Here is a 70,659-nt window from a genome sequence, read left to right on the forward strand (position 1 = left end):
ATTCTGTTAGAAAATATCCCTTTTGCCCTTAATTTCTATACAACTATACACTAGAAAAAAATCCAAAATAAATAAACAACATTGCATATGTACTTCGCATTATTTTAACATGTGCACATGAAAATTGAGTCTAATGGCTATCGTATATACTTGCAAGTACATAATTTATTTTTATTTTATCTATAAAAAGAATTCATTGCATGCATTTTTTTCTCTTATATATGTGAATGAGGGGGCATAAGTGTCATTTATCAAGAGAGTTGTTGGTTATGTGTGTTCAAGGATAAGTTTGAATTAAAATAAAAACTTGAAGGACTAATATGGACACATTGAAATATTAAGGACTAAACTGATCCTTGCATGAAACTTGGAGGACTATTTTACCTATTCACCCAAAACTTAAAATGAGATGTTTGATTAAAAACATGAGTTTAATCAAACAAAATTTAACCAAAATCTCTTATATTTTGTGATGGAGGAAATATTTATTTAGCAACAAAGTTGCTACCGGAATTGTTACTAACAACTTATATTGAAACATATTTTCTTTGAAATTGCTTACAAAATCACAGTCAAAGTTTATAAATTCCTACTTAAAAAGTCGAGTATAGTATTTTTTTAGAAGTATTATTATCTGAATTATTACCGTCGACTATAGTGCACGTAACAATGCAATCACAAATTAGGCTATGTTTGGCATAATTCCAAATCCATGATTCTGTGAAGGTATTCATAGATTTAGAAATCCATAGATGTGGATGTGTGACTATACTGATATCAGTTGAATAATTTATTTGTTCATATTTATAGAAAGTATACATTTCAAACCAATATAGTTTAACTTGCAAACTATAATTCCAGTGAAGGTCTCATATGAAACTATGCCAAACAAGACCTTAATATCTGAATGACTAAAATATCCCTTCTTGAAGTGAGGTCTTTTTCTATACCTAATCCAATACTAGTCTAAATGTTCAAAGTTTTCTTAAAGATTGACTGAAAATATATGTTTAAAACAATATATTTAGGGACAGAGAGAGTACTTATGTTTTCATTTAAACTGATATCGGGATGTTCAGTACAGCCACAACTGCAGCCAGCAGCTGCCACAACAGATCCTCTTGCCTTTTTTTATGAACTGTAGCTACTGGCTGCAAAGTAGCATTACCAAACACCCTTATAACATTTTTTGGCATTCAAATTGTGTTTTAAAATTAATAATATCTTCGCCTACATTCTTGTCTCAACCAATCATAACCTTTCACATTTTAATTTCTTCGCCTACTTTATTTTCTCAACTAATCATAGCATTCTCTTGTTTAGTTTCACCTATTTTCTTAATACATATCCAACTTTAAAGCTTTTTATATTTTGGGATGGAGGTAGAAATACTTTTCCTTTTATTTACCTATTTGACTCTCATAATTAGGTGGACACAAATCTTTTATGAGAGAGAGAGAGAGAGAGAGAGAGAGAGAGAGAGAGAGAGAGAGAGATATCCTCATAAGAATGCAGAGTTCTCCTTTAGTCAGTAGAATGTGCATGTGCATACTTCAGAGTCATCAGAAGTTCTTAATATGGTGATGATTCAATGTTGGTGAATCTTGGTACTACTTGTAGACAGACAAGATCAATGAGGATATTAAAGTTTGGCCGACTGCATTGAAAAAAATGCAGTTGCACTGAAATATGCAGTTGTCAGAAAAGAAGGGCAGGGCAATTAACAACACTTGCTAGCAAAGGACGTTTTTCTTTGAAAGAGAACAAAAGACAGACATAAGATGCAGGTAGTGGATAGCCGGTATTATTCGCATCTGAATCTGAATTCACTAAAAATGATATGGGAGATGATGCGGGAAGAGTTGTATATTTTCGAATGTATCGTATTATCAAACGTATAACAAAATCTATTACGAATCTATTTATAAACCTGATAAAAATAATTAATTAATTATTTATGAGTTCACAAGTAATATTACGTATTTTTTTCCTTGATATATCATTGGATAATTCTTTTACACTCTAATTGCATTCCTAGGTTTAATAACTGTGGTTTAGAGATATATCATCCCGAGGAAAAAAATATACTCCCTCCATCCTATAAAAAACTAGTATTAGATGTTTAGATGTTGTACTACAATATGCCACATCTAGTTCTAGGATCATTTTTTTTTGGGACGGAAGGAATAGGATATTACATGGGATAAATGATAGGTTACCGAAACTATCTGTGCCTGCCTCTAACTACAAAGAAAAAAAATTCGAGGTATAATAAAGAAATAACATAATCCGATCGTACCCGACCAGATTTCGATCCGAGACCCGGGCATTGCCCGCCTTACTTGGGAGGGCAGCAAACAAGATCATATCACATTGGTAGCAACTCCATTTGGTTACACACTTACACTGATTTTTCACCCAGCATCACAACACACTACTCCAGCAATCCAAAAACTTTTCAGCATGCACGAAAAAGAAAAAAAAAGATCTACTCCTCTGCAGCAGAGTGTTGTCTGAAAGTTGTTTTTTCTTTGGGCAGTGAGGAACTGCATAAGCAAAGACCATAATGCTGGAATCTTCAGGGACAACATCATTGCATTGTGACTGTCACTGCTGGTTGTTGGAGGGCAGGTGCCACCCTCTCTGTAGAACCATTTGTTTGCATATGTGGGCAGCATCTGGGGACATCCTAGCTGTAAACAATGGAGTTTGGAGGCTTCATTCTTTTCCCTCCATTTTCATGTAGTCCTATACTAGTAGTACTCCCCTCGTCCTATAATATAGCAATATAGTATTAGAATGTGTCTTATCTAGTATAAGTTTTCAATGTTTTGGAGCAGTATTTTTCAAGGCCTTCATGCATGAGCATCATTGCATATTATATGGGAAACTATTTTGATCCCTTCAGAGGATATCCCCTCGTTATTTGCATGTCACTCAAATGGTTATGAAAAAAATTAAAAAAATATTGAGAAGATGTATTAATATGTAATATATCACTCCACAAACATGTAAGTTCAGATTCAACTTTTACATCTCGTAAAAAAACAAATTAAACTACAGCTAATTAACGCATATTTACAGTCAAATTTGTTTTTTTGTTGCGAGATGTAGAAGATGAATTTGAACTTACATGTTTGTGTAGTGATATATCATATATTAATACATCTTCTTAAATTTTTTCTTAACTATTTGAGTGACATGCAAACAACGAGGGGACATCACTCGAGGGATTAAAATCCACTCCCATATTATATGGCATCACACATCAGTATTTTTTTTATTATATCTTTCATGTTCTTTAGCAAAAGTATGTTAGTATATCCTTGACAGATGGAACTCTGATGAAAGGCTGGAAAGTACTCTTGACAAATCATAGTTATAACAATGCGCTTATGATTAGAATGTCCATATAACACAGAAGAAAGGCACATGGCTAGAGGCTGTTTTATACCTTTTTAGATTAACAAAAACTGGGATTGGCTTAGGTTCATTTTTCTTACTACTAGAAGTCTAGAAGTAGAAGAAAAATAAGGTAAAGCTAAGTTGATACCTACATTTTTTTAAAAGTTGAGAATTAATATTTATGATTTAACAAAAAATTGGTACTTGAGCAGGGCTGTCGGCTACATCAATTTTGGTCTGATTTCACTGTAAAAAAAACATTCAGGCATCTCAACTTTCAAATATGCCTTAGCACAACTTTATGATATAAAATTTCGGTGTTCCGAATGTTTGCTCTACATTTACAGAGCGCTTCCTGTCAGACTCAAAATAAGCAAGCTGAGACAAAATACGCTACAAGATGAATCCTGTAAAAGAGGATATGCTACAACCGATGTACAGATGATGAGCTCTCTCCAACAAATGACAGACACAATTTTGTAAATTACATATAATGAACACTTCCTATACTTCACATAAAACGAGTGGCGGCAAAACGCTTAAAAATCAGCCTCCCATCGATGTCGAGTGGAACTTGTGAGGATTGAGATTTGGGAACAGCCCGTGGATATGTTCTTCGACGAAATCATGCCTCGTGAGAATTCCGACAATGGGTGGCCTCTGCAGCCAACAGGAAAGGGAAAAAGACAATGTGTTGTCATACAAGTTGCTCCCTCAGTTTCTTTTTTTCATAAGGCGTATTTTAATTTCAGAAAGTCTTTAAGACTAAACTTTGACCATTTATTTCTCATAAAACATATTCCTAACAGATGTAAAACCAATGTAGTATGAAAGTGCTTCGAAATATGAATCTAATGGTATAAGTTTTATATACTAAACATACTTGTATGTTAACTAATAAGTCAAAATCTTTCAGGTCAAAATACGCTTAATAAAAGTGAATGAAGGGAGTATAATTTTCAAACTTAGCCTGTAATAACAAGACAATAGTACGTGTACGTGTATTGGAAAACATCGTATATGAGGGGTAAAGTTTGATCTTGGCATGTATTGAAGGAATAATGACCTACAGTATGACTTTAACTGCCATGTAAAAAATAAATTCTAGAATGCAGATCGCAGATACGAGATAGCGAATAGAAGCACAGAAATGATCTATGCAAGGTTAAGTAATTGAATCACTTGTAAGCATTCCTAAATCTTTACTGTTATTTCTCATGTAAGTGCATTCCATGCGTGACTTAATGAGTGTGAGAGTACTTACATCTGGTGTCTTTGGCACAACCAAAAGGTGCCTCAATCCTAGTGCACGGAATAGGATTGCAGCTTTTGCGAGTGACATTGTCTCAACCACCGTATAAGGTGAGGTGTTTGTAACGGGATGGAGATCCACATACATTTCCATCTCCTCATCAGTGAAGTCCAGGTCCTGAATTTTCAAGCCTTTCCCTGACCCTGGCTTGGCAAAATCAAAGGCACCGAATCTTTGAAGGACAAAGCTACCACTAGTTTTCAGCTGGTCTTTCATGAACATCTTGCCATTCAGCAAAACCAACAGATGAGACCTTGTCACGAGCCCGACCAATTCAGGTGCTTCCGTTAGAGGTGGCTCATCAACCACTGGGAATCCATTGTGGCCTGTGAACCTTAACGCATGGACAATGTTTCCCACCTTCTCGACACCTGAAAACGTAATAAGTGGGCCAGACACAACATCGCCAGCAACCAAGTGCCTCATGTATGGTTCAGCATGAGCCTCCATGTATGGCAAGCCTTTCATTACCACTATCTGATCATAAACTCCTTTATTAAAGTTATCTGCTATAGTCTTCGATATGAGAAGAACAAGCATGACCAGAGGGAGCATGGCCAGGTCGTTGGTGAGCTCTAGAAGGATCACGCAGACTGACACGGTCATTCTCATTGTTCCACCAAGAAAAGATGCTGCACCAAGAAGGGCAAAAAGACCAGGATCAAGGTCGGATATGGATCCAAGAAGTGTCCCCACTATGCGCCCGTATGTTGCACCAGCGAGAATAACAGGGATGAAGAGACCGGATGGGACGGCAACACCGTACGTCAGAATTCCAAGGCAGTACACAGCAGTGAAAAAGATGAAAAGGGTGGACATGTGGAACTCAGATTCAGTCCCATTGCTAAAGAGGTTGCGGATGGCATCATCATTTGTATTGAAAAAGAGTGATGCAAGATCATTGTAATGCCCTGGTGGACATTGAAAGTTCTTGAAGTTACCAGAGCGTCCAATGGTAGGACATTGCTCCACAGCATCCACGGGACATGGAGTGCACGCAGCAAGCCAAGGGAGACCATAAGAGCACATTGATGTGATAATTGATATTGTTATAGTGAGAAGGATCTTGAATGGAGCACCTCTCCTGCAGGAATATGAACAAAGCAGAAGATATCACATCTTAATTAGCAACACAAGCAGAAGAGGCTATTGCAAATCCATTTGTACCAATTTACAATTGCTACATAGTACTTACTCGTTTATGATACTGTAAACACGGAGAACCTTGTCCAAGAGAAAATTAAAAAGGCCTCCAAAGATTCCACCAATTATTCCAAGGATAATTATTGCTATTAGATCTGGAGTACTGTAGGTTGCAACAGTTGAACTGAGATCGAACATAATTAATCCACCTTGCCCAAAGAGACCGCATTTTCCACTACGACAGAACTCAATAAGAGATCTCAACACGACAGCAACAACAGCCGTTGTAAAGAACGCCCTCCACAAAAGAGCACTTCGCCACCTATAAAACAAGTTATGAAAAACTATCATTAATTGTCATGTTGGCATAGAAAGTTTTGATGACAAAAATGCAAATTAATTATTGATAACTATGGAATTATCAAATTCTTTTTGAGTTTAAATCTACTGATACAGCCATATAACTACATGTCCAAAGAATGGTTCTTGTCAAAAAACCAAAGACACACTTAACATCAATATTAGATACGAAAGATGCATACTTTCTTTGTCTCGAATATGCAATGAGCATATCATTGCATTAATAGAAGAAGAAAGATGCATACTGAAGCTGATTGCTGCAGACTACTATTGTTACAATTTTGTAAAATCCCAGTGATAATTTATTTCATAAAAAAGATATCACAGGAATGGCAGACAAGTCAAACAAAGAAAATGCTTCATTCAAAAGAAAATTTATAGCTTCCAAGGAAAGAACTGCTACCATGATGCTGCTTCCTCAAGAGCAAATAGGACACCACCAACAGGAGCACGGAAGGCAGCTGCCACTCCAGCTGCAGACCCGCATGTAATTAAATCCCGCCTATCCCTGTCATTCTTAAAATATCTTAGCCAATTACATGTAAGCCGGTACTTGCGGGATCCTCCCTGACCAAGCAAGTTGGCAATACATGCCCCTGTATGTACCATAGGACCTTCCTTTCCAAGTACAAATCCAGCTGAAACTCCAAGTATTGAACCAAATATCTACAAAGTAGTAGAACAATTAGAAGATGAGATTCTACAGAAACCAGAACCCACAATTGTTACTTGTAGAATTTGTAAAAAATTATCAATACAGACGTACATACCAACTGCAAACAGGTTCATAATACTTCCAACAATCAATTATAAAAACAGTCATATCCACTGTAAGATTTTCAAACTTAATCAGCTGTAGAATTTTCACAAAGGGCATTCACTAGAATCTACTAGGTTTCTATCAGCACAGAAAAGTGAGAATGAACCGGCTATACCACTTTCTAAACCTGCAGCTACTAGTAGAAATCAGTAAAACAGTACAGTATTTTTTTTTTGTACTTTAGTAGTAGAATGACATTGGATATTTCAATTACACATAGGCTCCATACTCCCTCCGGTTCCATATTAATTGACGTTTTGGACAAGGTTGTGGTCAAACTTTTTTAACTTTGACTATCAATAACTTTAAAAATATTTAGTTTAAAAGAGCTAGAACAACATATATAGATTTGTCTTTTAAAAGTAAACATGCATTTATTTATTATATATATTATAGTAGAAAAATAAGGTCAAAGATATATCTTGTAGACCGTGTTATTGTCCAAAACGTCAATTAAAATGAAACCGGAGGGAGTATATCATTATCTCTCAGTGAAACTTCACACTACCCACGATCCCACAAAACATATGCACCAGGAAAATAAAAGGTAGAATACTTTGTTTTACGAAAATATTTATGTAATATGATATGAACAATAGTAAGCAATGGAGCTTAGCGATCCCATGATCCTATTTCACAAGTTAATTCTGGGAAGATACGCAATGCATCTGATTCTAAGTTAGATATACCTTCACAAAGAGCGTACTGGGGGCCAATATTGAATATGCATCAACTCCATTAAGATATGCTTTAACTTCGGGAATACCAGACCCAGCAGCAGCAGGTGCAATGTAAGCACATATTGCTGCCGCTGCAGCTGCTAAGACCAAATTGCAACCTCCATAAGCGAAAAATGCAGTTAAATACCTGCACTGGAAGCAAGCCACCATTGATTACTTCAAATAATTCCGCAGTTGTAAACTATTGAATATCTCATCTCTATTGATTATTTTGAATCATTACAAAGTTGTCATTAATAAATCTCTATTAGCAACTTCATATGCTCCACAGCTACGCATAACACAAGCTTTTCTACTATATCGACTCACTTGTTACTGCTTGCAACAAAGAAACCCTTGTTTTCTGAAGTAATGACAGGAGCACTGCCTACTGCAACAAAGAAACTTAAAAGACTGTTTTCCATGACCTTAGCAACATATGAAGCATTATCACAATACAATGTATAAAAGTGTAGCAAATAGCCGAATAATGTATTCTACAGCTGTGATGAGTTATAAATCATCAGCAGGATCTGAAGCAATGTACGGAAAAATAGCAAAAACAGCAAAATAGTTCTCCCATCAAATGCAAAATGAAACCTTACCTTTCCTTTAGCATAAGATTACCCGTGAGCAACAGTTTGAATCCAGCAATGTTTTCAACTGCAAGATTGTTGAAGAAGCCAACAAGTCCAGTCAACAGGCCAATAAGAAGCACCAAGGTCCACTTCAGAACAATGTACTGAAATATCTGCTTCTTCTTTCTTGATCGCCAGTCTTGCTTGAAAAGGTCGTTCTCAACAACTCTGAAACATAAAACATATGAAGGATGTAACAGATGGACTAAAGTGTCTAATACAAATGTTTGATACTTGCATTTATCTAGGAATACAGGTTCAAGTTCACTTTGGCTTAAAAAAAAAGCCCTCTTTGGATCAAATTTTGGTTCTTGTTCATCTTAATTAATTAATACAGTTTTCCTCCTACATGATATTAGTATCTACACATGTCCTTTCTCTCTGCAATTCATTCTTCAGTAAACATCTCCCAAATAAGAAAAAAATCATCTAATGAACTGCCGCGTGGTATTTGCATGAAATTTTATCTTTCAAATTATTGGTTCTGTACTATCACTGCATTTATTCTTCAAAAACAATGTCTAAATTGATTGATATAATCCATTGTAGCTTCCACCTCTTTTTTCTTACTTCAAATGAGCTCCTAGTAACTTCGTTTCCATACTCAATAATCACCCAAAGAAACAAAAGGGAGTACTGGTTATTTGAAGTACAAGCCAGATCAGCAAGGAGCTAGCTAAGGGAAAAGCTAGCATTCGGCTACCCGAGATTCGAGATTATGTGCTAACATCGCCTCGACTAATCGCTAATGACATAGAAACAAGAATCATGTTTTGCACTATTCCCCATCATTGAAACAGCAATAAAAGCACTTGAATTTGCAAGATTAATCCAGTAAAGATCAAATATGTCTCCTAAATGCAACCGAACCACCTAATAAATCACCCATAAATGATGTAACTAAAAGAACAAAAGCATTGAGCAGATGAACAGAGGGCGCGCGAATGCGTACTCGTAGTCGAGGCTCTCGATGGGGCAGACGTTGGCGCCGACGATGGCGATCTGGGAGGTGGTGTTCATGGTGCGCTTCCGCAGCAGCGGCTCCCCGGCGCTCCCGCTGCGGCCGCCGCCGCTGTCGTTGTAGCGGAGCAGCGCCCCCGACGACGAGCCGTTCCGCCGCCACAGCCCGCCGGACCCGTCCGTGCTCTCGATGTCGTAGTTGTGGCTCCCCTCCCTCTCCGGCGCCCGGTGCTGCGACTGCCCCTCCATTCCGCCGCCGCTCGCCGCCGCCGCCGCTTTGGTCAGAGAGCTCTTCTTCTTCTTCTTCTTCTTCTTCTTCTTCTCTTCTCCGCGAGACTTTCTTTGCTTGGCTTCTCTGCAATGTATACAGGTTAGGAAGAATCCAAGAGGAGGCCAAGATTAATAATTATTATTAGAGGAAAAAATGATCATGTGTTTGATGATGGGAAATGATCTTAAAATGTTTTTGGATGTTTGTATATTTTAGAAAATCCAGGGGAGTTATCTTGTGGGAATAGTATGCTTTTTTTTCCTTTTCTTTTTTTTGAGTATACAAGTCAGAGGTATGTATACCTATCACACTTCTAAATGTGATTGGAGACATGCCACAAATTTGGCAATATGAAAATATTGATCATCTATTTGGTTTGTAGAAAAAAGCATTGTCCAATTTTTTTTTTAAGAATTACATAGTACAGACACTCACAACGCATGCGTACTCACCTCACCCCTATGAACACACGCACGCAAACCCTGTCCCTATGAGTATCTTTGAGTACTAGACCACAATTATTTGGCTTGTTTGAATTCCAAAATGCAACTTTGGCGTCAAACCATACAAAGCCCTTGCCCTTTTTTTTCTTTTTTTTTTTGCAATGATCAATTATTACCACTGGAAAAAAAAGGGCAAGTCTAAGAATAACAATGAACTTTGAACGCTACACATGCATGTACTACAAAAATGCTCCGACTTCTATGGGCATTACGGTGGATTATGATAATCTCATTTGTACCAACAACTTTTACACATTTTGGTGTTTGGCGAACTGGTTTTATTTTAATTTATATTGCAAACGATATATTATAGTCTAAGAAAATAAAAATGGGGAATCATGAAAATTGAAAAACATATTTTATCTATTTGTAATTCGATCATTGAATTAAAATACAATAAGTTCAAATTCCTACATCAACTTTAAAAATTAAGCAAAGCACAGCACAGCAACCACAAATTGAGCCTCTTGAGGCATATTAGTGGTGTATCCTCATGATCCTTACCTCGCCCTGTCTGACCATAAATATTTGATATTTAGATTCAATTTGATCAAAATTTTAAAATTCTGGCTACCAATAATTCATCAAATTCTTAGTTTTTTTCAAAAAAAAATATAAGTAGATTTGTCTTGAAATGTACCAACATAATATCATAAAATTATATCCATAAATTATTCCAATATAAAATTGATGGTTAAAATTTTAAAAGTTTGATCAGCAAGTGATTTATGGTCAATTTATAAATGGTTGGAGGGTGATTAAAGACGTTTTCCACAAATAATTCATTAAGGCGCAATTTGGAAATTTTTAGTTCAAAGTTTTGCTTTTTAAAAAACTGTAAATTGTCTGTTTTAGAAGATTGAATGTACGTCAGACAAACAGAGAGAGAAGGCATTATGCGATGCGTGCTAGTCAGGACAACATGCGGATGCGGGGACCGGACGTTCAGAAATGGACGGCGCAGATGTGGCCCTAAAATACGGGCCCACCGGGGACTGGGCAACGAAGTACAAGCACACATGGCGACTGGGCCCCACTCCGCCGCCTGTGGGTCCCAGAAGCCACGTAGCGTTTGATTGGGAGGCTGACTGGCGAATGCAGATGCAGCCAGTGGATGCAAAACTGATACGTGTACACATGGATGGAATTTTGCTTGTGGGACCCACCAAACATCAACGTAGACTTTGTTTTTTTTTTTTGCCTGGTTTAGTTCCCAAAAATTTTACCCAAAAACATCACATCAAATCTTTAGACACATACATAGAGCATTAAATATATATTAAAAAAACTAATTGCATAGTTAATGAGGAAATCGCGAGCCGAATCTTTTGAGTTTAATTAGTCTATGATTAGCCATAAGTACTACAGTAACATACATGTGCTAATGACGGATTAATTAGGCTCAAAAGATTCGTCTTGCGGTTTCCAGGTGAGTTATGCAATTAGTTTTTTCATTTGTGTCCGAAAACCTCTTCCGACATCTGGTCAAACATTCGATATGACACCCAAAAATTTTCTTTTTCGAACTAAACATGCCTTTAAGCATCCCGATTCGGTAATCACCAAAACAAGTTCGTCCAAAAAAGTTCCTTTACACACTAACCTGCTATTTTCACAGCATATTGATCACATGCTTTAGGGTTTATTTGGTAGAGCTCTAGCTTAGAGCCAACCAACGGAGCAAAGCGAGTTAGAGTGAAATGGAAAAATAAATTAGGGGATGGAGCAGGGTCGGGCCATTTCGTAGCTCCATTCCTGAACTAGATTTGAAAGTTGGAGTAATCCCAAATAAGCCCACACACTAGTACACTACTTCTCGTGGATTGCTCCAGTTTTATTTTAGCTACAGCAACAGAATTTTCATATGTTGTTTCCTTTTAGTACTTCACTACTTCTAGCCAAATGGAATCTCAGCTTGACATGGAATGCCCAACATTACTGCATTGTCATGAATATCATAGAATGGTTCTACAATTAGATTAACATCTTTAGTGAATTTCATATTTCTTGAAACAATATCATGATATTTGCGATTTAATTTTTATGTGTTTGTGTTACTAAACCACCAATGTGCTTATGAATATAGGCACATTGTTTTCTCGGAAATGATCGATATGTATCTTTTAGAATATTTTGAATTTAAGAAATATAAATAGGCACACATATTGTGTTTCAAATATGAAATAGTTTTCACGTTAGTGATGTACCAAAAAAATGCTACAATGACATAGCATGCCGAAGAGATATTATTTTAAAGTAAGATATATGCGTGTTTTACTTTAAAAAAAAGCATATGCTTGTTTATTTTTAAAACAATCTTTAGAACCCTTAATATATAGGGCCTTTGAGCATATACAAGTAATAGCACTATATTCATTTTTGTCAATTCTACATCTAAACATTGGATCTCTTAATTGTTCTAATTAACTAGCTCAACCATAAGTTTAATACCAACACACAATAACATTTCAATGCTAGCCAACAGCATGCATGTGTGAGGCTAATTAATTAGAACCTCGTTCACCATTGGTATAATAAAATTTGACATAAGTGTGTCATGTGCCGGAGGGTCATCATGCGAATAACGTGTAACATCAATCATCCATGGATAAAATAACACAAACTTCCAAACCAGGATATGACCCCAAATATGTTTGGTCATTTGATTAATAGTTTACACATTAGGATACTATGGAATTCCAAGCTGGCTTGGAAAAAAGAATATGAAGACAATAATAGAGTTGCAACGCAACAAGGATGATGTAGGAGGAGGGGGACAAATGAGCCAGTTGGCCGTAAGTTGAATACTAATTTGAAACAAGATGGGTTGTCAAGATTTCTTGGGTTATTTTGGTCATATACCAACCACGAAAAATGTGTGTATTAATATTTTTCTGTATTGGATTTTTGAAGTGTCAATTTAATTAGAGAATTTTCTTCTCCTATGTTTCTTTTTCACATTGAAACAAATGATAATGGATGATGTATGTGACCATTTTCACTTTGCCAAATGGGTTGATGGGTGTTATTGCATCGTGTGTGTGTGGTCGTAAGGGGATTTCAAAGAATTTATCAAACCAACGGGTTCATGAAAAAAAAAGTAGGTAGAGATGTCCTAGTCTACCACATAAGCTATCATAGTTCGGCAAATTGGGTCACTGATCATCATGAATCGCTAGACTAGTTTTATGTTTTAGGTTAGGTGTAATTATTAGAACTATAAATAAAAGGAACATGTTTGAATTTGAACTAATATACCGAGTTGTTTCTGAAAATGTATTGTTGAGCTTTGTAAGTTAACCATAGCACATTTATTATGTAGCCCCTTGAGATACGAGGTAGGATCAGAGTACCTCTCAACCAGTTTTGGTAAGGAAGGTTTGGTATGCGTAGGATCGACCACCAGTCCATTCTTCTTGATGACGAAAGGAAGTGGGCCCACTGACTGAGAGATGGGCCGCAGCCAATGGCGTGCAGACACGTTGGATCCAGCTTGGCTTCACTATTCCACCCCCAATAATCGGTGATCCAATCATCCAAACCGAGATTGCCATCGTGCAAGGAGATTAACATACTCTAGGTAAATTCTAATCTAAACCACAATTAGGTTTTTTTTTTCCGAATACGTAAGAGAGTTGAATATCATTACATTAATCTATACATATTATATAAGTGTTACACTAGGAATGAGAAAAGGGCGTCCAAAAACACGCTAGCTAATGCAAGAATGGTTAGACGAAAATAATTGAGCTTTGAGCACAAAAATTATGACTTAATTGATTGGCCGAATACACCTTGGCGATCGAAAAGGCTGGATTGATTAATTTCTGTTGTCGAAAAAGAAACAAATAACAAAACAAGTGCGATCAAAACAAACTAAAAAAAAAAACCCAGAAGCATAAATTTGCAGCAAATTAAACAAGCTGCTGCAATGCTTGGGGAATTGGTAATATGGTTTCAGGGGATCGGAAGCCTGAAACAGTGAGGAAGAAGAGTATATTTGATATATGTAAGCTTTCTGCTTGCAGGTATCCAATTGTATTACAGATTTGCAGGGATGATGATTGTGTTCTTACCTTACAAAATTCGAGCCTTGGTTGAACTCAGATCATCAGGCCACAGTAAAAACTTCCCGAGATTCAGATCAAGATGATGATCCTCCTTTCTCTTCTACTGCCTCTCTGAAACTCTGAAACTCTAAATCTCTCTCTCAAACTATTGCTTTATGTCTGGGTGCTTATATATATCTGCAGTTCAAGTGAGAGGCTGAGATGAGAGCAGGAGGGAAAAAAAAAAAGAAAAAGAAGACAAGGACAGCAAGTTGTGGATGATGGGGGAGAGAAGTTTCTGAAGAAAATGCATACAAGATGGAGGAGAGGAACAGTAATAACTCAATAAAGAAGAGTGACAGAAGCCATCGATCGTCTGTAGAACGTAGCTTCACTCCATCGCTTTGGACTTGCCACACTCATTGCCCATCATCAGTATACTATTATTACTCCTCGCAAAAAAAAAAGTATACTATTATTACTACTATATATCATGATGCAGTTGCGTGATTGATTGATTTCTTGGATTGGTTTGTCTTGCTCATGCCATGATTAATTTTTCTCTTCCGGGTTTATAGAGGACGTGCTATGTAAACATCCACGAATGCGTCGATGGTTATGGTCGTTTGAGCTACGGCTGATAAGTCACAGGAAAATAAATAAACAAACAATATTTTATAAATATTTTTTTATATCTATGTTATTGGTAGTTTAAAATTCAATGCTGAGAAATAGATTATAATAAAAAAAATAAAATGCATTTCAAAATTAAATTTCGAAATTTTGCGCTATGGCTGGATAGGCTAGTAAGCAGACGTCGTCTTTACTAGGTTGTACTTCTCCTGGATATTACATGGACATAGGGCCTATTCACTTTTATGCCAAAAAAAAACCTTACCAAATTTTAACAATACCAAATTTTGGCATAGTTGTCTAATTGCTAAAATTTTGGCAATATTTCTTATATAGTTATCAAAATTTGGCAGCAAACTAAATGTAGCTATTTTTTTAGTAACTTTACTAAAATTTGATAAGATTAAAAATGACATTAAAGTGAACATGCCCATAGTATATACATGTACAGGAATAATCATGTGGCTCAAATGATCCAAATGGACAGCACTGATAGTGCCAAGACTATCGGCCCTATTGTTTGGCTCCTTCGTGGAATAAGCCGAACAACGTATTTGAAAAAAAAAAGTAATTTGTGAATAAAATTTTTATATATATGTTCTTAGCTATGTAAAAGTAAAAGCTGGAAAATAAACTGTGATAAAAACAACTCTAAAATCAACTCCAAATTTAATGTTGAAATTTAAAATTTAACTGATAAGTTATTAATTCCTTTTCCACAACTGTATTGGTATAAGCAACTTGTTAATTAGGCGTTAATTCTTCAATTCGAGATTCTAATTATGCATATGATCCCGTATTGCTTTTTCTTTTGAACCAAAAGAAAGAATTTGGTACTGGTTGTTGCCACCTACGACCCTCGCGCACACTTGTTATGAATCACGCGAGCTGAGGTAGTTAGATGGTGATCCAAGAATTGAATCTTATCAATTAATTAATGGATGCCACCTAGATAGTGATGTGTGTAACACGCGCACTAAGATGGTCAAATCAAATGGCTGGGCATGTGGTATTTACTAATATTCAATCAGAGTAAGGCTGAGTTTTATATAGCTGTTGGGCTTAGCTAGTTAGTGAAAAAAAAAATAAACAACTGATATAAGATAAATTTAATAGCATTGTCTTTGGTATTAACATACGTGCTAATTCAATCTGTCCTTTTTTAGAATAATGTGATAATTAAATCTGTCCTGTTTTTAGCAAAAATAATGTGCTAATTAACAATATTGAAGAAAAAGATCATGAGAACGCCAAAATACACTAATTTTTCACATGAATAGATACTAATTTATCCTTGAGCTAGTACTTATCATATATAAAAGAAAAAAAGTTACACACACAGTTAAGCTCGTGAGAAGTTTGAGCTCGGCTCGACAAAGCTCGCAAGCTTGCAGCTAGGCTCGGGTTTGGCTCGCTAGGAGTTCGAGCCGAGCTCGAGCAGCTTGCGAGCCTTGAGCTTTTTTGACAGCCCTAACCAAAATTACCATAACCTTCTTGCAAAGAGAAAAAAAACACAGAACCTGTGGGCTGTAGTTACTAGCAATGAAAAAGTTTAGTTTAGTTTACGTCCCATAGCAGCAAATCCGGGCTTGAACTTGAGCGAGCCGGATCGATCCATCCACCCCCACGATCCACCACCATGCGCAAATCGGAGCTACCACCACCGCACTTTGCCTCTCGAAATTGGATCCTAAATTGAGGTCTCGAGTGACCCTCCCCCGAACTCTAATTGATCCTGCTGATGACGTGTAGGATGTGGAGGACGCTGCGGTCATCGGTGTGCCTTTGGAGCGTGCTCGACCTCCGCGCTCACTAGTGCGACGCTGAGGTTGTAGGTTGCGGGAGGGGGATATGGGATAAAGAAGAGAGAAGATGTTTCACTGACACGTGCATCTTATGTGAGTTTTTATTTTTGCCTCTGGCATGACGTCAGCTGAAACCATCATAAATACACTTTTGGGGGCTATGCTTGCACCAGTTTTGAAAGATAGGTATGTGTTATACCCATTTTGTGGTCTAAGGATATCAACTCTGGACTTTTGCACTAGCAAGAACTCCCTCCGTCCCATAATATAAGGGATTTTGAGTTTTTGTTTGTATTGTTTGACCACTCGTCTTATTAAAAAAATTTGCGCAAATATAAAAAAACAAAAAGTTGTGCTTAAAGTACTTTGGATAATAAAGTAAGTTAAAAAAAATAAATAATAATTCAAAATTTTTTTAAATAAGACTAGTGGTCAAATAGTACAAGTAAAAACTCAAAATCCCTTTCATTATGGATGGAGGGAGTAGCAACTACCGATCGAAGTTACCGGCAAATATGGTCCGAAATTATCACTCTTACAGGCCAAATTTATCAGCAACTACGAACGGAGTACGGAGATTGTCAATGCCAATGGGCAAAAATTTATGAGCTACCACGGGATAAAATTACCAGCAGGTACGGGCCAAAATCACAAGCAGCCATTAAAGTGTAATTAATGGGCTTCTTTTCGATGGCTCTTGTTGGGCTTAATTAATGTTTGCGGAAATTGGGCTCTGTTTAATTTGTGGTGGGCCGATGTCAAAGGAGCTCAGGAGCAGGTTTGAAATGAAATGTGAAGCATCTTTGTTTCTTACTAAAGTACGAAGTGAAAAATGCTGTGCAAACTGAAATGAAATTTGAATGTGAAGCGTCTTATAAATACTACTCCCTATGTCCTATGATATAAGGAATTTTGAGCTCTGTCCCATGATATAAGGAATTTTGAGTTCTTGCTTTACACTGTTTGACCACTCGTCTTGTTCAAAAAAATTTTAGATTTATTATTTATTTTTTTTGACTTACTTTATTATCTAAAGTATTTTAAGCACAAATTTTCGTTTTTTATATTTGCACAAATTTTTTGAATAAGATAAGTGGTCAAACAATGTAAATAAAAACTCAAAATCTCTAATATTATGGGATGGAGGGAGTAGTATAAACAAAAATGTTGTGCAAAATTGAAGAAAAACCAAAAAAAATATGCAATTCTTTTTTCAAAAAAACGTGGTCGGCAGGATTCGAACCTGCGCGGGCAAAGCCCACATGATTTCTAGTCATGCCCGATAACCACTCCGGCACGACCACGCTTGCTGTTCATCCTTCTTCTCAAAGAATCTCATATCCCCGCAGTTTCACCGATAAATTTCTCGCAATCCCATTGACCGCAGCAGCATCTGCAGCAGCGGAGCAGATCGGCATCCGCCGCTTCCTCCTCCTCCGGCGATGGCGCTGGATCCCAAAGCCAATCACGCTGCCGCTGCTGCTGCTTCCGCCGACAACCCCACGGCGGCGGCGGCGAAGGCGAAGGTGAAGGTGAAGGTGCTCTTCTTCGCCCGCGCGCGGGACCTGACGGGCGTGACGGAGGCCCCGGTGGAGGTGCCGGCAGGGAGCACGGCGGGAGACTGCCTCGCCCGGGTGCTGGCCGCCTTCCCCAGGCTGGAGGAGATCCGGCGATCCATGGTGCTCGCGCTCAACGAGGAGTACGCGCCCGAGGACGCCGCCGTCGGGGACGGCGACGAGCTCGCCATCATCCCGCCCATCAGCGGCGGCTGACAATCTTTCCACTTCTCCACCACCCTCCCCCCAATTCGAAGACACGGGGGCGCAAAGAGAGAAGAAACCACCGGTTCTTTCTTTTGCTTTCCTCTTCTTTCTACTTGTTTCCTGATACAATTTCAATCATACAATATACGCAAGTTTGAGTAATAAGCATCGCCTGTTTTCGCGATGATAATTGTTACTTGGCATCGTTGTCCTTCAATCATGTTGATGAATCTTGAATCACATTTCGATTTGAAGTGATATATGTGTGTGCTTCTTGTCTCTTGTGTGGACTTGTCTAATGACTAAAGCGGTGGTAAAGACAATTGAGATGAAATCATTGTCATGAAACAAAATCGATTTAAACTTCAGTGCATGATTGATCAGTGGGTTACTGATAATAATAAAGCTAAAGTTGGAAAATACTCCAAAAGTTGGAAGCAAATGGTGCAGATAAATCATGTGATTTTCGGTTGGGTTCTTGTGTTGTGCCTCATGGCGTGACTTGTGGACGAGTTAAGGGAGGTCAGTGGTAAAATTAAAATGATCCTTAGGCAACTAAAAGAGCAAAATTATGTGGATTGTGGATGGTCCAAATTGATCAACTGGCAGAAGTAGTGGAGGAATAAATCATATTTCCTCTCCGCTGGTTTCTTGTTAGCCACAGGAGAGCAGTGGAGGGAAGAGCTCCTTTTCATCCTGCCAAAACAATCTCAGCAAAATCAGTCCACGCGTTGTGTAGACCAATTCCTTTTTCTTATTGGGTGTGTTGTTGCACTGTTTGAGTGATAGATCAATTCCTGGTACTCCCCCCGTCCGAGAAGTTTTAGAGTTGGACACGGTTATTAAGAAAGTAGGTAGAAATGAGTGGTGGAGGGTTGTGATTGGATGAGTAGTGGAGGTAGGTGGGAAAAGTGAATGGTAGAGGGTTGTAATTGGTTGGGAAGATAATGTTGATGGAGAAGTTGTTATATTTTGGGACAAATCCTTAGGGCTAAAAGTTGTTATATTTTGGGACGGAGAGTGTAATTTTTATCTTTTATGTGCACTTCACTTCCACGTTGTACATACATGGTAGGTGTTGAGATCATTCTATGAAGACAAACAACCATCAGCATTTGGTGTGGTCTTTAGACTAGGATAGGTAATGAGTTGACTTTGACAGTTCTTCCATAGCGCAACATCCTAGAATTTCCTGTCTTCCTCCTCTACTTCCTCTTTACTCAAACCTAACCTTGTTTCACTTCCATGTATGCCTCTTGCCTGAGCATGCCATGGCTAGTGCTACTTTTGGTGCAATGGACTCTGTCCTCAGCAAGCTCACCGACTTGCTGACCTTCGAATACAAGTTGCTTGAGGAAGTGAAACGAGACATTGTTTTCGTGAAATCTGAGCTAGAGAGCATGCATGCTTTCCTAAAGAAGATGTCTGAAGTTGAGGATGAGCTTGATGAGCAGGTGAAGTGCTGGAGGAAGGAGGTTCGGGAACTGTCCTATGATATAGAAGACCACATCGACGAGTTTGCGGTCCACCTCAAAGATGAGCCCGGATGTGAGCTGCATGGCATCCCAAGTTTCATAAGTCAAATTGTCAAATCGATCGCGTCAATCAGGAATCACTACCAAATTGCCAAGGAGATGCGAGGCATAAGAGCCTTTGTTGGGGAGGCTAGCAGGAGGCATAAGAGATACAAGGTTGATGATACTATCTCCAAACCTAGCAAGGTGACTGTTGACCCTCGCTTGCCTGCTCTGTATAAAGATGCATCTGATCTTGTAGGCATTGATGGGCCAAAAATTGAGCTCATCAGGTGGCTAACAGAGGGCGTGAGTGGCCCTGAACAGCAATTGAAGGTGGTTCCCATTGTTGGATCTGGAGGATTGGGCAAGACAACTCTTGCTAACCAGGTGTACCACAATCTTGAGGGGATATTTGAGAGCCGAGCTTTTGTCACTGTTTCTCAAAAGCCTGACATGATGAAGATTTTAAGAGAGATACTTTCTGGAATTGGGTACAATGGTCTCGAAGCTGCATGGGATGAGGGTAAACTCATTCATGAAGTCAGAAAATACCTTAGGTTTGTCAGGTATGTATATCCATTCTAGTTGTATTCAAAAGTCAAAACTCAAGTTAACACATTAGTTTAAAGCACTCACAATGAAGTTAGCTTGCAACATATGGTTGAAGAGATAATATCCGCCAAAAAAAGGTTCATTGCATCATACACCTTGACGTAGGGAGATTAGTCTGTTCCTTTGTATAATAATTCATCTTTCGCTTTGGAGGTTTGAAATCTTGATAATAACTTCAAAAATGACTAGCTTTTCATTATTTCATCCAGATATCTTATTTGGATTGAATAAAATTTAGTGTGATCTTTCAACTAGTTTGGATGTGATGTTCTTGGTTGTTACTGTCTAACACCCTTATTGGTTATGTGCCACTTCAATATTTTTTTTTTAATCTTTGTTACTCTGTTACCAATTATTTCACCCTTGACAATGTTTTGCTTGGCAGGTATTGTGTTGTTCTTGATGATATATGGAGTATTTCTGTGTGGGAAATATTGAGGTGTGCTTTACCTGAGAACAATCGTGGTAGTAGAATAGTAGTTACCACACGTATTACTGACATAGCTAGAGCATGTTGTGCACCACGTCATTGTGATATCTATCATCTTAAACCCCTTGATAATACCTCCTCTCGAAGGTTATTTTTTAAAAGGATATGTGGTTCAGAGGATAGTTTGCCAAGTCATGTAAAGGGGGTAGCTGAGAAGATTTTGAAAAAGTGTGGCGGTATGCCATTAGCTATAATCAGTATAGCTTCTTTGTTGGCTACTAAAGCACAGACAAAGGAACAGTGGGAGAGTGTAAATATCTCTCTGGAATCTGGACTAGACAAGCACATTGGTTTTGAAGGAATGAACTGGATATTATCACTCAGCTACAACCATCTCCCACAACACCTAAAAACTTGCATGCTGTACTTATGTTTGTTTCCAGAAGACTACATTATTTCAAAAGATATACTGGTGCAGCAATGGATAGCTGAAGGATTTGTTTTTCCTGAACATGGACGGAATTTAGAAGAAGCAGGGTATTATTACTTTAACGAGCTCATCAACAGAAGCATGGCCCAGCCAGTAGATATTGAGTACAATGGTGAAGCAATGTCTTGTCGGGTCCATGACATGATTCGTAGTCTCATAATATCGAAGTCAAATCAAGAAAACTTTGTTACCATATTTTCCACATCAGAGGCTGCATCTGTCATGACACCAGGGAAGATTCGTCGGTTGTCTGTTCAGTACATCGATGAAGAATGTGGCATGGTTCCAATGCTGCCAACTCTATCACATGCCCGCTCATTTAGTATTTTTGGACATTGTAATAAAATGCCTTCTCTCACAGAGTTCAAAGTTTTGCGAGTGTTGGAGATGGACGATTGCTGGAAACTGGAGAACCATCATCTTAAGCATATTGGGAGGCTATCTCAGTTGAAATACTTGGGACTTAGAAGAACTCCTATCAGTGAGCTCCCTGAACAGATTGGAGAACTTAAATATTTGGAGACATTAGACTTAAGGTTAAGCCATTTAACAGAATTACCAGCAGCTGTTGTTCGACTTCGACGGTTGGTACACCTGTTTTTCGATTCTAACATCAAATTGCCAGATGGAATTGGAGAGATGCAATCTTTGCAACAACTGTCATCTTTTGATGTTTGTCGGAGTTCAATTACCTCGCTACAAGAGCTCAGTAGACTATCCAATCTAAGGGTACTAGTGATGTCTTGGAGATCCTTTGGTATGATTGGTGATGTCAGAAGCTACAACAACAATCTGGTCTCATCTCTTGGTAGGTTGGGAACATGTAGTCTCCGGTCCATATACATTCAAGGTTACAACAGTTCTCTGCAAGATTTCTCACTGGATTTATGGTGTCCTCCTCCATCTCTCCTGCAAAAATTTGTTGCCAATAAGTGTCTCAGTGTGATTCCAAACTGGTTGGGCTCACTTATCAACCTATCTTACATCAACGTCGATGTTCTTCGAGCGGCACAAAGAGATCTGGATATCCTTGGTGAGCTACCTAACCTTCTCTTTCTCAGGCTAGGCTCAGAAACAGCTCCACAAGAAAGACTCATCATCCGCGACCAGTGTTTCGAACACTTAAAGGAATTCAAATTTATTTGTTTGCTCACAGAGGGACTGGAATTTCAAGTGGGCGCTATGCCAAGGCTTGAAAGACTTTGCTTTCAGTTTGTAGCATTGGAAATCATTTATGCAACTGGTGGTTTTGATTTTGGTATCCAACACCTGTTGTCCCTCAAGGAAGCTTTTGTCAAGATAGACTGTTTTGCTGCTTGGGCTGGAGTAGGAAATGCTGCTGAGGCGGCGATCAGAAATTCAGCAAGAGCACTACCAAACAATCCCTTGCTGAACATTGAGAGATTCAGTGCCAATGATGATGACATGGAGGAAGATTTTGGTTTTGTTGTTCTTGGGCGGCGGATGCAGCAAAGAATGCCCCAACCAGAGACATGATCTTTGCCAAACTGGAATGACATATATACGATAGGAAAGGTAAATGTTTTTTATATTTGCTTTAATTTGAATAAATTAAGTACTCAGATAAAGTTCAAATTATCCATTTGACAAATATATCTCTTGTTAACCGTATGCTTATTCTGTTGACTCCCTATGTTTTGAAATATATGATGTTTGACTATTTGTTTTATTTACAAAATTGGTGCAATTATGCAAAAAAATACAAGTTACGCTTAAAGTACCTTTGATTATAAACAAGTCACAACAAAATAAATGATACTTGCACAATTTTTTGATAATAAGAACATTCAAACGTCATATCTAAAAGTTAATAGCGTCATATATTTAAACCATTTAAAATGGTTTTGAAATAGAGTTAGTAGGGTTATCATGAGCCTATGATCCCCCACAATGCTAAATTTGTACTGTTCAGGTGATGCTAGTTGTTCAAACTAAGTTGTGACAATCGTAATGATACTTGAAATCTCCTTATGGAAGGAAATAAATTTGGTGCTTCGCATATATTTTTGCCTAAAGGAAAAATATCTGGTGCAGCCACATGCAGGTACTGGGCGTGCAAGCAGAATGAGCGTTTGGGAATAAGAGAGTGGAACAGCCGGTTAACGAGTAATCTCGCAGCCATTCCTGACGAAATGCAGCCCAAGCTTGCAACTTCATATTGGAAACCAGATGAGCAGTCATACTACGTCTACCTGGCTTGCTGATTTCCTTTTCTTCTCCTAGCAGATGCTGTTATTGTACTGTATATGTCTGTATCCAGTATTAAGATGCGAAGCATAACTCCATCTCCATGTTACCTCACGAATGACTGCAGAGGAATGTACAAGTAGAGAGCTGTGCTGTGGTCAACCTGCAGGCAGTCTGAAGGTCACAAAGTAGAAATGCACATGAATTCCTGACAATTTTACAACGCCCTGTTCTTGCCGGCCTCATGTTACATTATAGCTCATCAAACTGAAATCTGATCATGCAAAATATAGAATCCAGAGGTAAGCACAGCTGTCTTGCATTCATGGTGACAAATGGTCATCACACCATTGCACAAAAGATGTAAAGTGCATATAGATCTGAAGAATTTAGCTTTCACTGGATTGATGGTGGGAGAACTGTAACACTATAATAAACACATACAGAGCAACTGACAAAAGTCCAGGACTACACTGACACTTCAGAACTTGACCTAATAACAAGGCAAATGGGTAAAAAAAAAAAGAAAGGGGGGGGGGGGGGACAAAATAAACAAGATGTGGTATGGCAGCTTAGAAATCAAAAGGAACATCTACTATCTCAGGCATCGACATACATTGGTGCCCCGACGAGAAAAATATCGGGGCAAATACCAACTCAGATGCTCTTGCTCTTACTAGTGTTCCTCATGCAGATCTGCTGCTAACTACGTAACACATTATCTTCCTTTTATGAAGGTTTGTGTAGGCTGGTTCATCTTTTATTGAACCATTGACCACGGGAACACAGCACCAGAAGAAGTCCTCAGCATAGGTATATGTCTTGCCACAAAGAAGGCTTCGTTGAGACGAGCTGTACGGTCTGCAAACTGAGAGGCTCTCTGTATTGTTCACCACCAACAAACATAAGACATGGTTAGACACTTCAGGGCTCAAAAGAAAGGAAAAGATAAAAAAAAGATGAAGATATAATCTGACAAAGTAATAGTGGTATTAGTGCAAACATTGGCATTGACTGCAAGAGAGCACTGAAACTGTCATTGATTAGCAGTTGAAAAAAATGCAACAGACAGCTGAACAAACACCACTTAGTTGTGAGCCATTTCTTTCTTTTAGAAATATAGTATTTCTCCAATATTAAATTGTGCCTTTGTCATTTCTTCACATCTGAAAAGGATGACGCGTCATTTTGACAGGGACCAAAAGCAGCGCTATTAACCTTCCAATATCTCCATCATAACATGGATGGGTTTATGCATGCATGTGCTTCGTGGGCCGGTGGATAGGTGCTATGTATCTCCTTTTAATTTGCAGGTGCAACTGTGCAAGCCTCTTCTATATGCCTATGCTGATTTTCAGCAAACAGTAATTCTACTCTTTGTCCTGGCTTGGCATAGAACTCCTATGACTAAACAGTAAATATACCCCTAATTCAAACCCATTTAATTGCATAATACAGTACAAGTTTTAGCTAGTCATGGTCAAAGGGTGGCTACTTTGTCGTGTTAGTTTTAGTACCATATGGAATCTCAAGGCAACTTGTACTGAAGGGGAAAAATCATGCAAACATGAGTGAACCAAAACCACTTAATTGTACAAGTTCAAGTCAGATCGATTTTCAACTCCAACACTCTACACCCAAAACAACAAGGGAAGTTGTTTAAAACAGATAAAGGGGATATGAGGTGACAAGCTATGCTAAAATAGTCATCAGGTCATAAACCTTGTCAACATTATCACTTAATGGTGATCAGTGAAATCATACCAACACAATTTATCAGATTCTGAAGAAAAAGGGATCAAGTAGTAAGTCACATTTGACAAAAATCTCCATAATATGTTGGAGCCATATGTTTTTTAAAAAAGTCATGGTCCCTTTTGAAATTAAACTATCATGATTTATGTGATTTGATGGCATACATGAAGCTGGACTTGTGTGCTGATTGAAAACATTTCACATGAACAGCATGAGATTGCTTGAGACAGAGATCACGACATTAAGCTTTCCGATCCATATAAACTTAACTAGTGCGTGCAAGTGTAGTAATCTAGTGCAAACATTCATCCGTATGATTAAACCAATAGCAACTATGAAGTCCATTAATCGAGTGCAGAGACATGTATTCATACAATAGAATAGTAATATAGTGTCAATTAGCAAAGAGCTCACCTTATCATCAAATGCAATCTTAATATGGGGAAGTCCCCGGGCCTTGCGCCTCATCCTGTACATCCTCCTCCCCAGCACGAATAGCCCCAGCAATGCGGCGGCAATGGAGAAGGACCAAATCGGCTTCACCTTCCAAGCACAGCATTGCAGCAGCCTGAACGGCAGCCTCCACCACACAACCACCTGCTTCTCTCCTCCATCGGCAACCGGGGCTCGCGCCAGAGGCAAGGAAGAGCCATCCTTTGCCTCACCATCCTGTTCACCGCAACCGGAAGCGGCATTACCGCTGTCGACAGCCCCCATCGCATCGCCTACCGCAGCAGCTTCAGCGAGTGAGATTTCTCCAGCAACCGGGGATTGTGCCAGAGGCAAAGAACCATCCTTCGCTTCGCCTTCCGGTTCACCGCAGCCGGATGTGACATCACCACTCTTCCATTGCACCAGCGCCTCTTGGACAAACCCCAATGCATCACCTATTTCAGAAGCTTCAGGAAGTGAGCTTCCTCCATCTTCCACTTCCAGTTGCACATCGGAATTCTCCGGTGATTCGAGTCGGGATAATTCTGCAACCACAATTACGTCAGGATCCAAATCCTCTCCCGTCCCATCCGCTTCCTTCCCCTGCTCAATCTCCCGCTGAGCCGCCTCCTCTCGCCTCACCTCTCCGCATGGCGAGGCAGCGGCAAGAACCGAGGGTTCTCCGCTCGCCTCCTCAACCCCGCCACCGAATCGCAACCGCTCCTCGCTCCAATCCTCCTCAACAAGAGGATCCAATCTCCCTTCCGGAACCGAATCAAACCCTTCCCCCTTCCCTTTGTCGCCGGGGTCGGAGAGGAGCCCCGACCACGAGCCCTCCTCGCCGGGGAACCCGTCGACGTCGGAGGGGGCGACGAGGGCGAAGTGGTCGTGCAGGACGTCCCCGCCTCCGCCGCCCTCGCCGGGCACGAGCACCACGAAGTCCTCCCCGTCGTCTTCGCCGCCGCCGCCGTGGGCGGAGGCGGCGGAGAGCACCTCCCAGTCGCTGATCTCCGAGGCGGCGTCGTCGTCCATGGCCGTCGCGGCGGTGGTGGCGCCCTTCGCCTCCGGTGGAGTCTAGAAAAAGGGAAAGAGGGGGGGGGGGGGAGTCTGGGCCCACCGCGCAGTGACCGGAAGGGTGTAGTAGTCCCAGGGTCACGAGGGGGAAGGGCGAGGCGAACACGTGGGAGGGCTACGCGACACGTCTCGTGTACGTGGTGTCACTGACGGGTGGGCCCAGAGGGTTAGCTCCACGCGTGGGGCCCAGTTGTCAGAGAGGGCCGGTAGACCGAGGGGAAAGGACAGTGCGAATACGCGAGGCCCGATTTATGTAACGGAAAAAAAATCTAGTACTCCTACGTACAGAACGGTAGACATACAAGCCGACGTGGTGCCGCCTCTGACACGTGGAGCCCTCCCTCTATTTCTCTCTCTTACTAAAATTTTTCGCTATACTCCCTCCCTCGTAAATAAAATCGTTTTGAACAACAACACGGTCTCTAAAACACAACTTTAAATTTTTATTTTTATAAAATTATTTATTGAAAAGAGATATGTATATTTTTATAAAAGTATTTTTCAAAACAAATATATTTATATAATTTTTACAACTTAAGAGTTATTTATGATTTATATTTTTAAGGTTTGATTTAAAAATTGTCCTAAACGATTTCATTTACGAATACGGAGGAAGTATGCTTCATGACAACCATAAAATTTCAAGGTAAAGTCGTATAGTTTTCATGACTGTCAAACCAAATCGGCATCTGAAAATTCAAAAATTAGCGAACCATGGGCCCCTTTCGTCAACGGCAAAGCTAGTATACTACCCCTACTTTCTCCGTCTTATAATATAGCAACCTAGTACTATATAAGACATTTTATAGTACAATAAATCTAGACACCCTCCTATTTAGATTCGTTGTATTATAAAATGTCTCATCCAGTACTAAATTATTATATTATGGGACGGAGGGAGTAGCTGTTTTCTTCTTTTTTCCACACAATGGCACAAGAATCGATGGAGTACACGCACTCACACAGACCGGCGTTTCGCTTTCAGCAGAAGAACAAATCAAACATTTCGGCAGTATAACAATTTGCCGACAAAACAGTGGAGAAATCAAATCGCAATATATTTAGTGCAATAAGCCGCCCCCTTCTTCTTACTTATAAATCATAATTGAATTATGGATGTTGTTTTGACATTGACAGAAGTCACAGAACCAATCAAAATACAGTAGCAACTACTAGCAACTATGTCCGGTAAAAAAGAATTCCCTAACCCTGCTCGTGTTGCCTCCAAACTTTCGTTTGCCCTGCACCAGCCATTAGCCAAGAAGAACGGCCGTGTGTCTAAGAGTCTGAAACAGTGAAACTGATCCAAGAAGTGCAGCTCCGAAGCTGATCCAGAAAATCATCCGCATCTGCACTTCTGCACCGAGCTGATTGTTCCGACAAGATCGTCTTCGTTTTCGTCATCGCCATCTTGGCCTCTCCTGTCTGCAGAATCAGACCACGAAGAACCGTCATTCCGTGACAATTTTGGAGAGGATAGCATCAATGATCAAATATATGGCACTGAGATTTGTTATAAGGGTAGAGATGTTCAGAGGCTGTTTATGTACTCCCTCCGTTCCAAAAAAAGACAAACCCTGGGTTTCCGTGCCAACGTTTAACTGTCCGTCTTATATAAAATTTTTTTATAATTAGTATTTTTATTGCTGTTAGATGATAAAATATGATTAATACTTTATGCGTGACTTATCTTTTTAATTTTTTTCATAATTTTTTTAAATAAGACGGACTGTCAAACGTTGGACACGAAAACCAGGGTTTGTCTCTTTTTGGGATGGAGGGAGTATGAGTTTAGGATTGGCAGTCAAAAAAGTTCATGGGGCTTTCTGTGGAGTGATCAATCATATGTTAATTGAGTGATTAAGCAGCATTTGGACATATTTTGGCGATTTGTAAAACGGGCATGACCTTGGCTTGCTCTTACTCATCGATGGACCGCTTGCCTGATTGTTCCTTGTGCTGGATGACAGACTACTAGCCTGAAATGGGGTTACCTGTACAAGATTAGTGCAGCAAACTTGGTTATTTTTCAGCCGCATAAAATAATATCATTCAAACAAAAGTCAAAAGAACATGTTCAACTAGATATAATTTTAATGTGCGTACAAACAAGTAACGGGCTAGCGATCAACCCATGCACATGGAAATTGGAGGCACCACTGATAGATTAGTGAAATAGAAAATGCTAATTCTTGACTGCTACTGACATAGTTAGTGTGAGGTTAGCATGAGGGAATTGTCTAATGATAAGATATCGAACCTTTCTCTTTTGCTCATTGCAGCTTACAACATTCTTTGGCTGGACATTCCTTCCTCCAGCAGGATGGCTTCCATTTCTTGACTTCTGCATCATTTCAGTCTGCTGCCCACATTATAAGGTAGTGGTGAGAACAGTAGAAACTGGTAAAACACTAAACAGTAAAAGCTATGTGCTTTCATCCCACTAATCATATTAACCATCATGGGTACCATTTCTACCTTGACCACAACATTATTCCCATTTGAAATCTTTGGTGCCTTCGCAGTTTTGTACGGAAGAATGCCAACGGAGCTACTTCTGCACAAAAGAACAATACAGTTTAGATCATATATTTTTACTTACAACACATCAAGACCACTATAACAAGATAGAGATATAGACCTTGCACTTGAGGGTGCAGATGTGCGTGCGTATCCTCTGTTCAGCTTATTTTCATCCCATGTTGACGGTGTGCTAAGCTGTTTCCTGACCATCAGATCAAACAAGTACAGGAGTTTCAACAACATTCTTCCAGGACTTCCACTGTATATGTTGAACACAAAAAAGAATTAAATACCTTTTATTCTGCGGTCTGTTGTTTACAGAGCTAACACCTGCTGATCTTTTCAACGAGACCTGCCAAATATAGTTAATCTATTACAAATGTTTAATTTGCACTGTAAATATTGAGCTTATAAATTTGTTAGCTTCCTGATACTTTGAAAAGGTGAATGTTATCATCAATACATAGAAGCAAATGATCGAAGTTGTATTTGTTAATAGAGCACCGTAACAGTTTGGACAGACAATTCAAAATCCTAAATCTGGTAAAAAAAACAAAAATATACATGTGTTCGAAGGAAAAATTAAGACTTAATTTGGAGGGAAAACCTACCTGAGTAGTATGTAAGGTACTTGCCCTTTGAGATGAATTGGGCATCACCGAGTGTTTAGGGTGACTAGTAACAAACTTCTGAGTAGTACTATTGCTGAGAGCAACATGAGAGACATGTGATCCTTTGTTGACAGCTGCACGAGGAAGGGAAACTGCACCATGTGGTTCTCTAAGAGATCGACGAGAAGCTTGTTGTGCTGATTTAGAAGACGCATGAACTCTATCAGCATTCTGACCCAATGCAGATCTGGAAGATGTCGCAACTCTATCACCATTTTGATATGTAGAAGATCTACATGATGTCATAGAAGATCTAGAAGATGTCACAGCTCTTTCAGCATGCTGATGAAAAACTGATCTAGAAGATGCTGTTGCTTTATCAGCATTCATCCTATCAGATAGAGCACGCAATTTCATCTCGACTCTTTTGTGGAATGGATCCTTCAACTCTAAAGAGTTCCTGTTCTCTGAATTTCTTATTGAATCAATCCTTGGGATGTGGATAACAGAAGTTGATGGTTCCTGAGAAGATGCAAACAAGAACAGGTAAAGGTGAAATCAGATTCCAAAGTTAAGTTTGAAGTAACATCATTAAATCAATCAACATACAGGTTAAATCTATGCTATAATAATTTTCTTCTGTACTTCTTGAAGCGGTTTTGCTCATTCACACATTTGATTTGAGGTTGTACGGAACAAAGCATATTAAGTTTGGAAGGCAATGTATTTGAAGTAAGAAGAGAAGACAAACTAAAATATCCATGAACACTATCAGTATCTTCGATGCACGAAAAATTCTAATCTACAGAAGTTTTTTTTTAACCTTGTGATGAAGTTTGTTTACTTCTATTTTGATTCTTTAGATTTCAAAGCATCTATGACAGAAGCAACTAGAAAAGCAGTACTGTTCTAATATATCTTGTCAGTAATTCTCCCATAATGGACATATAGCTCCATCATTGTGAAGTATTATTCAATTACCTTGGAACTCTTTGTTGGCATACTACTGATTAGAGCATTCTTCCTTGGTTCCTGCCTCTCAAGATCAATTTTCAGATGTTCCCGTTGCAGACTTGCTATTGGCAAGGCAATCCTTGACACGGCAACATTTTCTCCATTATCATTTGACACAATATGCTTTGGTGCAAGAACCTTTCTCTCCAAAGGTTCATGGTTGAGTACATCTCTGGTATTTGTGTGTGTGGCACATGGAAAATCTCCTTCAGCGTGATGCATTTGATCAGAGACAGGACCCTCCAGCTGAATATTTTGCGATCCTGTTATCTGAGAAAACAAAGGATTAAATGTCAAGTACCCTAGCCCATGAGGGTCTTGGCATTTCTTTTCTCCTGATGAGCTCACTCCAGTGGAAGGTTCAAAACTAGAGCTTGGAGCGCTAGCCACTGGATCTTCAGAACTAACTGCAGGTAATTTATGTTCATGGATGTTATGGCCATTAGCATCATAGTGATCAGTCCCCTCTTCCGATGTGGCTTCAGTCTGGTTGACCTCCTCCTGAGCCTTCAAAAGCCTGGCCCTCTTGTAATATTCTTCAAAGAATGCCTTCTTTTGTGCAACCAAACCAGGCATTGTGAGATTGCTTAGCTCCTCTTGACGTCTGTTATGGTCGAATACCGACCTTTTCTCCCATGACAAGGACTCTGCAGCAAACCTACCGAATGATACCGAGCCATGATCAAGTACCATTTGCTGAACTGAAGCATCCTGAACACCAACAAGATCACGCGTAACGAAAAATCAGGATTTCGTAAACCTTTTTACCATAACAGCAGTACAGCACACAACAAGAAACCACTATCGAGCATTGTGAAAACAAGAAACCACAAAAAGTTATCAAACCATGTCATTAAGCTCTCATCTGAAATGTAAGACAGTAACTTATTCGGGAGCTATGCAAAATTGGTTTTTCATTTGGTAATTCTAGTGAGCAATTGGAGGTGAGTAGAACATACTGTCTGTGCGTGGTGGTCGTTGTAAGGCACATCCGAGTATGACCACCCACTGCAGAATCTCTGCCCAACCTCTGCAGCCATTTCTTCCCTTCTTGTTTATCACCTGGCCAGCCTCAGCAGAAGAAGAATCCACTGATAAACTATACTCAACGCTGCTGCCTCTCCAATATATCTGCAGAGTTAGATAAACCAGAAACATGAGCAGAACTCACAAGATTCGTGGTTGTGGGTAAGCAAACAGAAACCTATAATCCACAAGAGCAACATTTGACAAAAATGCAGCAGCGGAATCTAACATTATACTGTATATTATGTCTGTCTACATGAAACCAATCCAAGAACACAACCGATGTCACAGGCCATTCGAGATAACGAAGCCCATTGTTTTTCTTCTCCGCAATTCCGCAAACACGTAGAAACCAAAACCAAATACAAATGGAGATCTTTTGCAATAAATCTGGAAACAGCAACCTAATTCGGAAACCAGCAACAACCTAATTCAGAACCAGCAAAGAATGTTCAGATCGAGCTCCCATCAAACCCTCTCACATAGCAAACCGAGCAAGAACACGACCAGACACAAGTAAACAAACGAAGAAAACGATGAACTCTCGCAAGCAAAACAGTATCCGCGCGCACCTCGCGACGAACATTCGCGAAACCAAGCCATCAACCCCCCCCCCCACCCCGCTCGATCCCTGCACAAACAAGAACCCAAGAAACTCCCCCAATGCAGCAGGGAGCAAAGCTAACCACAGCTAGAGCTAGCCAAGAACACAGCGCGCGGGCGCGAGCGTGCACGGCCACACCACCAGGCAGAAACCAATCACCAATCTAACCCCGCAAAAACCCCACCCGCTGTACCCTCGTCCGGCATCGCACCAAACGAAAACCATCAAGAATCGGAGGAGTACTAAGCAGGGACAAATCAAGAAGAAGCGGAAGCGTACTAAGCACGGATCGATCGATCGACGCGGAGGCCTCACCAACCTGCTCGAGGACGAACCCGATCGGAGCGGAGGAGGAGGAGGAGGAGTTAGTGCGGCGGCGTTGGCGAATCGAGAGAGCTCCAACGGCCGGGAGAGGGGAGAGCAGTGAATGGGAGCGCGAGCCGCGAGGGGAAGAGAGAGAGATAAAAATGAAATAAAAAATAAAAAAAAGGAATAAATTTGGTGTGAATCGAAAGGAAACGGTAACGTTCGAATTAAAGGGCGCCTCCCGTTTGACACCTGTCCTCCTATTCCTGCCTCGTGGCCCGTGGGCTTCTTCCCAGCCTTCTTGGGCTCTCTGTTTACGAATTTAAAAACTCGTTTGGATTTTAGAAGTTGTTTCTTTCTCTCTTTTCTGTATAACTCAAGGACTGCTTCGCTTTGTGTCAGGCATGTGTGCACGGGCGAGCGCGCCTGCGAGGTTGGTTTTCGAGTTGGGTTGTCGTGTTTGCGTGTTCCGATTGTGGGTTTGGAGTTTAGATTTGAAATTCGGTGGACGGAAGCAATTTACAGGATGGCTTGTTTCACTCATGAGCCTTGATATAAAATATTTAGTAAATTTCATAAAACTATAGGTACTTTAGCCAAAATATTATAAAATTATAGATTTAAGAATAAAATTATCACAAAACTATATCGTAAACTATATATTTTTAATTAATAATAAAATTATCACAAAACTACAGATTTTAGGGTTCAAATAATTTTATGTTTTTGAGATGCCAATGTCCAAGTTTTGTGATTAAATTGATGTTAAACATGTAGTTTTTGATAACTTTGTTATTAAATTTGTATTTTTGTAATATTACACCTTAAATCTGTAATTTTGTGATAATTTTATCGTTAAATTTGTAGTTTTTGTGATACATCATTTAAAGTTTTGTGAAATTTACTCTAAAAATATCGATGTAGAAACATTACAGAAGGAACTATGTGTGCACAACAACTTTTGATATAAATACTTCTGGTATAAAAACATTTCACATGGACCATCGATGTAAAAACTTTACACGTGTACAAATGCATTTGGAAATAGATAAAAAAAAAGAAAAAGAAAAGACACAACACCTGTTTAGGCCGTGAGGCCTATGTTGCGCGGCCTTCTTAAATTCATCCCACACGTGCGGCGCATAGCGTGTTTGAAGAAATCTCCCAACTCCTCCCTTAACCAAATTCCTTCCTAACCACTTAGTTAGGCTAAAAATAAAAGGAAGGCCCGACGAGAAAATGGAGTTGGAAAAATAATACAAATAAGATTTTGAATAGTATCTAATCAATCTGTGATAGGAAGGCAATTAAACCATAAACTTATCCGGCATTGAATATGGACTTATCTCTATGTTTTCCCTATTTTTGCCGTTTGGGAACATTGGGCCAATAATTTCAGTCATATCTTCTTATTTGTAGTAGTAAGCAGAGAGAAAATAAAACCATCTATTTTTTCCAAATCTGTCTTTGAATCCCCTTAAGTAAAGATAAGGTAGGGAGTCTTTGTATATGCAGTGAATATGAAAATGGATGCAAGTTTCAAAGTATGGTATTAAAAAGCTAATGTTACAAATTATCTGATCTTTTTAGCGAAGAAGTTGATGGTTGTGTTCTTTTGAACAATTTCCCAACTTCTATATCTCGTTTTTCACACGTACGCTTCTCAAACTATTAAACGGTACGTTTTCTTTTCAAAAACAATATATAGAAAAGTTACTTTTAAAAATCATATTAATTTATTTTTAAAGTTTTTTAACCAATACTTCATTAATTATGCGTCGATTGATCGTTCCGTTTTACGTGTGAAACCTTAGGTGTTGACCAAGCCCATCTATAATAGGCTCAGATTTATACGTATTGAGAACTTCTATTTTTGGTACTGAGTATAGGTGATCTTTATCGGTCGTATTTTACTATCATTAGATTTTCATGAGTTTTATTACCAGTAGAAGAAACTATCAGTAGTTAAGTGGCAACGTAAATAGATATGATCAATATTAAATTAAGAAAAAGGTATTAAATTAAGAAAAAGGATATTGATTGATTCTCCTAGCTGTAAAGAGCATCGTAAAACACCTACATTTTGCTTGATATTGTATATGGCATACTATTTACCACTATAATCCTTGCTGTCATGTTTCTGTATCGTTTTTAAAGTTAACTCAACCCCCGGTTAGGTTTTTTGTTTTTAGAACCGATTAGGTTTAGGTCATACACTTTGACTTAACACGGTTGTTTCTATTTACGACTAATTATTCATTTAGTGGTAGACGATGTATCCATTAACAGTAAGATGTATGTGGTGATTTCTTAAATATGCCGATCCAGTATTTCGATGATGCTCATAAAAATAGAGTATGTTTTTTTTTTGCATTCGTAGGAATGAGTCCGCGCATGCTGTGAGGGCCTGCGTTTGTACAGTGTTTTTTTTTAAAAAAAGTAATCCGCACATATACCATATACCTCCCAGTTTTAAATGTAATAATTCAAGCAAAGTCCATCCAACATTATATTTACCCGTCCAAATCCAATCCATTTTCATCCTTTTTTAGGTGGTGCCATGGTACTTTACTTGGTTGTTTTCTACTAACGTATGCCATGTTGTTGTCTACTTTTATAATGTCAATCCTATTTCGTTGTTAAACAACACTACCTCTGTTCCCGAATAGGGCAAAGGATACGCAAACAAAAAGAACAATGTAAAATGGTGCAAACTATAAAAATGACGTATTTTCACAAATTATTTGGGTCTTCTCTCCTGAGAGCGGAAGGCCGCAGCGGCAGGGTACCCAAAGCCATCGAAATGTTCCCTTATTTGGACCGTTTTTTCTGCGAAGAACTTATTTGGACAAATATGACCAAACACTGTTCCGATATGTGGATTGAGATCAACGAGGACTAAAAATTAATCAGCACAAAAGAAAATAGTTCAATGGATGATAAAAATAAAAAATAAACAGTAGCTCATGACCCAACCTTTTATTCCCTCCATGTTTCGATTACAAGTTCAAAAGTAGCTTCTAATGATCCAATTAAAAAAATATTATTTTACATAGGCCATGGTTGAAATAACTAAAAATTTCTCATGGTTTTCCAAATGTTCCAAACAGGCCCTTTCATTTCTCCTCATTTTTCAATACCAACTTATGTTCTTATCAAAATTGCATGTCCGTACACCAAGTCTGAATTACTTTTACAACCACAATATCAATATGAATTACCCCCTAACCACAAAATCAAATATCCATCACCCCTAACTATGGAACTGGACAAATACCCCCCTCCCCCAAAGCTCAATCTGTAGTGGTTTTGGTCTTACGTGGTAGTCCAGTCAATAATTTTTTTATTAAAAAAATCGATGGATCCTAATAATTTCTCACCCTCTCTATCTCTATATTCTATCTCATTCTCCAATCCCTCCTCTCTCTCTCGTCCCTCCTCTCACCAGTTCACCTCCATCACTCATCGGCACCGAGGAGGGCGATGGAGAGGGAGCCAAGCACAATGGCGGGTGGGGGCGGCGGTCGCTCCGGGGATAATTATTCATGCTTTTTTTTTCATATATGAACTCAATCAAGATCAATGGCGGAGTTTGATACTAATCGAATTATGCAAGTATGCATAGGCCATCCGATATCAACTTAATCAATATAGTAACATCTACTACCTCCATCTCAAAATGTTTGACGCCGTTGACTTTTTTAAAAATGTTTGACCGTTCGTCTTATTCAAAAAATTTAAGTAATTGTTAATTCTTTTTCTATCATTTGATTTATTGTTAAATATACTTTTATGTATACATATAGTTTTACAAATATCACAAAAGTTTTTAATAAAACGAACGGTCAAACATGTTTAAAAAAGTCAACGGTGTCAAACATTTAGGGAAGGAGGGAGTATATTGGTTTTAATTTGCATGTTGAAGGAGCAAAAGGGGGACCATATATATGCCCCGATTAAATATGTCATATTATTTTTAGGAAAAAACATGTCATATTAGTAGCTTTATATGCTTTCATCAAACTAATTAACCACCAAAATAATTAAAAACGAGAATTAGACGCATATAATAGTACTACGAGCTGGTTGATTAACCAGCCGTCTAATTAAGCTTAACATAATTAACTAGCATCCGTCCCAGAGTGAGCCGTGGGCCCAGCTCTGGGATGAGCCGTCGGCCCCGTCGCTGCCATCTGGGCCCCACTTCGGTGGGTCCAGCAGCATGGCCTCCGCCATCTCGGCCCACAGCCTCGGCGACTCCATCTCGTCGAACTCGCCGTCGCCGCCGCCCAGCTCCAGCCGCCGCGGCGCCGCGGAGGCGGCGGCGGACACAAGCGCCGGCTCGCGGCGCACCCGCTCGGCCGCCTCGGCGGCGGCGGCGCGGATGTCGACGGGGTCGGTGGTGGCCGGCTGGGGGAGCCAGCCGACGGAGCCCGGGAAGTTGAGCTGCGCGCCGTCCCTCCCGCGCAGCCGCAGCGCCGCGACGTCGTGCGCCACCGCCGCCATCTCCGCCGAGTCGAAGCTCCCCAGCCAGATGCGGACCTTGGTCCCGGGCTGCCTGATCTCCGACACCCACTTCCCCCACTTCCGCCGCCTCACCCCCCTGTACTGCGGCCCGCCGCCGCCGCCCGCCGCCATGGCCGGCGCCGCCGCTTGCTGCTGCTGCGGCTGCTGCTCCATGACCGATCGACCGATCAAGCTAGCTAGCTAGCAGCGTAGAAGCATGGTGCAATCAATGCGGATTAATTTCGGAGATGATCGATCTTGGTGTGTGGTTTATATAGGCAATGGGTGGAGAGAGGTTGCTGTGCATGGAAGTGACAGATGACCATTTAGCCAATCAGCAATGGAGATAATGATGATAAAACAGACGTGATTAAGGTATACATTGTACTACTCCTACTAGTTAAGTACTATGAGTCAAATGACTGATCGATCGATCTCTGATTATTTGGCTGTTTGTCACTAGCAAAATGATGCTGTAGTAGAAGCAAAACTGACTAGCTGAGACGATTTGACACTACATTGCTAATATAATTAAGATGAGAAGTGATTGATGATCACTCGTCACACGTGGTGACGTAATTGGTTTATGATTGGGGTCCATGGAAGGCAGCAAAGCTATACGGAAAAGAGTTTGATTGCCAAGAAGAAGCAGTGGTGGAGATAGTGATGCATGCATCGTGAAGCAGCTCGGGTTGGTTCTGTGTGTGGTTAAATTACACTACTAGAAAAATCATTTTTCCCGACGTAGGGGTCTCATTTTCGCAGGCGGATATAACCCTTAGAGCCAAATGACCGCCTACAAAAATATAAATCGGGGTGAATGTGCTAGTCCGCCTGCGAAAATCGCAGGCGGACCTGCGCCACTTAAGAGGTCCGCCTGCGAAAATAGACTTGACTATAAATAGACTTTGGATAGACTTAGATTTTTTCTAAGTCTCAAAACGCACCCCTCCCTCTCACATCTCCTCCCCTCCCCTCTCCTCCCCTCGGCCGGTGTAGACCCCTGATTTTGGAAATCGGAAATCTTCTGTGTTTATCCGTACCAATCCCTGGATCAGTAGTTGGTACACGCATACATAGTTGGATCACAACATATCACGAATGAATTTAGACTACAAGAGTTAAATACTTACATTAGGGCCAGGTAGGCCAACAACTATCAGAGAACAACAGCGGAAGACAAAATAATATAAGGGCCCGGTTAACACGCCACAGGCAGTCGACTGGGGAACGAGACCTAGAACAAGACCGCACTCCGATCATCTTGTGGGATACGCAAGTGTACCAACAAGGGCTTCTCTTCAACACTCTCCTAAAAGATATATAAATAGCAAGGGTGAGTACCAACCGTACTCAGCAAGCCACCACAACAACAATGCATATGATAGAGGGTATTTCAATGAATGGCTTCAGGTTCTTTTGCATAAAGCTAATTTTACAATTCTTTTCACAAGCCTAAAACCTAGCATCGACTGATCAAATTTTAGTACCAGTGTTCACTTTAAACAACGACGGTTCTGTCCACCATCCATTGTGATCCCAAGGATAGCTTCCCGCCATTGAATCGTCATGGTTTTCTGAGGACGCCCACATTCCCGCCTCTCAGGAAGTGGCTCCATCAGCATAAAAATCATCATGCAATATCCCATCCCACACAAGTTAAAGAATTTAGAGTCTAGCCAAGTGTAATACATGTCCCGGTGCTCAATAACCGCGAGCATGGCTATTCGAATAGATTTGGTTTACTCACACTGCAGTGGATGTACACTTTACCCGCACTCCGCGACTGCCCAACACATGAGCCTCGTCCCAACACATGAGACGCGTCACGGCAAAGCTTTTCGATAACCTCGCATTGGCAGTACCCGCTCCATGAACTTAAATCCTCATGCACTCTAGGCGTCCATGTTTCTAGCAGTGAGAGGAGTTCTGGCGCTCCCGGGAAAGAGAAGTCTCACACGCATATTAAATTATGGTTCAAGTTAAGTTCTCTCTCTCACACACTCATGGCAGTCCTACCAATGGCGACACCGATGTAGGGCACGCCTCTCGGCCCTACCTCAACGGCTGTCCCACCGTAGCGCACCTGCCTCACTCAGGGGTGAACCATCTATGCAGGGATACTGCCTCTGCTCGGCTATCTAATCCGCTAGGTCTATACCCATTCGAGAAGTACGGTTGTACGGGGGTCGTTTCATGCTTAACTTCATGGCTCGGTCCTTAATTGACCGGGGACGGTACTAGCCTTTTCCAGATACCACCCAAATCCTCCGTCCGCCCCAGTCGAAAACAGTTGTTTAATTTTATTTTTCCTTTCACAAATCATGTCATCAACATCATGGCAATGTGGCGCTCATGTCTCCACATGCCGCATCTCAATTACCTTCCCAAAGGTAATTGCCCAAGCATATAGCATTTGATAAATATGAGTATGCATAATTCTAGAATAGCATTTCTAAGCAATTGTCATAGTTGACTAGGGACTCATACGTAAACATGGTTACAAAGATTTAAGGGTAAACAATAATCAAGGCATGGCATAATCACAAGTGGGATGTTCATCATTGCATGCAATTTTATTTGTAAACAAAACAATTTCGCAATTGGGATCAACATGTTCAAGGAATAGTGATGACTTGCCTTGCTCAGGATAATCCTTATTATTGATATAATCTTGATCAACCTTCACCTCCTGGAAGTTGCAGACGTTGCCTCACGACTAACCGATACACAGGGTCTATAATACGCGAGAAAAACCAATATTCAAACAACAATCAAATATGCGCAACAAAATGTACTATTCGTGTTTGCTAATGGATCCCAATCATGCTAAGGCTAAAGTTTCTTAATCTTTCTATTGTCATCGTGGCCTATTTAGGAGTTAACCTACATAGCATTTATGGGATACATATATATTTGGCTAATCAGTGGTGTAGTCTATCAAGTGGCTATGGAAGGATTATGGCTAAGCATGCATCTATCTACATAGGACGGTTATTTACTAGAGGTTCTGTTGTTAGATGGATTTAGGATCAATCAAATAGTTATAGTGAATCATTTGTATTATTATTTTATTGATGGAAGCTTTACTTTAATTATGAACATATTTTACTTGTCACAATAAATTATAAAAGGTTAATAATTATCCATGCTTTGTATGTTAGAGTTGTTCAGGTTAATCATATTATGGGTACAGATTATCCCATCACATAATTTTATAATGAATAATCCTAATTTACAGTTGAACTATAATTATAATTATATGAGGTCAAGATTTATAACTAGTATTTATCTAATATACATGTTTGTCATACTCTCCCTCTTAACTTAATTTATGCAACACGCAAATTAATACTATACCGTACCACTATAATGGGATGTATAGTATATGTGTAAGCAACAATATCTTATTATTGGATCATATATTTGAGTAGTTGCTTTTTACTGTAAGCTATACAATACATGTTAAAGATAATTATGCTACTGTACAATATCCATTTTTATTCATTGGCACACTATTTAGGTTAACTATTATCTAATCATTTGATATTAATTAATTTATAATTATAAATATATTTTGTTAAATAGTGAATTATATATCATTGGAAAGCTTATGAATTTAGATGAATTTAGGTTCAAGTTTCACTTAAATCCGAGTAAAAGTCGAATGCGAAAGTCGATTCCTTTTTATTAACTTTACTATCTACGAACTACGGCAAACCCAATTTCGATTTAAACTATTTTGCGGGTATAAATATTTTGTTGTCATAAGTTTTTAATTTACTCATCCCGAGCATTATATCCATATAACAGGTTAGAAATTTCTATTACGAGCTAAATATCGGACGAAATCTTAGAAATATTATACAATTTAATTTAGTCTATGACTAAACGATTAAATATAATACACGGCTAAGATTCCTAGTAATTGAATCCGAATTTCTACCATGAACCGATGACTTACAGAGATTACCAAAAATAATCTATAATAATCTATAAGAATTCATCTAATTGTTTGGTTATTAATTATATCTAAATTACTACCAATTTTAATCTAATCTGATCAAGAAACATATATTTATAATTAACTCGGAATTTCGATCGAAATACCATTACGCTCGAGGAATTTCCAAAAATAATCTATTATTAACCCCGACCATTTTTATTTCCTAAATCCTCCTAATTTCTCCCCCAATTTCCCTTCTATTTTCTCCTTTCCTTCTTTTTCTCTCTTTTCTCTCCCTCTCTTTCTTTTCTTTTCTTTTCTCTTTTCCCTTTTCCTTTCTTTTTCTTTCTCTCCCTTTTTCCTTTCTTCTCTCTTTCTCTCTCTGTCGGCCTCTCTTTTCCTCTTCCTTTCTTTCTCTCCTCTCTCCCGGCTCTATCTCCCTCTCTCGGCTCTCTCCCACCCGAGCGGCGGCGGCGATGGACGCGAGGGAGAAGGAGGGCGGCTCACCGGCGGCGGCAGCGGCGACGACGGCGGCGGCGACGGTGGCGCACGGCGGCGCAGGAGCGGCGGCACGGCGGCACGGGAACGGCGGCGCAGGAACGGCGGCGCGGCGGCACGGGAACGGCAACGCGGCAGCACGGGAACGGCGGCGCGGCAGCACGAGAACGGCGGCGCAGTGGAGAGGGGAGAGGGGAGAGGAAGGGTGAGATGGGGTGGGGGAGAATGGAGAGAGGGGGGGTATTTGTAGAGAGGGGAGGAGCGGCGGGGCTCGGGGCGGCTTGGTGTGACGGCGATGGCGACGCGACGATGACGCGGCGCGGCAGCGGCGCGGGACGCGAGGTGGCGACGCGATGGGCGAGCGGCGCGCGGGTCGCGGGGCGCGAGGCGACGGGACGGGGCGGCAGCGGCGACACGACGGGCGCGCGGCGATGGGATGGGCGGGCGGCAGCGGCGCGGGGCGCAAGGTGCGATGGCGACGGACGAGCGGCGACGAGACGGTGCGCGGCGCGATGGGACGGCGATGCGGCGGCGACGGGCGACATTGGCGCGAGACGACGGCGACCCGCGGCGATGGCGACAGCGTGGCAGCGGCGGCGCGAGGCGCGAGGCAGCGGCACGGGGCTCGAGGCGGCGGCACGGGGCGCGAGGCCGACGGCGACGATGGCGACGGCGGCGCGGCGGGCGAGCGGCGCAAGGTGGCGACGCGCGGCTCGGGACGGCTAGGGCAGAGGTGGGAGAGAAGGGGAAAGGTTAGGGACCAAATCGAACACCTTGCGGGCAATGAATAGTGCACTTTCCTATTATTCCCGATTTTAGGTTATTTTCAATATAAATTTGATTTCATAATTTCTAAATCTTGTATAAATGAAGTTTATCCCATATTTGTGTTATCCTAACTAAAATTCTCCTTAATTTGATATCACTCATATTTTGTTTATATAATTTATTTGAGTTTTAATTAGGGTAAATTCTTATTCTATCGCAATTAAATTTAATTGATCCAAATATGGTCGCGATAATATTTTATTTATTACTATCCATACCTAATCTTTTATTTTTAGTTTATATTTATTTTACCAATTTGTTTTTAAGGTTTATTAAAGATTCTATAATTTTCTAATGAGACCGTTATTAACATAATAGCACATTAGCTCAATTTATCTATATGTTAGTTTATTTTATATGGAGGGGTTTAATATATCAAATTTCAATCCCTAAATGCAATTAGGAACTTGGTGCAAAATCGATCTACATATCGAATTAAATACTCCCGTAATTCTATTATATATACAGAGAGCTCAGTTCATTTGAATGATCATCATTTCATGTGTACTCGTATTATGGCACCCACCTATATTATTCAAATATTTTAATATTTGATAAAATAGGTTAATAATAACTTTTATTTTATTTGATTTTAATATCTTGCACATAATTATTCGTAGGATTAAATATATTCTCATAAATCATATCTATTGCTTAAATGTAGTTCTTTTCTTTACCTTCTTGGTGATCATTTACGGTTTGGCAAGCAATAGGAATCATAACCACCAGCATGATGCAAAAGTTTTAAAAAGTTTGAAATTTTAGTGATTTTTATTGTTGGGAATTTTCAGGATGTTACAGCCGGCCTCTCCCACGGTGGCTACAGCGCGGGGCGGCGCGGAAGGCGGCAGGATAGCGCGCGGCGTCCGGCGGCGGCGGCGATGGCGTGGGGCCGCGGCGGCGGCTCCCCTCCCCCCTCCCTCCCAGATTTGGCCGGAGGAGGGAGGGGGGAGGCCGGCGGCGGCGGCGGCGACGGCGCGGGGCCGCGGCGACGACGACGCGCACGCAGGGGCCGCGGCGGCGGTTCCCCTCCCTCCTCCCTCCCAGATCTGGCTGGAGGAGGGAAGGGGAGGCCGCCGACGGCAGCTATGGCGCGGGGCGGTGGCGGCGACGGCGACGACGTGCGCGCGGGGGCCGCGGCGGCAGCTCCCCTCCCCTCTCCCTCCCAGATCTGGCCGGAGGAGGGAGGGGGGAGGCCGCCGGCGGCGGCGACGACAACGGCGCGGGGCGGCGGCGGCGGCGACGACGACGACGGCGCGGGGCGACGGCGACAACGACGCCCGGCGCGGCTCCCCTCCCCTCCCCTCCTGCCCGGCGTGCCGACGCCGGAGGAGGGCGGCGGCGGCGACCGCCACCCGTGATTTTATTTTGTTTTTTTAATGTATTTTCGCAAGCGGGCTGTTGCCCCAACTATGAAAATGGATAATTTTCGCAGTCGTTGACCTACAGACGGTCCAACCCTCCGCCTGCAAAAATTACTTTTGGCCGTCTGTAAAGATACTTTTTCTTGTAGTGTTACTCGCTTCCTTCTAGTCTAGCTCATCTACTAAGAGAATATATATGCACAGTTATTTGGTTGTTTGTTACCTGTACGAGAGATACAAATCAAAAGTGAATTTGTTTGGTTGGTTGTACAAACAGTAGGTACGAGGGCTTTTTTTTTTCTCTACGGTGAGATTACCAATTACAACTCATTGAAGCAAATTCCTACTAGTATTTAAAGTTTAGGCAAACCTGACTTTTTTCTTTGTCATTTTTTTTCTAGTAAAACAATTCATTAATTGAACTAATATCGTATACAGTAAATAAATATTGTGTTTTTATTAGTATATTAGTGGCTAATTACCGGGGGAGAAAGGAAAGAGAAAGAAAACGAAAAAAAATTCGATTCCTCACCCCCTCGCACTCTTCATCGCCGAGCACAACCACTTGTCTCTAGCCACCAGCTCCGCCGCTCCTCTAGTTGCACTGCTCGTGCTCTCTCGTCAGAGCTGCTAGATCCAGCAACCACGGGCTCAAGGTTGTCGGATCTGGTGGCTTCAAGCCCATAGCCACCGGATCCGACGGTCCAACGGGTTGTGAGGGGGTTCATCGACGAGCTAGAGTTTGGTGAGGATGACGGGGACGATTGCGGCCACCGGCGAGCAAGGAAAACTACAACAATGACAGAAGACGATGATGTCGAGCTCGATCACTCCAACTTAGTTGCACATCAGATCTAGCGTCGATGAGCTCGGCTACTCCAACTGGTCACCATCCTGGATTTGAAGGCGGTGAGCTCGTCAGCAAAAAATCTAACGGCAGCAAACTTGCGGTTCTAGTTGTCACTGCTGAAGAAGGGGAGGAGACGGTAGCCGATCTTCGTCAAGCTTTTCTCTCCTTTCGTCGTGCCGCTAATGAGCAGAGGGGAAACCCTAGTTTAGGTCTTGTGGGGGAGAAATTAGGAGGTTGGGCAATGACCCATCGCCCGCCCTTGCATGCACTGCTGCCTAGTGGAGCGCACTGCATGCGTTGGACCTAGCCAAGATGCGAAGCTTGAATCGAGCTTTTCCCCTCTTCCCCTCGGCATAGTTGGGGGTCTGTTTTTGCACGGGCATGGCTAGGCTGGGAAAGCCACCCAAGCAACCAAATAAGGAGAAAATGTATTCATAGATGCCGGCCAAGCCGGCCGGATACAAGCAACCATATATATATATATATATATATATATATATATATATATATATATATATATATATATATATATATATATATATATATATATATATATATATTAAATTTGTTTGGTGCTCCATGGTGCCCGGGCACCATGATTGAAATTTACTATATACCCAATTCAAATGAGTATGAAACTTTTTCAAATATTTAGGTATTAACGTTAACTACTTTACTAACTAGTTCAAAGCAAGTTTGAACTGAATTCAAACTTGCTTTTGTTAGATTTTGATTCTAGGTATATAGCATCCAAACATATAATTAGTTAGGTATGTAATAATGGATTGTGAAATAAAGTTAAATTTGAGTTGTTTTGTTGCTAGGTATAGGTATGAATCGAATACTTATAAGTAGGTATATACTCACAATTTGAAAATTTTGAAAAATTTGGGCGAATTTGTGTATTTCATACCATGGTGCCCGGGCACCATGGTGCCCCCATATGAGTGTCCTCTATATATATATATATATATATATATATATAGAGGACACTCATATGGGGGCACCATGGTGCCCGGGCACCATGGTATCTAATGCACAAAATCACTCAAATTTTTCAAAATTTTCAAATTGTGAGTATATACCTAGTTATAATAATTTGATTCATACCTATACTTATCAACAAAACAACTCAAATTTAACTTTATTTCACAATACATGATTACATACCTAACTAATTATATGTATGGATGCTATATACCTAGAATCAAAATCTAACAAAAACAAGTTCAAATTCAGTTCAAACTTGCTTTAAACTAGTTAGTAAAGTAGTTAATGTTAATACCTAGGTAATTGAAAAAGTTTCATACTCATTTGAATTGGGTATATACTCAATTTCAACAATGGTGCCCGGGCACCATGGAGCACCAAACAAATTTAATATATATATATATATATATATATATATATATATATATATATATATATATATATATATATATATATATATATATATATATATATATATATATATATATATATATATATATATATATATATATATATATATATATATATATATATATATATATATAACTTAATTAGCTTTAACGAGTCGTGACTGGTTCTTATACGGGAATCCCATTACCTCTAATCCCTGCCCTTCTTCCCTTCTTCCTAGGAATTAACTAAATAAGGTCTAATGGGATGAGCGATTCTGATAAATACTACTACCTCTTATCATTGATATTTGACACCACGTTTTTTTTTTTTTGAAAACTAACATCACCATTATTATTATAGATCAAACACAGATTAGAGAAAATAAGTCCCCCAATACATCGCCATACAGGACAGAACTTGAAGAACAAGAAATGTTTTACGGTGTTTGCGAGGTACTTAGAGGTATTTGGAGGTGGAACAACGCACTACTACATAAAGTGTTTTTGCATACGGGCGGAATCGATCTTCACATGCGGTTGGCCGGCCCGCATGCGCGAAATGGTCTGCAAAGATCACCATTTGCGCATGCGGCCGTCGCAGCCGCATGTGAAGATGTCACTTAAGACGGCCGCATGCGAAAATAGATCTTCGCATGCGGTCCATATAAGAAGCCGCATGCAAAGATATATTTTCTCATGCGGTCGACCTAAGAAGACCGCATGCGAAGATCTATTTTCGCATGCGGGCGTCTTAAGTAGACCGCATGCGAAATTCAATTTCCGAATAGCTAAAATAATATTTATTCTAGCATTTTGGTGATTCGTAATTAATATTAAATTATTGAGGGATTTATTATCGTATTTCGGAGTAGTAAGCATATAAGATAAGACAAGTGCCGCAGTAACAAACATGTAATACATAACCATTAATTCAATCGTAATTTACATACAAATATATAATAGCAAGTGGCACAGTTTTTTCATCATGTTATTGCATATGTATAAGTAGTGTACATGTTATTGCATATGTTCTTTTTCCCACTCTCTGAGAGGTTTAAATTTGTCGTCTATTGCGAGTTCACTCTGGTTGTCGTAGAAGAGACCTCTTGCGTTGCAGACATCGCGACGGATGAATCGGCAGAGGTCAGCGGCCACGTTCAAGATAGTAGTGTCGTTGAATCGTTGTGCAATATATGGGATTTCGGGGATCTGCACACAGAAAGGAAAATAAAATGGTACTCAGTGAGAAGTGTGTGCGAGATGGGTTTCTTTGTAGAGAAGAGTTCGATGACCTACTCGGTTACTGGTTGTTTTGTACCTCCCATTTACTCTGAGCATCTCGCACACGTAATAACCACACAAGTTGGTTCCTGGTGGTTGTTTGTAGCACTGCGATATAATTATGGGGATCGATCTCAGTAGATATATTTAGTATATATGTACTGTTCGATAATTAGTTGTATTGGTATAAATCTCAATTTAACAAAAATCCCAATTATACATAAATCCCAATATAACATAAGTCTCAATTTAAACATAAGTCACAATTTAACATAGGTGCCAATTTAACAAAAGTCCCAATTATACATAAATCTCAATTTAACGAAAGTCCCAATTATACATAAATCCCAATTTAACATAAGTCCCAATTTAAACATAAATCTCCATTTAACAATCCACAATTAAACCTTCTCAAAATTAAACAATCCACAATTGCACATATCACAATCCACGATGCACAATTAAACAATCCACAATCCACAATTGCACATTTCACATTTCTTTTTTTAAAAGTAAATGTTACCGAGCGACGGCGGGGACGACCTGGCGGCGGCGATGGCAACGGCGAGGGGGGGAGAGGTCCGTGCGGCGGCGACGGCGACGGCGAGGGGGGAGAGGTCCTGGCAGTGGCGTCGGCGACGGCGAGGGGCGGGGCGACTTCGGGGAGGAGCCGGCGGTAGCGGGGACGACTTGGCGGCGGGGACGACCTGGTGGCGGCGATGGCAACGGCGAGGGGGGAGAGTTCCGTGCGGCGGCGACGGCGACCTGGCGGCGGCGACGGCGACGGCGAGGGGGGAGAGGTCCTGGCGGCGGCAACGGCAACGGCGAGGGGGGAGAGGTCCTAGCGGCGGCGGCGGCGACGGCGTGGGGCGGAGCGACTTTGGGGAGGAGCCGGCGGTGGCGGGGACGACGGCGACGGCGACTTGGGAAATTTTGGCAGCCTGGCGGCTAGGGTTTCGCGGGAGCCGGGACTTAGAAAATTTTGGCTCCCCGCGCTCCCTATATATAGGCGCAGATCATCGTATGCGGGCGGCTTAAGGGACCGCATGGAAAAAATATCTTTCCATGCGGTCGACATAAGCCGGCCGCATGCGAAAAAGATCTTTCCATGCGGGCTGTTAAGCCGGCCGCATGCGAAAAAGATCTTTCCGTGTGGGCTGTTAAGCCAGCCGCATGCGAAAAAGATATTTCCGTGTGGGCTGTTAAGCCGGCCGCATGCGAAAAAGATCTTTCCATGCGGGCTGTTAAGCCAGCCGCATGCGAAAAAGATATTTCCGTGCGGGCCATAAAGCCGGCCGCATAGGAAAAAGATCTTTCCATCCGGCTGGCTTAAGTCGTCCGCATAGAAAGATCTTTTTACCAAAAAAACTCATATTTTTTTTCTCTAAGTAAACTGTCCATATATATTTTTTTCCCAATATTTCGCCACAATTATACATTCCAAATGTTTTTGGCACTAAGAAAACTCATGAAAATTGCTCAAAACTCGTGATCAAATGTTACATGCTAATGATTACAACATAAGGGGGACCTAAATTCATGCACGTACATTTGGAATACAATGAGAACTAAAGGTTACGAAATAACTATGACTTAATAACCTTGGCAACACCATCTGCTCGAACGTACGACATATTTGCTTCATCGATTGTTCTCTCAACCTTCTTAATTCGCATAGGAAGATCAGTAAACAATGATACATCGTCGAATTGGTTGTAATCATTGGGGTCTTCGATGTTGTCGATGCCGACGATCTGTTGCTTTCCGGATATGACAATAGTTTTTCTTTCATCGGATAGTGAGTAGAATGTACTTTCGTTTCTGACATATCTATGTTGGAAGATTATACATTGTGAGAAGGACTGGCCATGTGCTGTGCGAGCTGCTTAAGTCACCAAACGGGTTCATTCCATCAGTGCTCAACGCAAACCTTACATTCCTAGGATCCTTAGCAAATTCTGGGTGTTTTGCATCAAATGTCTTCCACTGGCGAGCGTCGGCGGGATGTCGAATCATACCATCTATTTTCCGGCTCTCTTGATGCCATCTCATCAACTCAGCATCAGTCGGGTTTGAGTACAGACGCTTCAGGCGGTCCTTAATTGGTAGGTACCACATCACCATTGAAGGAATCTTCCCGCGCTTACCCTTATCAGAATCTGGATCGGTACACTCTGAATCTACGGGCCCATTCCCCGTTTTATACCGACTTGTGCCACACGTTGGGCAACATTCCAATTCCGCATATTCTTTACGGTATAATATGCAGTGATTCTTACAAGCATGAATCTTTTCTACACCAAGAGATAAAGGACATATGAGTTTCTTCGCTTCATACGTGTTCGATGGTACAAAGTTAGGCTTAGGAAGCAAAACACGCAACAAACTCATCAGATCATTAAAACTTGTGTCCGACCATCCATGTTTAGCCTTCAATCTCAGAAGTTCAAGCACTGAACGCAAGACTGTGAAATCCTTATCACATCCCTTCGTTTCATCGTAAAGAAGATCCTTCGATGCCTTCTCTAATGCCTGCCAATTCTCCAATCCTCGTGACCTACCCGCTAGCACATCTGGTTCAACATGGCGTAGCATATCTTCTAAATCAAAACCACCATCGAAATCATCACTATCGGTGGAAACATCGACAACCATTCTTTCACGCGACATGTCTTCGATTATAAAATTCTCTGCCTCATTCATCTCGAAACTTAACTCTTCATCGTCATCTTCCGGATTGGCGAATTCCCCGTGATAGGTCCAAACCTTGTAGTTGGCGGTGAATCCGTACTCCATTATGTGACCCAATATTTCACCAGGATCTACCAACAATTTCTGATTCTTGCAATGACGGCACGGACAAAAGATCTTTGTCATATTCTCCCTCAAAGCATGCGCCTTAGCCTGATCAATAAATTTAGATGCTTCCTTAATAAATATCGGCTGCGTTCTCCGCATCTCATACATCCATGACGACCGATCCATCTAATTATATAAAGGCAAAAAGTTACAGATAAAAAAATAGACCGCAGGTATTTCATACAAAAGTTTAAATGCATTTGTCTCCCCAAAAAAATACAACAATACATGTAACTAGTATGTACAATTGATTACATGCAAAATTTGCCCATCAAAACATATATTTTGAAGCTAGATTTTGCAAAAAATAGTTAGAACAAACATTGTCAAAATATTAAAAAAACTCCACTTTCCACCAACGAAATATAACAAAAATGGAGCCAAATGAAGCAGGATAGAGAGTTCTTCACCTTTCGTATAGAGTTCAAGTAAAAATTTCGAGTTGAAAACCTCCCCCCCTAATTGGTGCTTGCTTTAGGAGAGAGAAAGCTTCGTTTTCAAATGGTCAAGCTCGGGCCTGGAGGAGCATATATGGCCGATCATCGCATGCGGTCCCTTAAGCCAGCCGCATGCGAAGATCCATTATCGCATGCGGCTGCTTAGGACAGCCGCATGCGATAATGGGCCTATTTTCGCATGCGGCCGTCTTAAGGAGCCGCATGCCCTAATACATGCGGCCCCTTAAGACAGCCGCATGCGAAAATAGACCTATTATCGCATGCGGCTGTCTTAAGCAGCCGCATGCGATAATGGATCTTCGCATGCGGCTAATCAACCCGCCCCCAGGGGGGCGGTTTTTGCAGGCGCCGCCACAAGCGGCCCGCATGGAACCTACCGACCCCCTCGTACAGAAAAACGATTTTTGTAGTAGTGACGTGAACCATTGATCAAGAGAGGGGCAAGGTACGGATCAAAAAACTTGTAACATAATGGCAGTGGAGTAATTAACATGTAAAACATAGGCATTATACGTTAATAGAATACTAACATCCATCTGTCAGTATTCAGATCGGTACGCCATCAGAAAAAAGAGTAAATCACGGAAATCAATCCGATCGATCTGTAACATATCGCATCTCTATTCTTTTTTCCCTTGGCTTCGTTCTTCTTCTAGGGTTTGGATGTTTCACCGGAAGGAAACAGAGGGTAAAGTGTTGGCATGGTTGAGGGTTGAAGAGGAGACTAGATCGCCTGGTCGACGCCAACCTAGCGCATCTGTAAGTTATCCTATCCTTATTTACACAGTTGATTAGTTATTTATGTAGTTCATAAATTCCTTATATAAGGGATTGGAATTTTTGCCAATTTGTGGTATAGTAAACGAGATCTTCTTCAATGGTGTTCTTCTAGTGTTTTAACGGGTGCACCCACGAGGAGACATGGTCGAGGAAGAAGCTCTAGCATGGTTGAGCGTTTGAACATAACGTAAATCTAGAGAAATCTACGCAAAAGAGAACATAAAAGAACACCGCGGTAAATGACTTAACTCGAATACAACGTAAATCTTCGAGAAACCACGCAAAAGAGACGTTGATACCATGTACATGTTAATGCGTACGGTTGTACCTATGCGGTACCTATTATAATTTGAAGGACAATTCTACCATTTTCACTCTACTAACAAAATTATGTTTTTACCCTTAGTACCTAAATACCTGTATCAATACTTAAATACTTTTAACATGGTACCTGTGATTGAGGAGCGTTGGATCTTTACCCTTTTTGGAAAGCAAACACTGTACATAAAATCATCCCTGTGGAAGGTGAAGGTACTGAAGTCAACGAGCTATTCTTCAAAAGAAAGCATACAGTAGTAATATTTGACAACCGGATCGGAGGGAGTATCTGGTATCACTGCGCTTCTACTACCGAAGCAGTAATTTTTATGCGTCAATAGTTAAGAAACTTAATTTTGCATGTAACTCGATCAATTAATATATATAAATTGTGTGATCTGATAGATATTACTGATAATTTAGGGTAACAACAACTTAATTAGGGCCGATCGAGTAGGGGAAAAAATCAGGGAGAGGAACGTTTGCATATAGGTCCCCGTATTGGCGTATTACAACACGACACGCGTCCACTTGAAGACCGTACACCGGCGGACCATGCATGCATGAGAAGTCCCTCGCCCAACCATCCCCTGCCGTACAAATGTTCCATAGATTTTAATTTTAGAAATGGACGACAAATTGACAACCTAGTTCTTAGAAAAGGAAAGGGCAAATATATTCTCCCGCTTTAATATATGATTTTATAAGTGTATGCTCAAGTAACTTTTTTTTAAGGGACTACCTATTAATGTTTAGATAGATTTGGAAGTTCATCTTACAGAACTTTTAATCAATGGATATAGTTCGTTTTGAATGAAATAAAAAAAAAGGAAAAGGAAGAAACATGTCAAAATCTTAAATATAGAGAAAAAGTTGTTGTAAAATATAATTTTGATGTATTATAACTGAGTGCAAGTAAACTATAACTGAGTGCAAGTGCTCTTTAACCAAGTATAAGTACTCTGTTACTGAGTATAACTGAAAGTTGGATCTACTGGATCACGAATCTTGATACAAGATTCTATGAGCAAAAATCGAAAGACGGGAGCCCAAAAATTTATCGTGAGTGAAATAGCAAAACCGTTTTTTCAAATAAGAAATAAACCAGCCAAGTGTCAAAGACACACGAAATCTAAGTGGTTCTGATCAAGAAATTTCTTTCTTTTTGGAGGGTTCTTCCTTGTACAAAGACAGATGCTATGTATATACACATGTACTTTCTCTATCTTTTTTGGAACAGAGAGAGTAGACCTATTTCTATAAGCATCTCCATAAAACTAGACTAGTGAACAAACATATCTTGAGTCCTGAGATTGACGAAGTCACTACGGGCATCCAACTGAGACAATATTTAGCAGTAAATGCGAGCACACGAGTTAAGTTTACAACTTGAATATGAGTGAACAAGTTTCTCTACAGGGAACCTAACCAATTTCACATCAATGGCAGTCGAAATTAAGATTAATTTTTGTCCTTTTAAGATCGAATTCTATTTTAGATTTCCCACGCATTTCTTCCAAGTCAAATAATGGCCCAGAAGGTCGGTACGTTAAAACTATATATATCAGCTGCATATGACTAGAATGTAGTTGAGCAGTGCAGCAATCATATGAGTAGAATGTAGCTAGTTGGGCAGCTAGCTTGTGGCTCGGAGCGATCTTGCATGTTTGCCGACAACGAGATGTGATGCGTACACTGTGCCCAGCGTGAAAACGGCGGACGTGGTTACCTCTTGCAACAGATGATCAGAGAAAAATCAACAGCAGGAGGAAGGCATCAAGGAGTGTCGCTCTCTCTCGATGCAAATTGTAATTAACTCCTATACATCTCAACATGAAGGGAAATTATAATAAGTAAGCTAGATCAGGATGAATAATGTATATGGTCAATGTGTCATCGTCGTCTCTCTGAAAATCAACGAATGTCGTTGTGGATCTGATCAAGATCAGGTTGGTGATGATGATGATGATTAGCCTGAATGCATGCATAATGCACGGACTTCACAAACAATGGCGGGCTACAAGTTTCCTGCATAATTGAAGGATTTAAGGCCTCAGTCACCTTCAACCCTCTATAGATCAGGCGAGGTAAGAAGAGAGGAGAAAAGAGGGAGGTGGCAACTAGAGATTACCGATGACGATAATGGGTCGGTGCCTCAACAGTCTCTTCTTATTGGTGAGGATGGATTTAGAAGGGTGGTCGGGGAGGTGGAAGTGTAGTGGTAGATAGAAGAGACGAGCATGTCGGTGAGGGTGCTAATAGAACTACGGAGATGGAGGCCAGTGGTACGCGGGGTTGGTAGCGAGGTCAACAACGACAAGTGTGGTTAAGAGGAAGATCAGATGACACAAGCTACCGAAGACGAGGAAGGATCGATGGACCGAGGGCTTCACTTCGTCGGAGTTGGAGAGGAAGAAAGTGGAGGGTGGGGACTGAGGAGGCCAATCCAGCGGGGCTGGCATGGCCGAGGGAAGGGAAGGGGGTGCGTGCTAGGGCGCCACGGAGATGGCAGAACTCATGTTATGGGGAAGCAGAAGTGGAAGGGTTAAGGTTACTATTCCTCATGTAGATGCACAAATCATGGCGCAATCAACAACCTAAAAATGACCGAAATTTATAGCTTTTTTCAAATGGCTAAGGAGATACATATTCTTATAATGGAAATTAATTAATCCCGTCTCTATATCAAGATGTTTCCAACCAACCGTGGGTTACATATTAGTAATTACTAATCAGTAATTCAATACTCTCTCCCTTTTAAATTTTATATCAAAATATATTATCAAAATATATTACTAATCAGTAATTACTAATCAGTAATTCAATACTCTAATCAGTAATTCAATACCTGTCATTGTCACTCTAGCATTCAAATTTTATATCAAAATATTTATCGTTCTCATATTCCAAAGCACATTTAGAGATGATCTTTCCTTGCTACCATATATTCATCGATGCAATGATACATTAATAGAGTCACAATTCTCACTGGCTTACCTGCTTTGAAAAAAAATTATAATGTATTTAATGAGAGAAACCATCTAATCTACCACATCTTCTTAGTTAATTTGAGTGAGAACGGAAGGAGTGCGTGTATACGTGTGGGAGCTAGCACTGTACGGCAAACCCTTTTGACCTTTCTATCTACTATATATATGCAGTTTTGGAGCACGTAAGTAAATCAAGATCGCCGGATACTGTGTGTCGGCTGGATCATAGTACAGAGCACACGGCGCTACTCATCATTGATGATTGCATTGCCTTCGGATTTTTGTGGCCAGCAGCAACACACCCCAGTAGTGCTACGTCGAAACAAGATTTCGGCAATACTAAAAGAGGGTGGCTATCAAGCTGGAAAAGTGGATGTGTTTAAAGACAAGGAATTTTATATAGGTTCAGGCCTTCTTAATCAAGAAGTAATACCCTACTCCTGTCCGGGGATTGATCCGCCGAGTGTATTATTGATCGTATGATCTGGAGAAAATCGTGCCCCTAAAGACACCCGGACCCCTCCTTATATAGGGGAAGGGGTCCGTATTACAAAATACAGACCATATCCCTAACGGAATAAGTAGTTACCGATAAAATACAATCGTAATCGACTAGGATCTTGGGTATTTCCTTGACATACAAGTTTAGAATTTAACCCGAGTCCCTCTAAAGATATTCTATCTATACATGGCACCCCATACCCAGTCGGCCTATACATGCCGTGTAGGTATGGGGTATCCATAATCTCCACAGTAGCCCCTGAGACCTTTACAGTCGACGAAATAGCCTTCTCTCGGAGCGCAAAATGATAATCCGAGTACTCCGACTTCTTCTGCCCTGATCTCCCGAGTACCAAAATCAAAGACTGTGAAGGTCTAAAAATAGAAAAAATCGGGTGCATCGACTAGATGCACCTAATTAGGTGTAGCCCCCGACTATGTGATTAGTTAAAAAACTAAACATATAGTCAAGATGCAAACAACATCCAACCGAGTGGTTTGACAACCGAATATCATACAGCAAAGCATATGCGGCGTTCAATAAAACATCCAGCCGACTGCTTTTAGCCTTAATATACCAAAAACGGAGATATGAAGAGGCCTGAGTGAAAAACACTCTAAAGATCTATAAATCCACACATTTGATAAGAATCCAAGTAAAAACTCTCAAAAAGATCCATCAAACGTGATATAAATGTGATAACATAACAAGTGATGAGTCTAAATAGCCTAGGCTATGACTCACACCAGAATCAAAATAAGCATATAACATGCCGAGTGAATGAATGTATTAAAACCAGTCATCTCAATAAAACCCAAACAACCTTTGCAGCCTAAAAAGCCTATAAAATTAGTATAACACTTTTCTGTTGGGCACATTTTTATTTGCATCATAGTAATTCCAAAGAATTATCTAACTGCGTCAAAAAGGATTTTAACAGCATTGGGCTATACTGTCGTGAGCGAGTATTGCCAAAGCAAAACGCCTAAGTCCCTAAGGATCACAACTTAGCCATGCTGATAGAAAGAAATGGGTTGAAGCACTATTCCGGGTCTAGGCCCATTAATACTCCCGATACCCTAATAATACCAAAAACCAAACGCCGCTTCGTCTTCCCCGTCGAGACTCTCACCACTTTCCCCATTCCCCGCTACAGTGCAAAACCGCACCGGCGGAACTAGGGTTCACCGATTTGCTCAAATCTGCCTTCCAAAACTCCACAGAAATCTTCCGCGCATCCACCGCACTGATCCCCATCCATTCCCAGCCATTTCCAAAGCAAATCGCATCATCCAATTCACATTCATGGCAGAGGAGAGAGAAAGCTTCAAGAGCCAATGGGCGCCCTCCGACGTCACCGAGGAGAGCTTGAAGGAAATGGTAGTACATGGTGTTCTTTCGGCAAAGGAGATCATTGGATGGCGTCCGGCGTACGGCGAAGCATTTCCGACCCCGGACACACATGAGGTTGTGGTGTTCTCCCATTTCTTTGACGGTGGGTTCTCTCTTCCAACCTCAAGATTCTTCCGGGGGATTTTGGATTTCTATGAGATTAGTTTGCATCACCTAAACCTGAATTCCATAGTTCATATCGCCAACTTCATACATGCTTGCGAAGCTTTTTTGGGCGTCAGGCCACATTTTGCCCTATTTCGCCGTATCTTCTTCCTCAAGCCCCAACCGAACAAGAGCAAACCATGTGTTGTCGGGGGGGGGGCCGGCTTCCAACTTAGGGGAACCTTGAGCCAGAAATATATTTCCATGCCCTTCAAAACCTCAACAAGGGCTGGCATGCAAATTGGTTTTATGTACAAAACCCCAAGCCTGCACTCCCCGAGTACTCCTGTCTTCCTCCAGTTTATCGGGATACTTGGAACTCACTTCCAATGGGAGAGGAAGCCGCTCGGGCGCTTGCCCTGATGGACCGTATGCTGAAACTAAAAGAGCGAGGTCTGCAAGGGGAACAGATCACCCGACATTTTATCAAGAGCCGGCTGGCCCCAATCAAAGAAAGATCTCGCACAGCTTTTGAATTCGACGGCAAGCATGACCCTAACCGTGAAGATCCTGAATCTCTTGAATTCAAAGTTATGAAGGAGAGAATGTATAAAATCTTCTCAAATGCAATCATAGTCAGCTATTCACACTTGCTGCCAGTGGTGCCGTACAACGCTTTCAACCCCCCTCCACCGGTATTTATTTAAAATCTCAGCCTTTCTCAAAAGCATGCTTTTAACATCTACAAAATTGATTGAAAACTTGAATCATCATGCCCAGGAATTCGCCTTGATGAAATCAGACCCTCCAACTGCTCAACGCCGCTCACCCCGTCGGCAAACTGGTCAAGCTGGCGGAGGACCAAAAATCCGGTCTGATTCTCAACCCAGCACCACTCAATCGGCCAACCAATCAGACTGCCGCAAGAGGAAATTGGTTCTGAGCGACGATGAAAATGATAACTCTGAAAAAGCTGGTAGCAAGGGGTGACTGGAAAACCAGCAAGGCAAGCTAACCCGAAGAAGAAAACATCCAGTCGTCCCATGCCGAAAATCAGGAAATCCTCCAGGTACAAATCATTTAGCCATCTTCCTTGTATTGCTGCTTACTCACTATTGAAATAGCACTGATAGCATAATTTAAATTTGTAGGAAGCCATCTGACATAGATCCTTTTGGAAAAGACCCTGAGCCGACTGACATGGAGACGGGCCCTTCAAAAGAAACCGGGCCGACCGCCGAAGATCGCCCGAGTGATAATCAACCAACAACCGACAACGTAGAGACCAACGACGAGCCCCCGACTGGAAATCAGTCGACCGAAGCTGGAGTTGGTGCTAATCAAGAGCCTCCGACTGGAAATCAGTCGGGCACAGGGCAAAATAATAACATCCCGGAGGTAGAGACCCAGGCTGATAGCCCTCCCAAGACGAGCGCTGGCGCCAACTCTGGAACTAATTCCCCTGTTAGGGTGCAAGGTCCTGCTTGTCCCCGACCGGAAATCATAACAGGTAAGCAAATCCTCCAAATCTATTTTGATCCGACAGACTTTCTTCAATTGTTTCACCATTATGCATGAATGCCTAAGGCCCGATGATCGGCGACGAAGATGAGGTCCTCCGGATACAATCAGCTGAAGATTCTCGCCCACCCATATTAGTCAAGTGGTGGGATGACGAAATGCAGCCACAGGGGATCGTAATAAATAAGCAATAAGAGGACAAGGAAGTATGTCTGCTGAAAAGGACACTCAGCCAAGCTACTCGCCTCGTAAATGTAAGTCTTCTTATACACAGCTTCAATCATCCTGTCTGCCACTTTGCTCAAATACGGATAAATTTGTGTCACAGAGAATCCATCTCAGGAATGAGGCGAAGACTGCAACTCTTGAAAAATTAGTTCCCCATCTTGGAACCCTTGAGGCCACCAGAAAACAGCTGCACGAAGCTAAAGAGCTCGCCAGGAAGACTGAGCATTATCTGAGAGACCGGATCGCCGTGCTCCAAGATTCCAACTTTGAGCTGAGCGGTTCGTCAAAAGATAAATACCGTCTTTGTCTGACTTATTTATACTGCTATCCATGTGATATCAACCAACAAGAAGCAATACAGTGCAAACTGCCAAGATATCCGAGCTGGAAAAGCGGATCCAAGCTCTAGAGAAAGACAAAGCCGAATTGGCAAAACAAAGGGACTCGGCTCTGAAAGATGTCGAAGGTACTGGTAACTAACACTTCAAAAACCACTCTCATCTTCATGCCTAGTCATTGATGTAAAGTTACTCATGTAGACCGCAAGATCAAATCCCAGGCCCAATTCGACGTCTTAGTTAATAAAATCAAGAAGCTTGAAGGAGCCAGAGATGAAGTCGCCAATGCCGCTACACCACTCGTCCAGGCAATGTTTTTCAATAACAACAGTCCGAGTTCACTTGATGCTATCGAGATCTTCGACAAGCTGAGAGCTGCTCCGGATACATATTTTAAAAACATCAAAGAAGCTAGGAGTATGGGAGTAGGCCTAGCGCTGGCGATGACCAAGTCCTTGTACCCGAAGATTGATATTGATGCTGTTGACGGCTTTGCTAACGGGACAAGTGAAGAGGCTGCCCTTGACCTTATTAGTGATGCGCAAAAGGCCGATGACAAGATAGCCGCTGATGTGGTTGAGAGATTCCAGGACAACGACCTTAAGTCAGCTGGGTCTGGTAATTCTGATGATGAAAGAACTGAGTCTAATTGATGTTGTATTTTGATGATATTGATGATGATGATGGAGGTACAATTTGTACAATACTGATGAATTTATGCTGTGCTTGATGATTTAAACATAGCTCCTGATTTCTTAAAAGTTTTTGTCAAACCTTATTGAGCCTAGAACCCGCAAAAGTTTTTAAAAACTTCCAGCCTTCATTGACTGAGCCAAAAAAATCAAAGAAGGCAATGATAAATCAAGTAAGCAAATTGAATTGATAAAAATCACACTCCATTATTATTATAGTAGCCCCCGACTGATAACTCAAGGGACAACTTGATGTTAACAGTCAAAGAGGAAAATACAAAAGTAATGCCTAAGCATAAAAATGACGAAGATGTTCAATATTCCAAGAGTTGTCGAGATGAGTACCGTCTTCACGCTTGAGTCAGTAAGAACCTGGCCGAGTGACTTCAGAAATTATGAACGGCCCTTCCCACAAGGGAGACAATTTGTACCGATCCCGTGTAGTTTGAATTTTTCTCAGAACCAGGTCGCCGACTAAAAAAGCCCGAGATCGAACATTACGATTGTGATAACGGCGCATCCCTTGTAAGTACCGAGCCGACTGAATTAAGGTTGCTTCACGAGCTTCTTCCAATCGGTTGAGATCATCTACTCGGTCTTCTCCGTAGCGCTCCTCGCTGAAGTTACGAAATCGCAGAGATTCAAATTCCACCTCACTTGGCAACATCGCTTCCGCTCCATAGACTAGGAAAAATGGCGACTGGCCCGTAGCCCAACGGGGAGTGGTGCGCAAGGACCAAAGTACGGATGGCAGCTATTCTACCCACTTGCCGGCATAGGGATGTAGTCGGTCAAAAACTTGCCCTTTTATTCCTTTAAGTACCATGCCATTGGCACGTTCGACTTGTCCATTACTCATGGGGTGCGCTACGGAGGCATAACAAATTTTGATGCCGAAGTCCTCACAGAAATCTTTAAATACTCCACCCGTGAATTGAGTGCCGTTATCAGTAATGATCCTGTTGGGTACCCCAAACCGGTGCACAATGTTGGTGAAGAAATCTCTAGCCTTGTCTGCCGTGATTGTGATGACCGGTTTGGCTTCAATCCACTTGGAAAATTTGTAAACAGCCACAAAGAGATGAGTATAACCACTGACTGCCTTTTTAAACGGGCCGACCATGTCGAGCCCCCAAACCGCAAAGGGCCAAGATAACGGGATGGTTTGCAACTCCTGAGCTGGTAGATGAGTTTGTCGGGCGAAAAATTGACAACCCTCACATGTTCGCACAATTTTGTCAGCGTCGGACACGACTGTAGGCCAGAAAAAACCTTGCCGGTAAGCCTTTCCAACGATGGTTCGTGCGGCAGCGTGATTGCCACAGATACCTGAATGTATATCCTTTAGCAATTGTCTTCCTTCCTCTAAAGAAACACAGCGTTGCAGGATTCCCGATGGACTTCTCTTGTACAGCTCAGTCTCATGAATGACATAAACTCTGCAGTGCCTGGAGATCCGCTCGGCTTCATCTTTATCTTGAGGAAGTTCTTGTTTTGTCAAAAATCTTATGAGGGGCTCTCTCCAGTCGGCTTCAATCATGCTTACGTCTTGAGTGTCCGCGGCCTTGATTGTTTCTTTCCTTGGTACGGTTGGCTCGTAGATATGTTCAACAAACACGTCGGAAGGGGCTGCTTCCCATTTTGAACAAAAATTAGCCAATCTGTCGGCTACCTCATTGTTGTGTCGAATAACATGGGTGAGCTCAAGTCCATCGAATTTGTCTTCCAACTTGCGCACCTCCTGTCGGTAAGCGGTCATGTTATCATCAAGGCAGGGCCACTCTTTCATAACTTGATTAATAACCAACTGAGAATCTCCACGAACTATCAAACGCCGAATTCCCAAAGAGATTGCAATCCTTAGTCCGCGAAGAAACGCCTCGTATTCTGCCATGTTGTGAGACGCAGAAAAATGTATCCACAATACGTAGCACAGCCTCTCTCCAGTCGGGGAGATTAGAACAACTCCCGCTCCAGTACCTGAAAGCCTCTTTGACCCGTCAAAATGCATAGTCCAATACTCCATCTTCTCTGCAGGCGTGTCTTCTTGGCACTCGGCCCACTCGGCGATGAAGTCGGCTAAAGCTTGGGACTTGATCGAAGTTCGCGACTTGAATGATATATCCAAAGACATCAACTCTAAGGCCCACTTTGCGATCCGCCCATTTGCTTCGCGATTATGAAGTATATCCCCGAGTGGGAACGATGTGACCACCGTGACCGAGTGTCCTTGGAAGTAGTGAGATAATTTCCTGACGGTAATTAAAACGCCATATAGTAGCTTTTGAACCTGAGGGTATCTTGTCTTGGAGTCAGCCAAAACCTCGCTAACGAAGTAGATTGGTCGTTGGACTTTTTGAACATGGCCTTCTTCTTCACGCTCAACAACCAGGACTGTGCTTACAACCTGGAAAGTTGTCGACACGTATAACAACAGCGGCTCTTGCGGATGTGGTGAAGCTAAAACTGGTGGAGTAGTGAGAAGTTTTTTGAAGTCTTCAAAGGCTTTTTGTGCTTCGGGTCCCCACTGGAAATTGTCAATTTTCTTTAACAGCTTGAAAAAAGGCATCCCCCGCTCGCCGAGTCGTGAGACGAACCGGCTGAGCGCCGCCATGCAGCCAGTTAACTTTTGAACATCTTTCTGGGAGCTCGGCGGTTTCATGTTGAGGATGGCGTTGATTTTCTTTGGGTTGGCTTGTATGCCTCTATGGGATACCATAAATCCAAGTAGCTTCCCTGACGGTACTCCGAAGATGCACTTTTCAGGGTTTAATTTCATCCTGAAAGCACGGATGCTCGCAAAGGTCTCTTCTAGATCCATAATCAAATCATCCTTCTGCTTGGTCTTGATGACTACGTCATCCACGTAAGCTTCAACGTTGCGGCCGATCTAAGTTGAAAAACATCTCTGGATCATGCGTTGATAAGTTGCTCATGCGTTCTTCAATCCAAAAGGCAGGGTGATGTAGCAGTAGGCCCCGAAGGGCGTGATGAATGAAGTCTTCAAGCAGTCAAATTCCTTTAGTCGGATCTGATGATATTCTGAGTAGCAATCCAAAAAACTAAGTAGCTCGCAGCCGGCCGTTGAGTCAACTACCTGGTCAATGCAACACAACCCAAAGGGATCTTTAAGACAAGACTTGTTGAGGTCGGTATAATCGACACACATGCGCCATTGCCCCGTCTTCTTCCGAACTAGGACTGGGTTGGCTAGCCAGTCGGGATGAAGGACTTCCTTGATGAAGCCTGTTGCTAACAGCTTGGTCAATTCCTCCTTGATCGCATCCTTCCTATCCTGTGCAAAACGGCAGAGTCGTTGCTTGATTGTTTTAGCGTCTTCCTTAACATGTAAAGAGTGCTCAATCACCTCTATAGGAATACCAGGCATATCAGATGGTTTCCACGCAAAGATATCTTTATTATTTTGAAGAAAGGTGATGAGCACACTTTCCTATTTACAATCTAACTCAGCGCCTATTACAGCTGTCTTAGTAGGATCAGAGGGATCTAGGGGGATCTTCTTGGTTTTGGCGTCGCTTTCTCCGCTCTTTGACATCTTGGTTGCAGGCACTTCTCCTTTGCTTGATATGGACGCAGCCAGTCGGATTTCTTCTCGGGCGAGCGTGATCTCGCGGGTCTGGGCCATCTCGCAGCTTTCCTTGTCGCATGTGACGGCTTGCTTGATGTCACTCCACAGGGATATGACTCCTCGAGGACCAGGCATCTTCATCATCATGTAGGTATAGTGCAGGACAGCCATGAACTTGGCTAACGCCGGGCGTCCGAGTATGGCATGATATGCTGTCTCGAAATCAGCGACCTCAAAACAAATGTTCTCTGTACGGAAGTTCTCCCGAGTGCCGAAAGTAACCGGAAGAGTGATCTGGCTGAGTGGTGTAGCAGATAGCCCCGGGATGACTCCGTGATAGGGCGCGTTACTCGGCTTTAATTCCGTCCGAGGGATCTGCATGTCGTCCAGAGTCTTGGCGAAAAGGATGTTGAGTGTACTGCCACCATCGATGAGGGATTTGCGAAGCTTGACATTGCAAACCACTGGGTCTAGTACCAGGGGGTACCGCCCCGGGTGGACCACTTGGTCAGGATGATCCAAGCGGTCAAATTTAATCGTTGTCTCTGACCACCGAAGATATTGGGGCGTGTCGGGCTGAACAGCGTTGATCTCCCGTTCGGTTAGTTTTTGCTTTCTCTTGGATTCATAAGCCAGGGGTCCGCCAAAGATGTGGTTGAGTTCCTTCTGGTGGTCTTGAAAACCAGTCGGGGCATCATCTTCATCATCCTTTTTCTTTGATGTGCTTTGATCTCCGTCAGAAGTTTTGCGTGTGTTCTTGGCGTATTGTTCTGTAAACTGTTTGTAGACGAAGTAATCTTTGGCCGCGTGATTGGAATTGGGATGATGCGGACATTGGGAGTTCATGATTTTGTCAAAAGTGTTGACATGCGAACGTTGTCGGGAGGATGGTGTAGTAGTTGCCACAAGTTCCTCAGGCTTACGCTTGCGATCCTTGTGATTGGTACTTCCACTCCCCCCTGTAGTCGGCGTATCTTTCTTTGGCTTCCAAGTAGTGCCCGACTGCTTGGACGTGGTAATGGCATCTTCGGCTTTGGCATACTCATTGGCTTTTTCAAACATCTGCTTGACCGTCCTGGGAGGCTTGCGCCTGAACTTGCCGACTAGGTCATCGTGGCGAATGCCCTTGGTGAAGGCGGCGATGATGACGTCTTCGGTGATGTCGGAGATCTTATTGCGTTGCTCGGAAAAGCGTCGGATGTAATCTCGAAGGGATTCTCTAGACTTATGAATGATGTTGTAGAGATCAAACTGTGTACCAGGGCGTTCAAAGGTACCCTGGAAGTTGGCGATGAAGTGGTCGCGAAGTTCTGCCCATGATCTGATTGTGCCACGAGGTAACCCGTGAAGCTAGGACCGGGCAGAATCCGCTAGGGCCACAGGCAAATAATACGCCATGGCTTTGCTGTCTCCCCCGGCTGTGCGAATTGCGAGACTGTAGACGGTGAGCCAAGACTCCGGGTTAGTGGTGCCGTCATACTTCTTGATTCCAGTCGGCTTGAAGCCAGCCGGCCAATCCACTCAACGCAGGTCGCTTGTGAAGGCAGCAACTCCATCCACGTCGTCGTCGTAGCGATCTGGTGAATGGTGGGGAGAGTAGCCTCTTGCCGCGCGACGCTGGTTGATAGTATCGCGAAGATCGACGGGGCGCCTGCGATGTGGGGAGCGTGGTCGTTCAACTCGACGCTCCCTGTGTCGTTCGGGAGGCGAGTGGACAGATCGCTCGTCGTGACCCCTGCTCCTACGACTGGATCCCGCGCCGACGACGCTGAGGCTTGGTTGGTGATAGTCTTGAGATCGAAGAGGGGGAACTCGGCTGCCAGTCGGCGTGCGGACGCTTGCAGAGTTAACCGGGACCGAGGCGATGATCATGGTCTTGGTCTGGTTCAAGATGTTGACGACGTGATTGGCTTGATTGAGCGCGTCTTCCTTGAGGAGGGTGTCGAGGAGGGTGATCGCTGCAACCGCGTTCTGTTGGGGGTGCGGAAAACCGCTGTTCCCTCAACGTCTTGTTGCCTGATAAGTTCCCGTGCTCGTCGCTCGGCATCCAAGGCACGTTATCGCCGGTCCTCAGCCTCTTTTGCAGCCCGTTCGCGTTCCTGTTGCTCACGTTGTAGCCGTTCTCGCTCTTGTGCTTGGCGCTCCTCTTCCAGTCGGCATCTTTCGGCTTCCTGTTGTGCGCGTAATTCTTCTGCTTCTTAGGCTTTACGCTGTTCTTCCGTCTCGTTGTCAGCCATGAAGATGCCGAAGTAGAGAGGTGTGTAGTTGTCTTCAAAGCCTTCATCGAAGTCGTCGAGGTTGCGGTAGTCGTAGCGGTAGCCGAAGTCGTCGTACTCCACGATCTCCGTTGGTCGTGAGTCGACGCCGGGGGAGCTGAGGTAGCCGTCCAGTTGTTCCGTCGAAACCGTGCCGAGAGGCTGGAGTATGACGCCGACTTCCCTGGAGCTAGGCTGGGCCGGGGCTGAAGCCGGATCCCGCCTAGGCTTGCGGGGAAAAGATGCCCTTGTGGTGAAGACAGCAGCCAAATCATCAGGGAGTTTCATCAGAATTGGCGGATAGGCCCCATCGTCTTGATCGGGTCGTGTTGAAGTAGATTGGATCTCGTCCGAGTGGTTTGAAGCCAACTCGGTGGAGATGATCTTGGGGTAGACCTCGGCTGAGTTCGGGGTATCGAACGGGGCGGAGATCTGGCCTCTTCCCGACTAGTTCGAATCCGAGTCGAGGAGAGAAATCTTGCCGAAGTCGTTGGTGATGAAGTTGAGGCTGCCGAACCGGAACGCCTGCCCGGGAGGGAAGACGAAGTCGTCGATGCCGGAAACGAAACCCATCGCACTAGTCGGCGAAGAACTTGACACTACTCCTACCTGGCGCGCCAACTGTCGAAACAAGATTTCGGCAATACTAAAAGGGGGTGGCTATCAAGCTAAAAAAGTGGATGGATTTAAAGACAAGGAATTTTATACAGGTTCAGGCCTTCTTAATCAAGAAGTAATACCCTACTCTTGTCCGGGGATTGATCCGCCGAGTGTATTATTGATCGTATGATCTGGAGAAAATCGTGCCCCTAAAAGCACCCGGACCCCTCCTTATATAGAGGAAGGGGACCGTATTACAAAATACAGTCCATATCCCTAACGGAATAAGCAGTTACAGATAAAATACAATCGTAACCGACTAGGATCTCGGGTATTTCCTTGACATACAAGTTTAGAATTTAACCCGAGTCCCTCTAAAGATATTATATCTATACATGGCACCCCATACCCAGTCAGCCTATACATGCCGTATAGGTATGGGGTATCCATAATCTCCACATACTAGAAGAAGGCCACTGCATTTGCCTTGATGCACAGGTTAATCATCTGGACTACTACACTATCAATTTAACCGTCTCTCGCCATAGTACTAGCTAGCTACTCCATTTTTCCATAAGCAACCAAATATTAATTGGATTGGACACACGAATATACTCCCTGATCCGTCACGTAATATAAGGATTTGGGTGGGTGTGACACATCCTGTGTCTGTCCAAATTCATTATACTAGGATATGTCACATCCACCAAATCCCTTAGGGTGTGTTTGGATAATGGGTTAGGAGAGGTGGGATTGGGAAATAGAAATGAATGGGCGGATAGAATAAAATGGAGTGAGAAGAATGCATGGCTAGGATTGAAACTTACCCTTTGAGGGGTGGGAAATTATATCCCAAACCCATTATCCAAACATGACTTTATATTATGGGATGGAGGAAGTAGATATGCTAGACCTTCTTCTGTGCGCCTATAGCTTATTATAATCATCTACTGACTTAGTTCTAAAATAAATAAATCTAGGATAGTAGGATAGTATGTGACATTACCTAGCACAATAAATTTAAATGAAAACCTATCCACATTCGTTGTACTATAAATAATATCTTAGATTGAATTATTTTGAGAAGGATGTGGAGTATACATATAAATATGTATATGCCCAGTAGCTAGCTTAGGCAGGGCGAGATGAGGCAAGTTAACTTACCAAATGCATGCATCGATCCCATCCATCAGCACATGCACATGTACCACTGCACTGCACGGCTCGCCCGCTCGCAGGCGACAGGTGAGTTTAATCAACACCAAGAATCGAAAGAGAGAATTTCATGAAGAAGTAATTCAGCGCAAGCGGCCGGCCAGGCTAGCTAGGCGTCCGTCCGGCCCTGCTTGAGCTGTCGTCCTTTGTGCGGTTCCAATCATTAGCGCTAGCTAGCTACTCCAGCTTGCAGCGACGGCGACGGCGATGGCCGGTGTACTACGTGCGGCCACCGAGGCTAGCAGCTGGGACGCTTGCAATGCACACATGTGGACGGTGGACCAGCCACAGCCGCGCTAGCTTGCCTTCGATCCGTACGCCGTCGGGTCAAATCCTGGAAAGGAAGACCACTACTGGAACATCTCCATCTCCATCGATCTCGATCGAGATGTGCAGGCGCAGGTGGGGGGTGGATCGATCGTATTCATGGATGGATCGATGAGCCGTGGGCGAATCGTGGGGGGGATGATTCGCCGTACGCTCGCTCGATTGACCGGATATCGACCGATCGATCGATGGGATGGATATTGGATCGACCTGACATGCATCATAGTATGCTGTTGTGCCGACACCTGATGAAGGACGGCGGCAAGCAAGGAAGCTGACAGTGAAGGAGTACTCCGATCACTATAGTACGCGTCGTGCTAAATTCAAATTGAAGACCAATCACGAGCTGTTACTGTACCCAATTAATCACCCGTGCTAAAATATACTACTTCCGGAGTAACTTTACTTCTCTCTTGGGTTGACATATTTTCAGACAAGAGAATACTTAGTTAATTACTCATCGATTCCTCCGGTAAAAAAACAAAAATGTATGTTGCGAACTGCTCAATTTTCTATGCAAAAATGTATGTCTATTTACAACGCAAATACTCCTTCCAAACTCAATCTCTTTCCAGTTTCAAAACTAGATCAAGGTTGTCAACATCTCGATTATCATACGATTTTACAACTTTACTATCTTAATTTACTATCCTAATTAAGATGCCTGATTCTACGATTTTACAATTTTATATATACAGTACTTATATTGTGATCCTACATAGAACTTCTCATTTTGATTTAGGATCATGAATTTAACAACATGTTGAAGGGTTAGACTGGAAAACGGTATTTTAGAAACATAGAGTCGAAGGGTTACATCATGATTTTAACAACATGTCGAAAGGAAGATATGTATTTTTATGCTGGTTCAGGCTCCCAAGCTAGATAATAGCCATTCTAATTTATATGTATATATGACTCTTAGGGCATCTACAATGTGTGCAAAAAGTAGTCCATAAGCAATACAATATTTCATTCAGCTACCTATCAACATTGTAGAACTAGTCCATAACAAAGAAATAACAAAAGCTACCCATAAACATATGGGCTGCCCATAGAGAATAAAATATGTTATTTGTCTCTACTTCCTCTTTCCTCCTAATACTATTTGATATCTATATACATTGTGAAGGTTATAATAGTTAAAGCTCGTATATGTGGGTCCCATCTATATAGACTAATTTTACTATATACATTGGTGTTGCCCTTAGGGCAAGTCACACCCATTACAAAAGGGAGCAAGTTATGCTAGTCTAGCCTACCAAAACTAATCTCGATGAGAATTGATTTGGCAACTTGGAGTAGGTGGCTAGATATAGGGCTTCCTTGATCTCGATGAGGTTCTTTCTATGGCTTATGATTTGATGTCATTCCCTCTTGTATTTATACAGGCAAGTAACCCCTTTTGCAAGTAGAACTAGGGGAGTCCAAGGAAGCTATGAGCAGATAAGACCTTAGTATCCGGATCGAAGTTCAACATCTACAATAACTGCCGCTAACATGTGGGATCAGGTCTACCTGTCAGCCACTGCTACTACAAGTGTGGTATTGTAGAGGATATGTGTTCATGTGTAATGCTCATGTAAGGGAATGTATGGAAGGAGTGCAGACGTATATGACCTTATATATAAAACTGGATATAACGCCTTTTGTATAAAACTGGGTATACGGTATTCTCGACAGTTACGAATACAAGTATTGGAGATATATTGTATCCGTAACATTAACACAATCTTGGCTAGGATTGTGCTTTTATCCCGACGGAGGGTATACGTGTGTAGTTACACCCCTATAAGATTTGCTTTAAGATTCACTCGTCACACATATTTCTATAAATAATAATATTGTATTCCTCTTTAACTCAATAACTCCCTATTAAAAAATCAACTTACAGCTGGTTTTGGCCAACCAAACCAAACTGAGGCCTCCTAGAGAGGCTGCCACTAGTTCTCCCTGACGAGATATTTAAGTATTTGCCGCTCTTTGATGCGACGTTTAACAATCTCTGTAACTATGGTGTATTAGCAAACTAGAACCCACCTCACCTCTGCTAACTCCTAACCATTTTGCTCCCTTCTTGTGCTTCCCAACCCAATCCAGCATGGTTGTCCGACGCCCTTATTCTAAGGTTGAGATGGCACCATAGTTGATTCACGCCTTCACCACCCCTTGCGGTCGCTAAGTGAAGCCAACATCCTTCTAACCTTGATCCACTCAATCGAACCCTCTTCCTACCCTAACCACAAACCAACCTACATTTAGAATTCATCCAATCAGAAGAAACCCTTGAAGTGTCTATAAGTTTCTAAACAACTTATATTTAGAAAAAAAAACTATCAGTATGCCAGGGTTATGACTAGTAATATGTATATGATTTACAGGACATGGCCCATATAATTGAGCATGGTTTTCTTTTTTTTAATAATGAAATATAATCCTGGCCTTTACTCAAAGAGCTGCAACCAATTATTATACCAATTCAATTATAATGGAATATAATTGAGGAGGGTTGTGTGATGGGTGGATTGATGATAAAGCGCGTGTTTAGGCCCATAAAATTGGGATTGGTTGGGTAAGGTGGATTGAAGAGAAAGTACACGATCTCTTTTAAAGTATAAGAGATTTACTGACACATAAATTGTTTGCGTGCTTGAAAAAAGAGAGTAAATTTCACAAAACTACATATACTTTGACCAAATTATCACAAAACAACATATTTAAAGTCATATATCATAGAACTACAGATTTAACAACAAATTTATTACGAAACTACAGGTTTAAAACTTATAACAAAACTACATATTTAATAATAAAATAATCACAAAACTATAGATTTTGAGGTTTAAATCCTT

General features: G+C 41.6%; 6 protein-coding genes, 1 long non-coding RNA gene, 1 other non-coding gene and 1 pseudogene across 12 annotated transcripts; 2 read left to right on the forward strand and 7 right to left on the reverse strand.

Annotated features, from left to right (window-relative positions):
• Positions 1 to 3,680: 3,680 nt before the first annotated feature.
• LOC4329678 (chloride channel protein CLC-c) lies at positions 3,681 to 9,705 on the reverse strand. Its single transcript, XM_015771106.3, has 7 exons — positions 9,350 to 9,705; positions 8,365 to 8,565; positions 7,730 to 7,907; positions 6,624 to 6,886; positions 5,913 to 6,182; positions 4,670 to 5,801; positions 3,681 to 4,065 (listed from the first exon to the last, which is right to left on the reverse strand). Exons 1-7 carry the CDS (start codon positions 9,604 to 9,606, stop codon positions 3,952 to 3,954), a joined length of 2,415 nt encoding a protein of 804 aa, XP_015626592.1. The 5' UTR covers positions 9,607 to 9,705; the 3' UTR covers positions 3,681 to 3,951.
• A 4,226-nt stretch (positions 9,706 to 13,931) lies between these two features.
• Positions 13,932 to 14,658, reverse strand: LOC136355319 (uncharacterized). Its single transcript, XR_010739486.1, has 3 exons — positions 14,523 to 14,658; positions 14,208 to 14,378; positions 13,932 to 14,104 (listed from the first exon to the last, which is right to left on the reverse strand). It is a non-coding gene; the product is annotated as an uncharacterized lncRNA (long non-coding RNA).
• Positions 14,659 to 17,840: 3,182 nt separating this feature from the next.
• On the reverse strand, positions 17,841 to 17,922 carry TRNAS-AGA (transfer RNA serine (anticodon AGA)). The gene has a single exon. It is a non-coding gene; the product is annotated as a tRNA-Ser (tRNA).
• An 87-nt stretch (positions 17,923 to 18,009) lies between these two features.
• LOC4329680 (molybdopterin synthase sulfur carrier subunit-like) lies at positions 18,010 to 18,661 on the forward strand. Its single transcript, NM_001416675.1, has one exon. The coding sequence runs from the start codon at positions 18,061 to 18,063 to the stop codon at positions 18,388 to 18,390; it is 330 nt and encodes a 109-aa protein (NP_001403604.1). The 5' UTR covers positions 18,010 to 18,060; the 3' UTR covers positions 18,391 to 18,661.
• An 811-nt stretch (positions 18,662 to 19,472) lies between these two features.
• LOC107276977 (disease resistance protein RGA5-like) lies at positions 19,473 to 24,464 on the forward strand. The gene is made up of 3 exons (XM_015770683.3): positions 19,473 to 20,464; positions 20,896 to 22,966; positions 23,486 to 24,464. The coding sequence occupies exons 1-2, from the start codon at positions 19,653 to 19,655 to the stop codon at positions 22,925 to 22,927; spliced, it is 2,844 nt and encodes a 947-aa protein (XP_015626169.1). The 5' UTR covers positions 19,473 to 19,652; the 3' UTR covers positions 22,928 to 22,966; positions 23,486 to 24,464.
• Positions 24,014 to 26,878, reverse strand: LOC4329681 (uncharacterized). The gene is made up of 2 exons (XM_015770684.3): positions 25,808 to 26,878; positions 24,014 to 24,518 (listed from the first exon to the last, which is right to left on the reverse strand). Exons 1-2 carry the CDS (start codon positions 26,855 to 26,857, stop codon positions 24,399 to 24,401), a joined length of 1,170 nt encoding a protein of 389 aa, XP_015626170.1. The 5' UTR covers positions 26,858 to 26,878; the 3' UTR covers positions 24,014 to 24,398.
• Positions 26,879 to 27,959: 1,081 nt separating this feature from the next.
• On the reverse strand, positions 27,960 to 33,114 carry LOC4329682 (flocculation protein FLO11). 5 transcript variants are annotated; one of them, XM_015769179.3, is made up of 10 exons: positions 32,997 to 33,114; positions 32,007 to 32,178; positions 31,015 to 31,758; positions 30,034 to 30,555; positions 29,716 to 29,774; positions 29,541 to 29,624; positions 29,378 to 29,456; positions 29,160 to 29,258; positions 28,808 to 28,893; positions 27,960 to 28,324 (listed from the first exon to the last, which is right to left on the reverse strand). In XM_015769179.3, the coding sequence occupies exons 2-10, from the start codon at positions 32,085 to 32,087 to the stop codon at positions 28,300 to 28,302; spliced, it is 1,779 nt and encodes a 592-aa protein (XP_015624665.1). In that variant the 5' UTR covers positions 32,088 to 32,178; positions 32,997 to 33,114; the 3' UTR covers positions 27,960 to 28,299. The 5 variants fall into 5 exon arrangements, with proteins under 5 accessions (XP_015624665.1, XP_015624662.1, XP_015624664.1 ...); XM_015769176.3 differs by having other exon boundaries at positions 29,160 to 29,261; XM_015769178.3 differs by having other exon boundaries at positions 29,160 to 29,261; positions 32,993 to 33,114.
• Positions 33,115 to 36,909: 3,795 nt separating this feature from the next.
• LOC107277413 (ethylene-responsive transcription factor ERF027) lies at positions 36,910 to 37,727 on the reverse strand. Its single transcript, XM_015768990.3, has one exon. It carries the CDS (start codon positions 37,661 to 37,663, stop codon positions 37,109 to 37,111), a length of 555 nt encoding a protein of 184 aa, XP_015624476.2. The 5' UTR covers positions 37,664 to 37,727; the 3' UTR covers positions 36,910 to 37,108.
• Positions 37,728 to 65,608: 27,881 nt separating this feature from the next.
• Positions 65,609 to 66,238, reverse strand: LOC136355267 (uncharacterized; annotated as a pseudogene).
• Positions 66,239 to 70,659: the final 4,421 nt, after the last annotated feature.

Source organism: Oryza sativa, chromosome 2, assembly GCF_034140825.1.
Source record: "Oryza sativa Japonica Group chromosome 2, ASM3414082v1".
Classification (NCBI taxonomy): domain Eukaryota; kingdom Viridiplantae; phylum Streptophyta; class Magnoliopsida; order Poales; family Poaceae; genus Oryza; species Oryza sativa.

What these genes read in the sequence shown, in the direction of transcription:
- LOC4329681 (XM_015770684.3), bottom strand. Translation starts at nt 26,857, where the DNA reads ATGGACGACGACGCCGCCTCGGAGATCAGCGACTGGGAGGTGCTCTCC. An exon ending in AGATTGCATTTGATGATAAG is followed by an intron (nt 24,519 to 25,807) that starts GTGAGCTCTTTG and finishes TGAACAATACAG; the next exon opens with AGAGCCTCTCAGTTTGCAGA.
- LOC4329680 (NM_001416675.1), top strand. Translation starts at nt 18,061, where the DNA reads ATGGCGCTGGATCCCAAAGCCAATCACGCTGCCGCTGCTGCTGCTTCC.
- LOC4329682 (XM_015769176.3), bottom strand. Translation starts at nt 32,087, where the DNA reads ATGGCTGCAGAGGTTGGGCAGAGATTCTGCAGTGGGTGGTCATACTCG. An exon ending in ACGACCACCACGCACAGACA is followed by an intron (nt 31,759 to 32,006) that starts GTATGTTCTACT and finishes GTTGGTGTTCAG; the next exon opens with GATGCTTCAGTTCAGCAAAT. An exon ending in GCAATGAGCAAAAGAGAAAG is followed by an intron (nt 28,894 to 29,159) that starts GTTCGATATCTT and finishes AATCTTGTACAG; the next exon opens with GTAACCCCATTTCAGGCTAG.
- LOC4329678 (XM_015771106.3), bottom strand. Translation starts at nt 9,606, where the DNA reads ATGGAGGGGCAGTCGCAGCACCGGGCGCCGGAGAGGGAGGGGAGCCAC. An exon ending in CCAGTACGCTCTTTGTGAAG is followed by an intron (nt 6,887 to 7,729) that starts GTATATCTAACT and finishes ACTACTTTGTAG; the next exon opens with ATATTTGGTTCAATACTTGG. An exon ending in CTTGAGGAAGCAGCATCATG is followed by an intron (nt 6,183 to 6,623) that starts GTAGCAGTTCTT and finishes CTTGTTTTATAG; the next exon opens with GTGGCGAAGTGCTCTTTTGT.
- LOC107276977 (XM_015770683.3), top strand. Translation starts at nt 19,653, where the DNA reads ATGGCTAGTGCTACTTTTGGTGCAATGGACTCTGTCCTCAGCAAGCTC. An exon ending in AAATACCTTAGGTTTGTCAG is followed by an intron (nt 20,465 to 20,895) that starts GTATGTATATCC and finishes TTTGCTTGGCAG; the next exon opens with GTATTGTGTTGTTCTTGATG.
- LOC107277413 (XM_015768990.3), bottom strand. Translation starts at nt 37,663, where the DNA reads ATGGAGCAGCAGCCGCAGCAGCAGCAAGCGGCGGCGCCGGCCATGGCG.